At 27.3% G+C, this 72,089-nt stretch overlaps 2 protein-coding genes and 1 long non-coding RNA gene across 3 annotated transcripts; 2 read left to right on the top strand and 1 right to left on the bottom strand.

Annotated features, from left to right (window-relative positions):
* Nucleotides 1-9,183: 9,183 nt before the first annotated feature.
* On the bottom strand, nucleotides 9,184-12,256 carry LOC136086194 (uncharacterized). The gene is made up of 4 exons (XM_065808476.1): nucleotides 12,204-12,256; nucleotides 11,018-11,109; nucleotides 10,139-10,298; nucleotides 9,184-9,860 (listed from the first exon to the last, which is right to left on the bottom strand). The coding sequence occupies exons 1-4, from the start codon at nucleotides 12,254-12,256 to the stop codon at nucleotides 9,317-9,319; spliced, it is 849 nt and encodes a 282-aa protein (XP_065664548.1). The 3' UTR covers nucleotides 9,184-9,316.
* A 2,822-nt stretch (nucleotides 12,257-15,078) lies between these two features.
* LOC136086193 (uncharacterized) lies at nucleotides 15,079-24,700 on the top strand. Its single transcript, XM_065808475.1, has 5 exons — nucleotides 15,079-15,136; nucleotides 15,825-18,089; nucleotides 18,170-18,250; nucleotides 21,140-21,424; nucleotides 24,541-24,700. The coding sequence occupies exons 1-5, from the start codon at nucleotides 15,079-15,081 to the stop codon at nucleotides 24,573-24,575; spliced, it is 2,724 nt and encodes a 907-aa protein (XP_065664547.1). The 3' UTR covers nucleotides 24,576-24,700.
* A 17,420-nt stretch (nucleotides 24,701-42,120) lies between these two features.
* LOC136086525 (uncharacterized) lies at nucleotides 42,121-65,982 on the top strand. Its single transcript, XR_010641394.1, has 3 exons — nucleotides 42,121-42,201; nucleotides 57,844-58,128; nucleotides 65,737-65,982. It is a non-coding gene; the product is annotated as an uncharacterized LOC136086525 (long non-coding RNA).
* Nucleotides 65,983-72,089: the final 6,107 nt, after the last annotated feature.

The following is a 72,089-nucleotide window of genomic DNA, read 5'->3' as shown; positions in this document are numbered from 1 at the left end:
TCCGTCTGTCTTGTTAGAAGTTTTCTTCTCAACTTGGTTGTATAACTTACAAAGCTTCTTAGTATCATCCAGTCTTTTTTGATACCATGCTACCCCAAATGCAATTACTGCTCTGGCCTGTCCCGGATGTAAAGATCTAATATGAGTTCTCAGGTAGCTAGTATTTGAGTTAGGTGTACACAGAATCTTTCCACAATTTGGTCCTGTTCCTGCGGGCACTTTAATCTGACAAGTTACCTTGGGGTTATATTTGTCCTTTTGGTTAAGAGGTTGAATTTTTTCAAAATAAGATAACAACTGGTAAAAATTTTTAACCATGTTGACTTGATTTTAGCTTATTTTTGGTTTAAAAATGAACTAGTTTTTTCAAGATGTAGTAAAATTATCAGTATTTTTATTTATATTGTAATGGTTGCTACATATACAATACCAATGGACATTTATATACGATTTGCTCTTTGGAGATTTAATAATGATTGCGACATTACAATTCCCTTGGACATTATTTTCGCGCAAAGGAAGTTGTTTTGAATGCGCTTTGAACTCACGCAATTTTTTCATTAAATTCCGAGTTTTTAATTTTACGTTCTATTGTTTGTTTTGTTTGAAAATGTTCAATATTTCAATACCATCAAAGAAAAGCATAGCTTAGCGCGCAAAAATAGAATCGTAATGTTTAAGAATTTTATTATAAAGCTTAATTTGCTGCAGTGCTTGGAACTATTTTATAACTGCTTAAAAAACTGTGTCTTTTGATTTAATTATAAATTCAATTCTAAAGATCAAATTCAAAACTCAAATTTGAATTTCAAATGTTTTCAAATTTTTATCCAATTAATCAGAATTCGAAATTAAAAATCGAATTTAAATTTAGATCTCAAATTTGAAAAAATTATAATTCGAATTTGACCTCACATTCCGAGTTTAGTCGAATTTTTTTGAATCGAATTCAAAATTCGTCCGAGCTTAATTTCCGCTATCTTGCAAAGCTACTATTAAGTTGTTTCAAGTTAGAGCTTACGGTTCCCAATCGGAGGAAAGCCCCGTTTGCGCTAATGCAAACAACGTAATGGCTAAAAAATTCAATGTTTTAAGTTACATTGGGCAAATGCATGAAAGCTATCTATTTCTAGAAAGTTTTATAAAGAAGCACCCGTGGCACAATGGTTATAGTTGCCGTATTTGAAGCAGAAATATTTTGCAGAACAAGTATTTTAATAAAGTTTAAAATTAATTTTTGTTAATGCTGAATTATAAACTTGAGAAATAATTTATCTTGATTTTTAATTATTAAATTTTTTTAGTTATCAAATGAATAAAATTTATTTTAATATTTTATTTAACATTTGTTATTTCAGGAAAAAATCCTTAAACAGGGGACGAAAATAAACAAATTTAATAAAAATATTTTTTTTGATAAAAAACAAATTTAAATATTAAATTTACACTGTGTGTATTGAAAATTAGGTCACCTTTATCTGAACTCGCAATTTTTATTTTCTAATAATTCTCTGAACTCTTCATCTCCAAAATGCAAAAATTGACAAAAAGACTGCAGCGTGTAGAAACAAGTTCTTTATCAAAATCACTCTCGCAACGTAATCACTGCAAGTTTGTACCACAATAACTAATTTGTATTTGCTATTAGTGCCAGATCTCTTGATTTAAAGATCAAATAATACTAAAAAAAAAAATTCTCAAAAGTTACTCAACTTCTTTACGTAACAAAAAACTTTAATGAATCTATTTTTACTAAATTTAAAAAAAAATAGTTATAAATATATAGTTATTGTCGCAATTGTTATTAAAATTTTTCGTGTAATGTAATTTTTCTTTTACACTCTTAATTTCAATATGCCTGATGTTTGTTACAAATGAGTTTAAAAAGTATCTTTATAACAGAAGCTACAAAGTCTTTAACGTTAATCGTTTACTAAAAACCAACACGAAATACCCTTTTTCTTGTTACCGTTTTCTAAGGCCTGTTCAAAGGGAGTATATCGATTATAAATGGGTAAGGGATATTGGCGTGGTATGATTTAATTTACGGGTTCTGACTCCTAGTTTTATCAAACTTTTATAAATTTGTTTTTTTTCTTTGAAATATATTTACCTGCTACTTAACTGCTACTTACCTACTACTTACCTGCTACTTACCTGCTACTTACCTGCTACTTACCTGCTACTTACCTGCTACTTACCTGCTACTTACCTGCTACTTACCTGCTACTTACCTGCTATAATTGTACAAAAATCGTCGAATATAATATAAACATTTATTCTAATATTAGATTATGGTATAATTGATTATTCTTTAATTTCAAAAGAGCTAGGAATTCCTCCAGAACTGGAAATTCTCATGATAAAATTAAAATCCCTGCCATTGTTTGACGTAATCCATATAACATTAAAAAAGTAAATACCGTGTCAAACAACATCTTAGTATTTTATTATTTGGGTCTTGAACATCTTAACGCTTAAAACATTATTTTTTTACGTTTATTTTTATTCAACTCGTAAAATACATATTTTAATTTCTTTGTAAAAACTAAATAATATAGTATAAGGTTCACTACTAATTCAAAATATATATTTCTAAATTCGGCTTTACAAAACTGTTTTTTAAATACCAGGCAGATTTCCTGTTCATATTTCGAAATATGTTTTTAAATGCGGTTAACTTAATGATCGTTAGTTCATCAATTGTATTTATTAGAACAATAATATCCAAACTCAGCAAATATGACTCAAAACTAACTTCGTATTTGCTGAATGGTAAACCAATAACTTTGTCGCTTTGACGGCAGGTCTACGTACTTCACGTAGTCCTGATTGTTCATTTATCTATTTAGGTTAATTTAATAAATTCTTTGTAAATACCGAAAACCAAGCAATTAAATAATTTAGTTTTAAACATTGCTTACCGTTTGCAATCTAAAACTTCATTTTATGAACTTCGCACAACTATGAATGTTCTTCTTAAAGTTTGTCAGTATATTCTACTTGTGGCAGTAACCGCAACGACAATTAATCTAGGTATATTTTTTTTGTCTGCAAAACATGTTTGTATATTGAGAACAGTTTTATTTCGTTTTTACGCAAATTTTGCATTTTAATATAATTTTTTTGAGTTCTTGATTTCAATTTGATATTTTTATGTATTAAAAAAAAAAAGAAATTTGAAAATTAGTTTACCTAAGTTATTGAAAATAAAAATATTTTATGAAAACCAGGTTGACTTGTAAAAAGAAACTTATAGTCAAATTAAAAATTATCTTTCAAAAAAAGTCAGATTCCATATGATTCGTAACGGCACCAACAGATTTTAAATATTTTGACGCAAAATATTTTACGAAAGCGTTGAGATTATTTGGTTACACAACTTTAATTTTTTTGCTGTTGAAGTTTTTTCGGGTCAGGGTAACAACATCAGTTTTTGCTATGTCTAATAACATCTGTCCAAAAACAGCTGCAATTATAATGAGGTAAAACTACTTCTGTCTAACAACATCTGTAAATAAGCCGAGGTATAACAACATCTATCCAACAACATCTAAAATTTTATTGATGTATAAATATACTTTTTACACATCTGTGTAAAAAGTATATTAAAAGTATATGATTACTACAGATGTCGCTACATCTTTTCTATTATCTAAGTATAGTAACATCTGTGCAATTACATCTAGGGATTTTACAGATGTAGTAACATCCGGAAATAAAAAAGTTATTAATGCATTATTTTAACCAGATGTAGTTATATATAAGATTTTTTTGAGATGCAATTACATTTGGAGGAAATTCTTTCAAATTTTATCGGACTTGGTGAAAAATTAGCAGATGTAGTCCGAGGTAATTTTACGGTGTGTGTGTTTGGGGGAGGGTTGTTCCCCATAAGAAGGTGTTTTTCAAGTTATAGTCAGTTTTTTTACAAATTTATTCTGCTAGTCGGGTATTTGACACAATTTAGTCGGGTAAATTTTAGTTTTGTAGATCTTTTTTCTTTTAAAGGTTTTAAGACTTAAAGACACCAGTCGGTACTTTTTAAGTATTCTTTAAATTCGGTATTTTGAATCTTTAGGAAGATGTAACTACACCCATAGGCATTCGTAGAATCACCTCTGGATGTAGTTACATCATCCTAAAGATTTGTTAGGGGTCATTGAATGATAGACAGTTGTTGTTAAAGTAAAAAAAAAATACAGATTATCTTGGACAAAACTGAACAAATGATCTTGGACTACTCTACAGATATTGTTGGACAGATGTAGTATTCTTTTAACGTTTATTCGACTCTACTATGAAATAGAAGTATATTAAATCTTTTTTAAATAGGAGAATATTTTTTTAAGAGACATTTCTCTTTAAGGGCAGGAATATATATTTTGGCGCGTATTTTTTGGTGGTTGTTGCATCTGATGCAGAAAATAAATGCTGATTTTTGACACAGTACTTAAAAAACTAAAGAAAATGGTTTTTATGTAAGTCATTTAGAAATAAACACCAAATTCAGAAAATAGATTTAAAAAAGACGTCATATATAAATTATTTTATTACCTATGATCATAAATAGATCTTGATAATTTGATTGGCTTATTTTAAAACAATTAAAAATTTGTTTAAAGTAATTTATATCAATTTAAACTCATATTACACTCACCAAACTTTACCTGGACAAAACCCCCATCAAAACCGCAGTACCACTGCTCATCATGTTAAATACTAAAAAATTAGTATATACCAGTTTTTTTTTGCAAAATTGTTTATTTCTAATTTTTAACCGCATGCTGAAAGTATAGAAAGATTTTGTTGCTCTTAAACCGAATTATATGAAAAGTACACTTCTTTGAAAAAAAATTTCAAATAATTCATTTTAAGGTAACAAATAATCTTGGTGTCGTTTACTTATCATTTTGAAAAGTCTTAGTTTTTTTAAAACTGCAAGTCATTTGGTATTTCAAAATACAAGAAATATATATTTGAATGTATATATATATAAATATATATATATATATATATATATATATATATATATATATATATATATATATATATATATATATATATATATATATAAATATTTATATATATATATATATATATATATATATATATATATATATATATATATATATATATATATATATATATATATATATGTATATATATATATATATATGTATATATGTAGGTTCATCAGGAAGAATCTTCCTGATGAACCTACTGATGGTGAAACACAGTGTTGAAGTAATCAAAAATTAGATACGTGTTTTTACTAATTTATATATATATATATATATATATATATATATATATATATATATATATATATATATATATATATATGTATATATATATGTATGTATATTTATATATGTATGTATGTATATATACATATTTTTATATATATATATATATATATATATATATATATATATATATATATATATATATATATATATATATATATGTATATATTTATACATATATATATATATATATGTATGCATATATATATATATATATATATATATATATATATATATATATATATATATATATATATATATATATATGTATGCATATATATATATATATATATATGTATGTATTTATACATATATATATATATATATATGTATGCATATATATATATATATATATATATATATATATATATATATATATATATATATATATATATATATATATATATATGTATTTATACATATATATATATATATATATATATATGTATGCATATATATATATGTATGTATTTATATATATATATACATACATACAAATATGTATATATATATATATATATATATATATTATATTTATATATATATATATATACATACATACAAATATGTATATATATATAAATATATATATATATATATAGACGGGGATATCCATAAATGATGTCAGTAAATAGAAAGTAAAAGAGGAAGGGTAAAGGGGTGAAGAAAAAGTGTAACAATAACCGACAAAGGGTAACAAAACAAAGTGGGGGAGGGGATCGAAAAACTAGGAAAAATTACTGTCATTGTTCATGGAATGTAAAAACATTTTTTGAGAAATATGGAGACTTTTTAAATGTTAATTTAAAATTTAGAAAAGTCTCTGGAAAAAGATTATACAGACGTATTATTTGCTTTGTATAATTTTTATATAATTGGTATAATAATGCAATACTTTAATTTAATTATATACTTTTAAAAAGTACATGAGCTAGCGACTAGTGAGCAACTAAATAGTTTTATAGCGATTTTCAAGCGATTTTATTTTTTTTATTTTATTTTTTCCTAATTTTCTTTAACATCTTTAAAAATTCGATTTTTAGTGTTATAATTGCTACAAATCGCAACTATAAACGTTGCGATTTGTAGCACTGTGTCGCTAGCTACATATCGTAGTTTTGCAGCTAGCTACAAAAATCTGCAAACCTATAGCTGGTTGATAGCTACATACCAAAATATTTTACGTAATATTAAAATTGCACGTTTTAAGCATACTTACTTTAAACTAAACTGAGATTTAAAAATATTCTCGACTTTACATTGTATGAACTAGAGATGTCACGAATAGTAATTTTGTCGAATACCGAATACCAAATATTTCTTTAGGCGCTCGGGCGAAGTACCGAATAATCGACTGCGAATATTCGGTGACACTTAGCCATTTTTATGGTTCGGACTTGCTTCATTGAAGTGCATAAGTCAACTACACTGTGGGTGTTTTTGTTTCATTTATGACTAGGTTGTGTTATAGCACGCATTATTTTTTTGATTGATACATCAAGTTGTTTTAACTATAGTTATGTATAAAGTATCATACTCTTCTAAACCATTCAAAAAGATTACAAAAATAACCAGCTCAAGTATATCCTGTATTTCTGAAGGAGATTATAAAAGTCGCTATAGATAGAAAACTGTTATAGATTAAAAAAGTTGCTACAGATAAAAAAACTCTAAACTTATTAAAAATAATATCTTCACAACAACCTGAACTTAAAAAAAACTTTAATGAGAATGTCATTTATACGATTGCCTTTTTTTATTGATGCACTTTCCAAAACTAACTTTATGGGATAAGTTAAAACACAACGAATAAATTTTTTTTTTTTTTAATGTTTTGAAAAAGATAAAGTCAATAAAAGGCTATTCCTTCTCAGTGAAAGGCTGCTGGACACCAATGAATCATCACCAGTTACTAGTTGCGCCGTTGATGAATGAGCTCCGCTTTATAAGAAAAAGAAATGTAAATGAAAACGATCAAGCTATTCTCTTCAAAAAATATGCACACATATGAAGGTGTGGGAAAGAAAAGTCTATTTGCACATGAAATTAGTCTTTACATGAAACTGTTCCCTTAAATTGGACAGCAAACCATTACAAGTTAACGTCAGCAAACGCAAAAAATTATCTTAACAAAACTTGCTAAAAAAATTTTATTTACCGGTGGCAGGATCGCAGTGAATGGCTATTTTTGGAAGTATGTACATTTTATGAGAAATTCGCCTTCATCAATCGATGAAAATGTTTTATCATAACTTACCACATTTAGATTTTAAGTATAAAATATGCCAATTATTTGTAAAAATAAATAATTTAAATCCGTGTTTATACGTCTTTTTTAGTTAGAATCTGGTAATCGGTATTTGGCTGCAATATTCGAATAGTAACAAAGTAGCCGAATAGGCCAAATACTGAAAAGTTTTGTGACATCTCTCGTATAAACAAACTAAGCTATTAAATTTAAAAATAGAAGTTTATTTACACTTAAAAAGATTTACATTAAAAAAAAAAAAATAGTTTTTTATACTTTAAAAAAATGAGTTAAATATTCGGGTCACAGAAACGATATACGGCTAAATATAAAAGATTTTCAAGACATTTGACCCAATATGACGCTATATAGTGATTGTTTTTTGTGATAGAAGTAGATCGAAAGTGGGTTAATTTTTTTAAAGAGCCCTTATTCTCTAAATCAAAAAACACTACGCCAGTGTTTGTTTCGTTCCACCATTTTCCCTCTACTAAATAATCTGCTATATTCTCAAGCATCGATTGATACTCCCACGGGTATTGCTCTATCATAGTAAAATAAATGACATGATTTTTATACGATTGTTTAATAGAAGAATACAAATGATAGAGTTCAGATTTTTTTATTTGGAAGTCATTTTCATCATTGTTCAGAATTTGTTTAGATTGGATTCTTATTATATTATTAAGAATAATATTGTCTGGATTATGATTTGAAGTGAGATTTGTAAATTCTTTAAGAGGATGGAAAAAGGCTTCTTCTTTTTCGGTATTACATGAACGCCCTGAAAATAACCTAAACTGTTCTCCAGAATGTCTAATTAAACTATGGTAATAAATACCAAAATACTTTCTTTCGTTCATTGATTTGATGTTTTTTTCTAAGTATATGTTTGTATAAATCGAATGTAAAAATGTTGTAATTAGTAACCTCAGTATAACAACAGGTTTTCTGAAATCATCACCTAGGTAAAGTATTTCTTGTATTTCTGATAACTGTGTAAGAAGTGTGCTAATAAAGTGGAAAGGTTGATGCTCCTGAAACCATTTAGTTATAACTAGCAAACTCTTCCGATGATCACTTAAGTTTTTAAGCTCAGAGTCAAAAGAATCAGAAATTATTTGTTGAACAATTGGTTTTACCCTCTTTTCTAAATGGAATGGAATTTCTTTCTGTAGATTTTTTATATGATTAGAAATATCATGTAATGGCTCATTAACCAATATTTCATAATCAGCTAAGTTTGAGCTATCAAAACATTCAAATGACTTGGTACACATCAAAGCTGGAAGACGCTGAATCCCATGCAGTTCTTTAACAAGAATGTTATTTAGATTTTTTTTATTTGAGGTTACTGTAAAGTGTAAATTTCTTCCAACAAGTTCACTTATAATGTCACTTTTAGATAAATTTTTTTTTTTTTTAAAGTTATCTTTTGATAAGTTTGTTTGAAATATTTTTTCAACTCTCTGTTGTAAACTCAATGTCTGACATTGAAATGAGTGTGAATACTTTTTAGCTTTTGGAGCAAATAGACTACATCCATGACATGGAAAATTTCCGCCTTTATTTTGTCCAGATTCGAACTGTGAAGCTGGATGGTCACCTTTGAAGATTCTTAAAATATCAAAAATTTCTATGTAATTATTTGCTATTATTGGACATTTTAGAGAGATTATATCTTCAATTCACAAATCTGAGTAGTCGAGTTGTTCGTCATTTTAAGGACACCGTGCTAGTATATATAAAAAAGGTTTTTCTACTTTTGCTTGAATATCGATTTTTTTCCATATTTTTTATAGTACTCATTATTATTAAAAAAAATTGCTTTGTCATACATTACTGATATCAACATCAATATATGACCATGGCTGGATAGTGAAGATCCATCATGCCAAAACATCAAATGTCTGGTACGCTCAAATTTTTTAAATATTTCTCTCAAGTGCAAAACACTTCTATTATCATAATCATCATTGAACTCATCAATTCTTTTTAAACTGTCTACTATTGTTTCCCTGCTTAGGTCTAAATACTCTTGGTCAGTTCTGAACCTCATAAAAGCCTTATGGTTCTTAAGCATATCTGCTCTGATATCATTGATACTTAATTTTCTGCCATAAACCAAAAACTCTTCTGTAACTAAATTATTTTCACAAACTGTTTTTGTAAAAGTTTTTGGAACAATCAATTTTCCAATTCTATATTTTCCCTTTTCAATTTCTTGCTCCAACTTATCTTTCAGTACTTTATTAGAAACCTCTATTGGTATAGAAATACTTTTGCAACCTGCTCCATCTAACCTAAAATGAAAAATAGATTTAATAACCAGTGATATTTATTATCTCATTAAAATTGTAGGCTCATTCAAAAACTAAAATAAATATATATTGATCATTCAAAGTACGTTAAGCCATAGTTAATTTTTATTATTATATTTCTTATTTTTAAAAATATATATTATTTATACAATAGTATATTATTTAAGACAATACACTTTCTAAAATATAATATTGGCACAAATGAAATTATAATTGCTTTAACTAAAAATTGAAAATGCTTGTGAGAATAAAAAACATACCTTCTTTTTTTTCTTCGAGGCTTGGAATTACAATTGCTTGCATTTTCAGTTTCATTAAAAGTAGAAATAGAGGACGAATTTAAATGGAATTTTGCTATATCAAGACCATTTTCTTTCAGCAGCTCCTTTATAACCTGACCAGCGTTTCCAGGTATTTTTCCTATTATTAGGGTTTAAGACAATACATTATAAATTATATAACAAAGATACCTAGAAGATCATCAAAACCAGGAAAAGTGTTAAAATTTAAAGTTTTTTTATATATAGAACAAATTGAGAGGATCATACAGTATAAAAAAATTTAAAATCCACATTTTGCTAAAACATATTAGTGCCCATAATTTTTTTTTAATACACCTATTTTGTAATATAAATAAATAACAAATTATAGTATAACAAAAAACAACTAACCTTCCTTATTACGAAGATTGTATTTAATGGGTAAACTGCTGAAATTTATATTTTAATTGGAATTGAAATTTATATTTTCAAGATCAAGTAATCATTTTTCTTTGTTCCATTTGTAACTAAATCTTAAACCAAGATGATCTTTTTTAAACTTCAAACCCTATATATTTGAAGATAAATTCATAAATAAATGCCTGCACATAAGTATTATCATATTATATTAGTATTAATCCAAATACTAACAATTTATTGATATAACAATCACTAATATTAACAAGTTGTATAAATAGTGAAATCTTTATCATCATAACATAGTGCCATATATCTATAGCTCAATGTTCTGTTGAATTGGGCAAATAATGTGTGAATGCGCAATTATTTGGAAATATACAAATATAGTAAACATTGAAATGTGTAATAATGTGTTTTATAGCATTCAAGTTACCTTTTCAATGTTTTGCTTATTCATACTTGTACGAAGAATTGCATCTGATTTTGACTCAAAACCTCCATATAATCCTAATTTGTTACGCTTCCTTAATGACACAGGTACAGCAAACAATCTAAATGATTTTAAAACAAGATGATAATCAGTAAATATACCTAACAGCTTACATTACTTAAAGATAATTTAAGTTTTATTATTTAGTAAAACCTACTACTACTACAATATATATAGAACACGCAAGGAGTAGTACACCAATCAACTAATTTAGGGAGAACACACAAGAGAGTTGATAAAACATCAAAGGGTTTGGGTTGGTGCAGGTTTAGGTTAAGATAAGGTTAGATCATATGCCTTTAGGTTAGGGATCCTTGTCAATGGGTTTAGTTTGGGCCTGCAATGTTTTAATTAAAAAAAGAAAATATTATTTTAATTTTTTTCTGTTCCGGCATTTTAGTGTTTACTTTCAGTCAACATAACATGAAATAATTATATACTGAGGCATAAGAATCAACTATGGTTTCTAAATATATATATATATATATATATATATATACACACACACACACACACACACACACACACACACACACACACACACACACATTAAAATCAATATAAAATAAATAACTATACATTTTGCTTTAAATTTTCCACAGTGTAATATCTATTCTACATATTTTTAATATATGTGGAATAAATGTTATAAATAAAAAATATTTTTCACAGTATATGTGAAAAATATTTTTTATTATGTATATACAATGATCGAAATTACTAATTATAACAACTTGAATTATAACATTGTAACAATATTTACAAAGTTTATAGTAAATGGTATGAGGATTAACGATATTCCGTCTTGGCTTTTAGAAAATGCTTAACATTAAGGACTTTTTAACTTCGTTCATGAAGGTACTCTCTAAAACCAGTGACAACAGCAGAAACTATACTAAAGAAAATGGAACCAATTAATGTTGAAAACATTATTTACATATCAATGTCTTATGTTAATGCGAAAAATAAAAAAGTAATTTAAAATGTGACCGAATAAATAACAAAGAAGAAACTTAATTTGTGAGATTGTTTTTGTGACCTAAGAACAACCCTAAAGATAAAAAATGCAACAATAAATATATGTTTTAGTTTAAAACATGATTCTTGGCTTTTAGTGAATGATTAGAAGTAGTGATAATAATAACACTTGGAAACTTTGCTTTGAAAACTGCAGGAATAGTGCCAAACAAGTGATCTCGTTTTTGCATTTTGATTAAGCAATTTAACTTTAAATACATAATATCTATCCACTTCCAAAAATAATTTATGAATGTTTGTTTTGCAATGTTGCATGTGAAATTAATATTTTCAAAGGTGTAATTATGGTATGTATAATTTAATTATACATACTATGATTTGATTTTTTCCTTTGAATTTCTCCCATCGCTAACTTTTGCAATCAAATATAGTAAAAGTTTTTCCAAAACATCAAACTCTATACCTGTTACACACTTTTCTTTATACGTGTTAATGTTTGCAAAACAAAATGGAGAATTTGTCTTTAATTTCAAATCTGATACTTCTAAACGAAGATTATATGTTTCTTCGCATGAATTATTCATTTCTACGTATATTGCATCTCTTTCTGGATTCTCAATTGTTGTTGTTGAATTTATTTGTGCACTCTGTTTTGGTGAATCTGTTATCAAATTAAAATCAATGTCTTTGCTAATCAAATTAAAACCAATGTCTTCACTAAATTCAGTTGTTGTTTCTTGTTTGTTCAAGACACTAACATCCTCCACTCCAGTCAACGCATTGTTAATATTTATTTGTTCACTGACTTCATCAACTTGAGATTTTTTTGTACACGATATTCTAAAAAAATATTTGTATGCTTTAGGTATATAGTAAATACAAACACAGGCATTTTAAAAAAATATGGTCTGATTCAACTATTTTATTAGAAAGCAAAAGTTGTACAAATAAATTTTGTGCTCTATAAGCTATTTAACATTATTTTATAAAAAAAAAGAGCAACAAACGCATAATTTATAAATGCTTAGTTTTAATGCATAACAAAAATAAATTGCCACTATTACATAAACAGTTTTTAAAAAAATATTTTAAACAACAAGATAAGCTATATACCAAGAGAATTGTTCAATCTATTTATTCTCCTTTCATTTCGTGACAACAATCGGTTATGTCGTTGGGATGATTCCGCTATATTTTTTTTAGCACCTAACATATTCACTGATGGAACATCAATATGCTTTTCAAAATTCTCTTTTTTTCCTGAAAGAAAAACATACTTACTATGAATAGATATATATAAAAAAGATAAATAAGTTAAAGACAAATTTGTGTTCAAATATTTAGATGATTTAAATACAAAACTTATCAGATACAAAATGTTTTGAGCATACATAGATATGTTTTGTATTTGGCGACCAGAGTTTGTTTTTGCAAGATGAATCAACTCTATATATAGCATTAAGCCACAATCTTCTTCTCTTTGAATCAGCAGGAAAAATACGAAAACTTAAGTTCGGATGACTTTAGACATTGTTTGAACGATAAAAAACACAGCATTCTTTCACCATTTTCGCAATGTTTGCCCCCATATCATTATGGTAGCCGTTTAGTTAGTTAATGTGACGTCACGTTCGCCGCAAGGATATACTAATTAAAGTTGATTTATAACCGAATTATTTATATAAAACAGCGTAAAACAATCTTCAAAGCCAAAATATTTTATAATAAGCAACTTTTTGACATGCCACTCTTTTCTAACGTTTAATATACACTACAAACTAGAACATTGGAAACTATGGTAAGTTAAAACTTTTCCTCGTTCAGCGAAATTACCAAATACAAACGTTTTAAACAACATCTCGAAGAACTTGAAATATTCAAAAAATTATATTTAACTTAAATTTTTACCAGCGCAATACAACTTAAGAGAAGCTATTTTAATAGAAGTCGTTGAAGTTTTTAATACATTATGTGTGGAACCTGGCAAAAGTTTTACTTGTTGACTTTTTATCGCCCTTGAAAACTGCGTATTTTACGGAGCTATTCTTAAGTACATCGAGTAGTACCGAAAGTCGTACCTTTCTGATAGCGCGTTTATTGGTTGCTAAAGGTCACGTATAAAACATATCTCATTTTTATATAGAGAGTTTACTTTATATAAACACTTTCGGTTCTCCATCCACGGCCGAACTATTTCTGTGTCAAAAGAATTTGACGAGTTACTTCGACATTTTTATGCAGGACAAAGTTCAGAAACGCATACATACACACACGCACACACACACACACACACACACACACACACACACACACACACACACACACACACACACACACACACACACTGTCTAGTCACTGGATTTTAAAATTTCAATTTTTTTTCCAGTTGACTGTCAAGTGGAAACAAATTGACATTTTGTCCTATTGAGCCATTTGTCCAAAATCCAGTGAGTAGTTGTTAAGTTGTTGTGTCATGTTGACAGACTGTAGTGTCAAGTTGACAGAATATAGTGTCAAGTTGACAAACTGTAGTGTCAAGTTGACATCAATAAAATTGATCAGACAAATTACAAATTGCTCATAATATGAGCAATTTGTAATTTGTCTGATCAATTTTATTGTTTCAAACATATGAGTCATATGTTTGAAACACTCTCATCTTAACCAGTAAAATCTTTGCAGTAGCACCAACAGTAGCACTAGTGACTACACTATCTCAGCCATTACCTTTTGAACCACTAACAAAATTTCAATGGATTTGAAATATTTCAAATCCAACACATAGATACAAAGAAACAAATGTAGGCTTCTCAGTAAGCTTAACTTTGCATATGTAATAATTATCTTAAACTATCTAACTATGCATTATAATTTTGAGCCAGTACAACTTTGGCAAATTTTGTATTTATCTTTATCCTAGAGGTTGTTTTCACGATGTAATAAATTGTTTTTTTTACACAACAAACATACATTCATATATATTGTTTATCCATATCAATACTAATATATAATATAAAGTTTAGAATCCATTTGTTTATCCATATCAATACTAATGTATAATATAAAGTTTAGAAACCATTTGGCAAACTTCTTAACTGATTTATATTTTGGTAAAAAATTAAAATGTAAATTCTATTAATTAATTTAATAAAAAAAGCTCTCTAACATAAAATTGATAACGGCATAATTCCTTATATAGTATGTAATATCTACCATAATATTATAGTATCATACTAAATGTAGCAACAATAATTAAATATAATAACTGTATATAATTAACATCTTTTAACAAGTATTGTATTTTAAGTTCAAGCTAACATTTTCTAACTAAACATTCATTACCAATAAAACATCATTGGTATTTAAAAAAAAAGAGTTTAAAACATTTAAAAATAATTATAATTAATTTTATAAAAGTTTACATTATTCTAGTCAGTTCCCACACTACAATCAAAGTCATTAATCAGTCCGCATACTGCAAGCGAAGCCCTTACTATTTTTAAATTTACTCATTTGTTTTAAGATAAAACCCACTTATGCTACTGCTTTGACATATCATAGAGCAATTTTTTGCAACAACGTAACATAAGGGCTCAAAAGATTATGCAAGTGCATGTGTTTTTTAATGCAAGGACTCAAAGAAATTGCTACTACTACTACTACTAATAATAATAATAATAAAAAAAGTAATAATGGTAAAACAATTTTAATAAATATTGTTATTGCTATTATTTGAAATGAAGTTATTTTTTTATCTATAAAAATTTTACATTAAAAGTTTACCAATAATTTTTTTAGAAAAATGTGTCCTTGAAATATCATTTGTTTTGGATGCATCTGATTCGATTAGTCCTTTATTCTTTAATGAAGAAAAATTATTTATTAACGCCCTTGTAAATAAATACACTATTAGTTCTACGGGAAACAAAGCATCTGTTGCATTATTCTCAGACAAAGCAGTTGAATCTATTTACTGTGATCAGTATCATGATGAAAAATCATTCAGTGAAGCAGTTTTGAAGCTTGAACAAATAGGCAGATATACAAATATTGAAGATGGTATAATTAAAGGACGGAATTTATTAACAAAACGAGGATGTGGAAGACGACCAAATGTCATTAAAATTATGATCATTCTAACAGATGGCAATGCTAACATAGGAAATTCTCCTATTTGTGCAAATGGTCCTAATGATCTTGCAATTGCAGCAAAGGAAGCAAGAGACTTTGATATAACAATTTATGCTGTTTCTATAGGGAGAAAAATCAACATGAAATACTTACTAGTTATAACAAACAACTCAAATAGCATTATAAAATCAAGCAGTTTTGATCAATTGCCAAAAACAAGTCTTTTTTTAAATTTATTTCCAAAATGCATATTTAGTTCAAAAGTAATCACTAGCACGACATTCAAAAATCATTATACAATCCAAAGTACTAAACCATTTATTTCAATTGCAACAACATCAAAAAAAACAACCAAAATGTCACCACTAAGCTCATTTGAAACAACAAATACTTTAGCAAATAATATGGTCCTATCATCTAAAAGATTTTCAACATTAAGTAGGTTAAAAAACATTTTAGAAACTACAGTATATACAGCGAAGTCTTTTGGTTCAAAAACTGAAGACCTAATTAACAATGCCACATCATTTAAATTGACTCTTTTTACTTATGCTGTTAATAATAAATCCAAAGAAAAGTCACCTAAAAGAAAAGAAATAACTAGTTCTTATAAAACAAATTTACCAGCAACCTCAACAACTGATGCTTTCACTTTTACTGAATCATTAGTCACAACAAAGAAAGTAGTTAACAAAAGTTCTGAAAAACTATTTGAACCAACTTTTATATCTCCTACTAATTCTACTTTTAGGCAGCTCACAGAAAAGCTAACTACAGGATCTGAAGCAACAAGTTCTAAGATTTTAACAAGACCTGCAAAAGTTAAAACTTTAGCTAGCACAGAAAACATTTCTTCGACACTAGTATTTTCTAGATCAGAACTCACAACCCCTTCTATTGAGCCATTCGTCACAGCAGAAGAAGCTGTGAGCACAAGTACTACAACATTTGTTGAATCAGCTTCTGTACCTGTAAATAGTTCTGCTTTTAAACAATTCACAGAAGAGCCAACAACAGTATCTGAAGCAACAAGTTCTAAAATTTTAACAAGACCTGCAAGAGTTAAAACAACTGAAACAATTCCTATATCTTCAGCAGATCTTACAATTGAGTTGTCAACTGCAAAAACAACAGAAATTTTAAGTGTTTCAACAGCATCTTTTGCAAGTTCGTCTAGTGTTCCACTTCTCCCCACCTGCAAAATTGAAGTTGCATTTGTTTTTGACTCCTCTGATTCAATTAGTTTTGCCACTTTTAATGGTAAAAAACGATTTGTTGGGGCTCTTGTTAAATCTATTGGTATATCTAAAAATGGAAACAAAGTTTCAATTGTTCTTTTTTCAAGCAAAGCCACTAAAACTATATACTGTGATGAATATCAAGATGAGAAATTATTTAACAGGGCTTTAGAAAATCTTACCCAAAATGGAAAATTTACTAATATTGAAGATGGACTTGATAAAGGAAAAAAAGTATTGCAAAAACGAGGGTGTGGAATTCATAAAGATGCAATAAGAATAATGCTAATTTTTACAGACGGAGTATCAAATACTGGAAGTTCTGCAAATTCTGTTAATGGTATACACAATCTAGCTAATGTAGCTAAATATGCACGAGATTCTGGCATAAAAATAATTGCTATTACTGTTGGAAAAAAAGTTAAAAAGGATATCTTACATGCCATAACAAATGACACCAACCTTGTAATAAATGATCACAGCTTTAGTCCACAACTTAAAAAAAATGTCATAAAAAAGATTTTAACATTTTGTTATAATACTTCTATAAAGGTTTCCACACCTTATTCAATTACTGGAAATAAAACATTAGATCTTGAAACACAATCCTTATCATTAGGAAGTGTATTACCGAAAACAGTTTCCTTAGATATAACAAGTTCTCCAAGAGACTGTTATGGTTTTGGGTCTGTTGGTAAATTATTTTATTTAAAATTTTTTCTGTGATTGTTGTTTTCAGTTAAATCCTTATTTTTATTGAATTATTTTTTTCAGACAGTTGTCGTTGTTTGTTTAACGTAACTTCATTTCCAAAGCTTGATCTATCTAAATTTGATATAGAATCAATGTTTAATGGTATTAATTTTTTTTTGGTAATTTGGAGTATTTAATATTAAAAAAAATAATTTTCAACTTTAATAGAATATTTTCATAAAAAATGTTTTGATCATTTAAAATTTAGATTAGAAAAAATTATATTTTTGATAATTATTTTATATATATTTATGTTTTATGTATTTGTAAGATATACACATTATATTGAATATATGCTTTATAAACATAAATCAATAAAATAACTATAAAACTAACAAGTATTTTACACAAAGACAGATAAGTGATTTATAGAGATAGAAAATGGAATCAAGATTAGGAAAATGACAAGGACTGTAGTGGGAGAACTTTGTCAGATGCTCACTTTGCTATGGATTAAATTTCTGGTTCTTGTTATAGGTTATCTTAAAGTTAGTAGTAAAAGATAATCTGAGAAGGACTCAGTAAAAGTGATGCCCTTTATCAATAAAGGAAAATCAACGACATTACAATATTTATTAGTAGTAAACAGTTCAAGTTAAATTTTTTTAGCTACTTCAAGCTCAAAGCTGTCACAGAAAAGAGATCACACGTTTTTTTTTTTGTTGTTGTTGTTGCTAAATTCAATCCAATACTACCAAAACAGTTTGTGCTAACTACAAACTTAGTTTCCAAATGTTAAAAGAAATGTACCTAAACAATTCAATAATATATCATCATGACTGTAGAAACTAATTTTAGCTTAATTAGGCTCAAACCACTTACATCATTCTTTAATATAACAAAGACTTAGAAAATCTTAATGAGTCAGGACAGCAAAAAAAAAATTAAGATCAATACAGATTTAACTCTCAAGAAAAAGACTTACAGCATTAACTTAGCAAGTATATTTAACAGAATGCAGATCAGATCCAATTGATGAGAAATGTTTGATAACTTTAATAACTTTTTTCTTAATTGTTGTTGTTGCCATGGATATATTATATAGGAGATATAATTAAAACTTATTTTATCTTTTATATTGCAAAGTATATAATTTTTCTTTTGAATTTTTTATTGAATTGTAACTTTTTAAGCTCTTTGTTGATGCAGTCATGTCAAGTTATTTCTTATAAAATGTGCTTAACTATAATGTATGTTTATGCTATAGATTAGTTTAAAATAGTTAATTTCGGTTTTAATTTAGATTAGAGGTTTGTATAGATAGGCTCTCTATTATTGTTTCTTACTTCATAGATTTATTATGGTACAAATTATTATGAATGAAAGTTTTTAAAGTAAATATGAAATAGAATTCGATGACAAAATTTTGAAGCATAATTGCGGATAGGAAGTCCAAAGAATTCCATAATTGTTCAATGAACTGTTCAATGTTGAGGTTTTTTAAAAAAACCGGTCTACAAAAGTCCTGGAATCTAAAGTTTTTATTTTTTGAAGTTATTATTTTTGAAGATTTCAAGAATTTGTACACAATATCAGTTTCTAATGTTTTGTTTTTTTTCTTATGAAATCCATAAATTTTTAAATATTTTTATAACAAAAATTAAAAATAAACCCTGGAGTTCTTTTTGGCATTCCTAATTTCTGGAGTCCTTTTTGGCATTCCCTGACAACAAAATGAAGTTATAGATATAACAAATTATGGTTTAGTTGGTGTAGAGTTTGATGGCTGCAACAATAAAAGTTATTGGCAAATAAAGGACAGACAAAAAAAAGTCATGAAAGGTAGAAATAAGTATAGTTATGTGAGAGAGTGAACAAATTTGATACTAAATCTGGCTGCTATGAGCTAAGACCATTGACCTTTTTTTACTAGAAAAACGATGGAGCTGATAGTTCTTGCAATCTAGATATGTTATGTATATTAGTAAGCAACCATGATTGATATTTGGCCGGGGCTGGGTTTGATACTTTTCTGTATCTGCCCCTTCATACTATAAAAACTTATATTAATCCAGTTCTGTTCCTTGCACATCAAAAAAACCTTATAACTCTTACCCATCTTCATGGTTTCCTTTTTTACACAACCTACAACATTTTAAGTCAGTTAACTTTTTCCTAGCCTTTTAATCTTGTTGATAGTAAGTTAGAGTTTACAAATATATAAATATATGCCAGTATTTTAAATAGTAAATGTAAGTATAAAATTATAATATATAAAGAATTATAAATTTTTTTCTAGCCCTGGCTATCACTCTCTCCTAAATTTGCAAAAAGCCTCATTTTTAGCTGGGGCTCGGACCCCACCCACTTCCTAATATATATAGAAGTATATAGTTCATAAAAAAAGTTTTATGTAACCTATTATATTATAATGCAATAGAAAAAGAGAACAGTAGATTATTACTGTTAAGATATTGTTGCTTACAGCTTAGGATGGATACCATTATACAAAATGTTTAACTTATTGTTTCAATTTTTATTTTTAACCATAATAATTTCAAGTTAATAAAATTTTTTAGAATTATTTTTAAAACTGTTTTTTAGAACTATTTTGATTTTGTTTTGTATTAAGTGAAGCAACCACCAATGGCAGGCAATTTTTTTTTAATAACTGTTAAACCCCTTCTCCCCCTCCCTCCCTTCCTCCCTCCCTCCACCCCCCCCCCCCCAAGAAAAAAAAAATTTCTACTTTATTAAAATCTTTTAATACAGTAAAAAATAATTGTTTGAAAGTTGATTATTTTACATAACAGTAAGCAAAGGTGAAACATGTTAGCTTATTTAGACTTTCAGGCTAATGGCTGAAAAGTTATGTATGTTTATAAAAATTACAACAGAAATTTCTACTACGATATATTTTCATAATAGATTTTTATATTTACTAATACTTTTAGTTTAGTTTTTATGAACAAGCTATAAATATGAATATATGTGAATTTTTTAGGAACTTTAACAATGTTTTTATCTTTATAAATTATTTATAAATTTTAGGTACATGCTTTGATGATAAGTTGTTAGCCTCTATTAAGTATGTTTCTTCAATAATGGGATCAATACTTTTAAAAAAGTACAATTTTGAAGCTTGTAGAGATGAAATTAAAAGTAGCATTACAAAAAAAAGTAGAAATTGTGTTGACTTGTTGTTTGACAGATTTGAAGAATGCACTGTCATCATTAATTGTGAGATAAAAGATATTTATGAAAAAGCAAAACAGTCAAAAATGTTTTTAGAAAATCTTGTTAAATTTTCAGAAAAACGTTTTGATATTTTTACAGGTAACACTTTTATTTATAGATTTATTTTTTATTTTTTACTGTATTCACCTCTCCAAAGCTGAGGAAGCCACTTCAGTTGAAAAGACCTTTTTCTTTTTCTTTTAAACCTGTTTATATGCGTTTAATTAAAATTTTCTTTTAAATTTGTATTTCTTTATAAAAATACCTAATCTAAAAAGGGTAAGTTTAAAGCAAGTTTTCAAATTTTTAATTAAAAAAAGATTTATTGTTTTTATGTTTATAATGACTTTAATGTTGCTTAATGTTATTTTTTTTTAAAAGGTAAAGTTATTTAAACTTACAAAAATTGTCTATATATGTGTAGACTAGTTTAGTGTTTTTTTTTAGTTGATTGCAACTCTAAGATTGCAACCAAGTTTTTCATTTAAACTCTAAGATTGCAACCAAGTTTTTCATTTAAACTCTAAGATTGCAACCAAGTTATTCATTTAAACTCTAAGATTGCAACCAAGTTTTTCATTTAAACTCTAAGATTACAACCAAGTTTTTCATTTAAACTCTAAGATTGCAACCAAGTTTTTCATTTAAAGCAAAAATGCTTTTTATAACTTTTCTTTTTTAAGTTTTTTTGAAAAATGTGAAATTATATTAATTATAACAATTATAATAATTTTACTATTTTTGTTACATAAAATTATTATTTTCAAAATTTTCATATTTTTAAAGTTTCGTATTTTTTGGTACCAAGGTTTGGCTTTTAAATTTTTTTATTTTTATAATACACACCCATTCAAATGTTCTTGGGTCTGGTAGCACCCTAAAAATATTTTTTAAAACCTATTTTCTTTAATTTAGTGTTGTTTTATTATCTAGAACAAATATAGGAGAGGCGTGAGAGTTTCTTTTTTTAAACAATTTTGAACATACTATGAAATTTGTTTTCTTTAATTGATTTGTTTTTGCATGGCTTGCTTGCAATGTAACTCATTTTTATTTGTATGATAAAATGTAAAGTATTACTCAATGAAGACATCATTGGTGATGGTTTCTGAACGTGTGACAAATACTTGTGTGTCAAATGCGCATTTTCTAACAGCTGCTTTATCATAATTTCAATAGGGTTTAATATGCTGATATAAGTTTTATATTCTGGTGAAAAATAAACCAAAAGCTCATTTTCAACAAATTGAGATTTACTAGGTCAATGATTTTTAAAGCCTGTTTATACTAAAAGTTTTTGTTTTTATTGGTGACTGAAATAATTATTTTCTAATTTTTAAGGCCAATTTTTACTGAATTTTTTTTAGTTTTGAGATATAAAGTTTTTGTTGATAACAAGTAAAAATAATGTAAAGGGGTGTCTTAATAAGCTTGGGTGGGTGGGAGAAATTTTTAAAAATTAATAAACATCCCATTCCCCTTGTATTAAGGACTCAAGAGTAATTTTTGTTTTACTAAACGTGTTGGCTTCATTTTGCAATAACTTTTTTGTTAATCTATATTAATAATAAAAAGTTCAAGTAAAAGAAAACTTTATAAGAAAAATAACAAAGAAGGTTAGTTACAAATTCAATAAGTTTTAACTGCTCAAAAATTGGACCTAACTTTTTTTTCAACAAGGGCCAAATAATTAGAAGCAAGAAAATTAAGAGCACAATAAAGAGAGTACAATGTGACAAATATGTTCAGGCATACATCTTTCTTTGATTGTATTTTTTTTTTAAATTATAAAGCTTGTTTTGAAATGAAATTTTTTAATTGTTTAAATTTTAGATTTTAAAATTTATAATAATAGATTAAAATATGCAACAACCTTGTGTTATTGCGCAAGAATGGTAAAAGTAATTCAGAGATTGCTAAAGAGTTAAATAATTGTCAGAAAAACTGTTTAGAGGACAATTGTTATGAGAGTTTAGAGGACAATTATTATGAGAGCTTGATACAATAGTGCCAGAAAAAAGAGTGGAAGACGGTGTACTGTTATGACAGCTTCGAAATATTATGAAGAAGCAAATATTTTTTTTACAGTATATTGCTCTTGATTCTTGTTGTTCTACAAGGGCTACAACAATGGTGGTTTACTGTCAAACAAGCTCACAGTCCACAAAATCCAATGCTACCTAGGTCTTCTCAACAGGTCATTCAATTCCATTTTCCATGTTGTGTGATGGTTTGGGAAGGCATTTGCGCAATGCAAAAATACCACTTAATTTACTTGAAAAAGGAAACAAGACGAATGCCAAAACATACCAAGACAAAGTTTTAAGTTTTAATGAAGTTTTATTTTGCACTTCAAAATAGCCATAAGGTATTCTTACTTAATAGCAACTTTTCATACAGCTCAAACCACTGTCAATATGTGATACGTTTTTTTTAGGTTTCGTAAAGAAAGATCTTTTGCCTAGTAGTTTCACAGATTTCAACCTCTTGGATTATTCTCTATAGTCTATTTTGGAGAATGAGTTCTGCACTAAAAGATTATTATCAGTGGATGTATTAAAACATAAACTGATTGTTGCTTTGGACAAAATAACAGTAGAGATACTGATTGCAGGAACACTTTTGTAAGACTGTGACAGGGACGTTGTTGTAACCACAAGTTGTAGAAACGTTCAAGTGAAGAAAAATTTGTAGAAAAGTTTAACTTTTAAAAAAAGAGTGAGTGAGTTGAACGTCTAACAGTGGATTAAGATTAAGTGGTCATCAAGCGTGACTTGAAACCAAGTAGAAGGAATAAAGTTTTCATCCTGTTGTCTGGAAAACAAGTCACAAAGATATCTTTCTGATTAAGATATAGAAAGAAAAAAATTTATAAACATTGCACAATTTGCAGTGTCCATTACATATATTTGTCCGACATCATCACCATCTCAAAGTTAAAGTGGGTAGCATTTAATCTCATGTTAAGCATTTAATCTCATGTTTAGCTTTTTTATGTTTTATTTACTTCACTTTTTTATGTTCAGTTATTATGTTTTTATTAACAATAGTATTTCTTATAAATTTATAAAGAAAATTTTTTTATCAAAATGTCATTATAAATTATAACAATATTATCTTGTAAAAATAATTTGTTTCATAAAAATCTTATTAAAAACAGTTCTTTTCCTTTATAAACATGTCAATTATCTTGATTTTTTTACCATTTGTTTTAGGCATAAGCAACTTCATAAAATGGATTGGGCTGTAAAACTAATCCAGATTTTCAGACATCCAGATTTCTACATACGTAATGACGTAAACTTAATAAATCGACGATAAAGCAAAATAAGTTAGAGTTATTTTATAAAAATTATATATAAATATATATATACATACATACATATATATATATATATATATGTATATATATATATATATATATATATATATATATATATATATATATATATATATATATATATATATATATATATATATATATATAATTTTTATAAAATAACTCTAACTTATTTTATAAAAATTGTATTTATATATATATATATATATATATAATTTAAAAATATATTTTTTTCTCTTTAAAAATTTGATCTTTATAATTCTTTTTACTCTTATTTTGTCTTAGTGTGTAAGTTGTATGTATAAGTATCTTTATTAAATTAATTAACTGGTTTTTTATAAATATTTTATTGGTTTTGTATTATATTATAAAAAAAAAACGCTAAAAGTTGTACGGTATTTTTTTTTTTTTTTATTAAATGGTATTGTTATATTTTGTGCAGCATTTTTTATTTTATCCGTTGTTTTTTTAATAATGCCTAAGCAATATTTTTGTTTTAAACGCATATATAATTCTTTTTTATTTTGTATCTCACTGTTCGTTATGATTAAAGTTTAAAATAAATAAGTTAATAAAATAATTAATGAATTCAAATAACATATTTTCTTTTATTCTTTTTTATAAGATTCTACAATTTTGTATTTAATAAATTATTAGTAATGCTGCAAATAAATTGTTGAAACTTATCGCGTTAGGATTTTTCATAGTAAATGAAAAAATTGATTAAAATAAAAAACAACTTGCTCGCATAGTTGGCGAGCAATTAGCGAAATCGCCAAAAAACGAAGGATGCAAACCCACATTTGTTTCCACATGTAAATCTATATAGCATGGCCATCAACTAAAAATCCAATTGTAAATTCATGTCGTTTTTTATGCTCTTCAGAGTCCCTAGAACATTAGGTGAACAAAATTTTCACTTTTTTTTTGTGTTACTAACATATTGATAAAACAAACTTGAATAACTGTTATATATCGCGTTGTTATTTAGAGCAGCGTTTTACAGTGGTTTAAATGCTGGCTTCAAAATCAAGAGTTCCGAGATTTAATACCTGCTTTAGCTATATACGCGATATTAGTAAGGAAGGTGGCGCGAACTTTCTCGTTAAATACTCTTTCGTGGTACTCTGTGGTAAGATCATCTTAGAGATTAGGTCATCTTAGAGCGTCATCATAGCCAAAAAAATATATACAATGAATTCCAAAACTCTAGTAATTTTTGAACGTCATATAAAAAGCACACTAAGCTTTTAAAAAACTAGATTAGGTTCTCTTCAATGCGGCGATTTTATGAACTTTCAAATGAGTTAATTCCTGAAACACTAGTCTAAGCACAATGTACATCTGATCAGCATTACGAATTGTACCTTTTAGTTGGATGGCGTTATCCAATTGCATCTAAAGGCTTTCAATTGACTTCAGGTCTTGTAAGTTTGCTGGGCGTTTCATTAAACTGGTTTTATTTGTTTGTTTACTTTGTTTAAACTTATAAAAACCATGTTTTTGTAAGTTTCCATAAATGTTTAGAGTCATTATACTGTTGCCATCTTAAAAACATACTATTATCAGCAAAAAGAACCTAATATTTTTATTTATTAAAGATATTTATTTTCAAAAAACTTTGAAAATAAATATCTTTAATAATCTATTTAGTTCACTTAACTTATCACTAGGATTTATATTAGAAGTTTTAAAAAATTCGATAAAGAATCGACCAAGTTTTATGTTATTTATTTCAAACTCATGTATTTTTAAAAATAGATTCAATCTTCTCATTTCAAAATAAAAGCTAAAAAATATTATAATCTAATGGCATTAGGTTAAAACTTAAGGTGGTTATTTCAAGAAAGTATGCAATGTAAATAATTGAAAACGTATTTTTACATAATAATAGTATAAATATATATATATATATATATATATATATATATATATATATATATATATATATATATATATATATATATATATATATATATATATATATATATATATATATATATATATATATATATATATATATATTAGGGTATATCATAGCCAAAAATTAAATTTTCAGAATTTTGACTAGCACGCTGGATTCCTATGTATTTGGGTACGGGGAATTCAAATATAATAATATTTTTGCAAAATATTGATGTCTAGCTACCGGGAAACTGGTTTTAAAATTAACCTTTTAAAAAAAAAAATAGTCTATTATAACTAAAGCTTAATTTTTAAATGTTTTTCGTCAATTAATAATAAAAATTAAAATTATATTAGGTAAAAAGTAAACCATTTGTTACAAAACACAAAATTATCATTTAGCTTCCAGGACTCTTGAGCCAGAATGCATGGCTAGGGCTTCCGCCCCCCTCCCTTTTATCAATATTAGATAGTTTTATTATGATTATAAGATCAAGATATATTACAAGTAGTATATATACATTTATACAAACACAGGTACGAGATAGAGTAGGTAGAGTAGGAACAAGGGGCTTAGTTGCAAAAGCCCCCTCCCCATACACTTACTCAAAATACTAATTCAAATTATAAATCTGGCTGCCTTAATTTTTGTTTTAGCTCCCCAAAATTCTTATAAAATCAACATTAAAACCAAGTAAGTAAATATAGTAATTCTTTCAAGATTTTCTACTTTGGAAAACAGTTTACCTATTGCTCCACTCCATTCTTTATCTGAAGAAGTTGGTCCATCAAGTTTTTCCATAGTATGACGGAATGGAAGCTCATTAACGTGAAGCCAGCAAAAAGATCTAAAAAGTTTTTGATTGAGGAGTTCTTCCACAAAATGAAGCAATCCACCTTTCCATCCAGACATTTCATTTGTAGTATCACTGCCAATTAGTTGGAGATTAAGATCTTTACCTCTTTCCATTAACCAGTCAAATAATCCAATAGCACATTGCTTGGCTGGTTTAGACATTTCTGAGGTTTTGGTGTACAATGAGTAAGGTAGCGACCTCTAACTCTTCTGTCACAATTATATGATTTTCTTTGATAACTGGTTTTCTGAAGGTGCCTGTGGTTTTATCATGGATAAGAACTAAAATTTTATCTTTTCTACCATCAACAAAAATTCCAGTAATTATATTTCTTTCACAGTCGAAATTTTCTTCTACTCTGGAATACTTCATAGCACACTCTTTGGCACGAAAAACTTTCATACTATCACATAAGAGATTTTTTTTTATTTTTAACAAGTTTCCCTGCCTTCATAATATCTTTAAGTAGACCATTAATGATAGCAGCAGTAGCAGTCGATGATACATCAAATCTGATAGAGGCAACGGCAGCATTACTAATATCAAGGTAGTTTCGTTTGACATAACTCTCTTGATTTTTAATTGTTGAGTTCTCTTCGCTATCACTGACTTTATCGCTATCACTGACTATCACATCATTGGAATTATTATTAATTTCTATTGTAACACCTGTACTTTCATCATCAAATCTAACATCGGTTGGATAAATAGAGACTGATGATTCTAACTTATACTTTGAAGCTTCTTCACGTTGTCGCATGAGTCTTGCTTGATCAGTTGACTTGCGTAAGCATTTTAGCCTAAGTTTGGCAGTCTCTTTAAGATCAAGACCAAATTCTTGCATACATGAAACACTGCCTTGTTTTTCTCGCTGGGTTTTTATCCAAATAAGTCTTTTTTAGGAACTCTTAAATTTAAGTCACATTTGCAAAAGCAATGAGCACCGTCATCACAAGATTCGTTGCAAGGGGCATCATTATCTCTGCAGTAAACGATTCTGCATTTGCAAAAAGCAATATCTAAAAGTTTATCAATATCTAAAAGTTTAGGTTACCAGCGTTTTTTGTTTGCCTTTTGAGATTTGAGTCGAGCTATCTTGGAGAATGCAGACCAACTTCTATTAATTCTCAGTGCTATTGCTTTAGCTCCACAAACTATGGGTTCTTTAAATTCTGTGTTGGAAATAAGCCACTGTTCTGCAACTTCATTAGCAACATTAGAAAAAATTTCTTGGATTGATATGTTACGCGGATTTTTTTCACAGAATAGTATTTTGTTTCGCTGCAGATCTAGACATCGCTGCAAACAATCACGTAATGTTGAAAGTTCAGTTTGGAGAAACTTTTTAGGACCTCCAAGATACTCACTTAGTTTTGTGTTGATCGATTTTCTGGTTTTGTTGCTAACTGATAATGCCATTTTTCTTTTTTTAATATATTGTGAATCTGGAAGATATAAATACTGCAAGTATAGCAATTAATTTGAAATGAAATCTAAAATGGTAATTATAATATTTTCAAAGTATATTTGAATATTAACTGATACTTATACACAAAATGATATAGTTAAAAACTCAAAGCATATTATAAAAATTAGGCATAAGGTTAAACAATATTTTAAATAATTATTATGTACATTTATAACATAAACAGTCATCATTTAGTAAAAAAACACAATATTTTTGTAAATTAAAAACTTTTTCCCGGTAGCTAGACTTGTTTTTTTACCAAAATAAATTATACCATTCAACTCAGGGTTTATGAATACATAGGAAAAGTGACATACTGAATGAAAATTAAAACATGCAAAAGTATGATATACCCTAATATATATATATATATATATATATATATATATATATATATATATATATATATATATATATATATATATATATATATATATATATATATATATATATATATATATACAACTTTTGGGATTTATTACACGAAAAGTGAAGTTGCTTTTTTTGTTTACAAATTTAATCAGCCATTTGTAAAAAGGGCAAGTATTAGAAAGTTAATATTGTGGAAGCCATTTCTAATTAGGCCAAAAGCGGCTTCACTTTTCCGATCGAAGTTAGACATCTAGTATATATAATATACCATTGTGTTTTATTGAATAATATAATAGCCAGTAAATTTAAAAAGTATCATTTCTTGGAGTTTAATTTTGAAATAAATTTATTATATTATTCGTGAACTATTTACAGCCTTATTATTTAAAATTTTAATATTTTGTTTTCATTTGTTTTTTATTTAAACATTTTTAGTTTTCCTTTTTTTAAAAATAAGTTTTTATGTTGTGGACAAAGATATCGATGTGACTGAATGTGCGATGATTGCCGTTGTTGTTGATAATTTGTTTTTGGTGGTTGCGTAGTTTTTCTTTTAAAGTAGTTTTAAAAAGGTTTTTGTAACAGAATGCGTGAAGTCTTTAACGATAATTGTTAACTAGAAGCCAACATGAAACATCTTTATACTTGGTATCATTTATTTACGGCGAGGAATAAAGATTTACTATAACCTATTTTACACGTGTCCCGACAACTACCTTTATTCTATTTAAAAAAAAATATATATCTATTACGAATAAGCATAATGCTTCTTAGGAACTTTAATACCGAGTGTAATATTAGTTTATAAAATAAGAGAATCAACCATAAAAATAATCAATTATAATATAATCATGAGTTCTCACAAAGTTTAAGGTATAATTGATTATCTTTAATTTCAACACGAGAGCTGAAAGCTCCTAGAACAAAAACCCTGGAGTTGTTCAAATAATCTAAATCACAAGGCAAATATAAATGCATTTGCAAATGTAAAGTAATTTATTATTATTTTGGCCTTGAAAGTAATTGCAATTTGACGCTTAGAATCTTTAATATTTATTAACAAAGGTTTAAATCATAAAGTATACAGCTAGAAAAATAAATGTTTATAGTCGTTTTACTCATTTCAACCTGTAAAATACAGATTACAACTCCTTATTTTTTTACATAAAAAAACAATATATTTTTATCTTCAAAAATTATTACTTCAATTGTAAGTGTAAACTTGTCCCCAAAAAAATATTTTCTAAATGCGAGGTACATTTTTGTTAATTTTTCACCTAAAGATCGTTAGACCATCCATTTCTTTTATTAGAACATTACTATACCCAAATCTGGAAAGTATGACTCAAAATTAAAACTTTTGCTGAATGAACCCCGAATAAAAAACCATATATTTTGTCGATATTTAAGTGCTATGGCGGCAGGTCTACGTATTTCATGTCGTCTTTATTGTTCAATTATCCGTTCAGAGTAATTTACTTAAATCTTCATACACACCGCAAACCAAGCAATTAAATAAATTAATTTAATAATTTGGCTCTGAATGTAAGGTAAAATTTCATTATATAAATAACTAACTTTGCATTAACTATGAGCATATTTAGAGGTTGTCAGTATTTTCTGCTTCTTGCCGTAACAGCAATTACTCAGAAGATTCGTCCAGGTAAATTTTTTCTTTATATTCATTTTATATCCAGGTATATTTTCTCTTTATATTCATTCTATATCCAGATACATTTTTTCTCTGCAAAACATTTTTATGTATTACATTAATTGCTTATATTAGAATATTTTTACAAAAATTATTCGAGTTTTTGATTTTAATTTGATACTTTATAGTAAAATAAAAATTTGAAAACTAATTTGCGCGAGTTTTTAAGAGCAACTTTCTATAAGAATCAGGCAGAGCTCAATAGTTACCTTCTTTAAATTCCGAAAAAAATATTTATTGGTTCTCTACATTTTGGATTTCAAAGTTTGGCTAAATATTAAGAAATATTGACCTAATGTAGTCGAAAGCATTTTTTAACGTGAAAATAAAACCAAGTAGGTAAATGTGGGTCATATTGAGACAGAGGAGGGGGGCGGCGGCAAAATGAGACCTCATAAATAAGATCTCATTTATCACAATGCTATTTCCAAAATTTATTGTTTTAAAAGATTTTAAAACTGCTGTTATGATCTATAAACATTTAGTTTTAGGAAAAATATGAAAACATACTTTGAAATAAAAAAAAAAGAAGAGATTGACAATCATTTCATTCCTCGCGTAAATGGCAATTACTAATTTTGAAGCTTTTTTATTGTAATTTTTTTAAAGCCTTTTTTTAATTTATATTTAAAGTTTGTGTGTTATTTTTATCATTCTGTTATTTCCATATACCCATATTTGATTTGTTTAATAAAATTATCTGAAACTTACGCGTTTTTGACGCGGACTTGTTGCGGGGCAAAATGAGACATTTTATTTTTATTTGTTTTGCCGATATCTGATATGTTTATTTATTGTAAATATGTAATAATTACTGTCTTCTGTTGTCATCCAACATATTAAAATGTTTAACATATTGTTTACTTATATTCATTATATTTTTCTTTTTTCAAAGAGGTTTTTTATGTTGCGTCTGGTAATATAAATATTATATACAGTGAGTAGATTTGCAAATCTGTAGACATTAAAAAAAAAGCAATTTGTTGTGTTTATTCCTGTTCAATGGAGTAGTCTTTATTTATTTTAAGTTTAATATTAAACTATAGTTTATTATAGTAAACTATAAACAAAAATATGCATAACAAAATTATACATAAACAAAGTTATACATAAACAAAAGTATACAAAGACAATATTATACATGACTTCACTTTATTATTGCTTTTGGGTTAGTTTGGAACTAAAAATGATAAATTAGGTATTGTAAACATTTTGGTCTGTTAAAATATCATACGTCTAAAGTACACAAATATTGATTTTTTGTTATTTTCGATCTTTATTTTCAATTAAAGCCGCCCAATATTTCATCGAGTTTTTTTGTTTTTTTTAATAACACTTTATCTAGTCTGGTACCTAAAAACAAAAAAAACATACTTTTAAAAAATAAGGGTTTAATCTCAAAATCTAACTCAAAAATGGAGTGCAAGTCGGTTAGCAAAACTTTTGTGATATCATTATGGCTAATGTTAATAATGGCCTTGGGTTTACACTAAAAGTTTATTTTCAAAATGGGTATTGACCTTTCATCTACCATATTAGCAAAAAAAAAATTTATGGGTTATTACGGGGGAAGTTATGTGGATTTGTGACACATTACGTTGAGAGTAGGAAGGGTTGAAAAAGCTATAAAAAAAAATATAAAATTCTTGTTTGGTTTTTTCTCATAAAATAATCATGAAAAAGTTTTAGACTTTGTTCTAATTTAAAAAAGTATAGGCTTTGTTCTGATTTAAAAACGAATAGATTATGTTCTGATTTAAAAAAGAATAGACTTTGTTCTAATTTAAAAAAGTATAGACTTGGTTCTAATTTTAAAAAGTATAGACTTGGTTCTAATTTTAAAAAGTATAGACTTGGTTCTAATTATAAAAAGTTTTAGACTTTGTTCTAATCATAAAACATATGTCAAACTTTGAAGTGCAATATCTAGAGAACAAACAAATATTTTTGGAAAGATATTTTTGAATTGACCTTCTAGTACGAAATGGCAACAATATTTTAAAAACAAAAAACAATTTTGAAGGAAGTCACTATCGAGTTCTGCTTGATTTTTACAGAATACGGCTTTCATAAAAAAAAATTATCTATCCCAAATGTTTTTTTTTTGAGCATAGGAATACCCCATAGCAATTTTTTTGTTAGGTTGCTAAGACATTTACTCCCAAAAAATAAGCTCAATTTTAGTTGCAGTGTTTTAAGTTTAGTTCAAGTTTTTCATTTTTATTAGAAGAGCTGCTAATAAAAATGAAAAACTTGAACTGCAGCTCTGCAGTTTTCAAGCTTTATATTCAAGCCATGCCTTACTTCTTTGTTTTCCTTAATTATGAAAAAATCAAACGCAGTTTCTCAAGTAAACTTTAAACGGTTGATTTGAAATTTTTAGAACTTGATCAAATCACCTATTAAACTCATTTTACAGAAGGATTTTATATGATGATCAATAAGTCTTTATTTTTTAGTTTCGATCACTATAAAACGTCAAAAAAAAAATGATGTTTAAGGAAAATGTGAATAGTCTTTCATAACTCATCATACATTTAGATATTTAAAAAAAATGCTAAACGGATTAAAGTAGTGTTTAAAGTGTAAAAAATATCAAATCATGAGATAATGATTAACTCAAAATACGTTGTTTTTATAATTAGCCTAAAATAAATATTTTTTTGGGAAGTTTTTTACGCTATTATAAATTTGTTGCTCTATTTTTTTTTTTTTGCTTCTTAAATTACAATCGTTTTGAGTAACCCGTCTTTAAAAGCAATATATTTTTGAAAAGTTTTTAAGTTTTTTTCAATTTGATGCTGTACCACATTAAAACAAATGGGAATTTTTTTCAAAAAAACAACGGTAATTGAAATCTGGGAACAAAAACACCTAAAAAATTAGTTACCAGAACCCCTCCCCCAACCCAATTGTAAGGGCAATGAGTTAATAAAATATTTTATTTTACTTTCTAGTACTTAATTTGAATTCATTAATAAATTTTAAATTTCATCCAACAATTTCTTAGAGATCAAAAGATATTATTGTGTAAATTTACCACCTGCCCTAAAAGATGATACTGTTTTAAGTTACCACCCGCCCCCCAAAAAATAATGTGTAAAGTTAACACCCGCCGTTAGTCAGCTTTTCTGAACTATGTGGTAGCTCTTAGAGAGGCTGATTCCATTAACAGCTTTAAAGTATCAGACTACTAACAGTCCCATGTTGCGAATGTATTGTGTCCCTGTTCGTATTTTTGGTGTGCATTGTCAAAACCAGATTTGAAGCCCTTTGTCACGGCTTAGGGTTTATTAATAGTAATGAGGCGGTTGCTGGAACTATTAGATAGTGTACTGAGTATTATCTGTGTTTTGAGTCAAGTTCTTCAACCAATTAAAAAAATGACTAAAGTATCATACACTATAAACACAAAAAACCATCGTCATCACCAAGTTTTTTAAATCTAAAATTCACTTATATTTGTAGTCTTCGAAGTAACTTTTCTTCTGTTGAGTCTTATCTCTTTCAAAGTTCACCAGACTTGCTTGTTACTGAGTTCAGCTGTCTCATCTTGTGATCTTAGTGTTGATGGTTATCTTCCTTTAATTTGCAAAGTCTCCAATAACTACATGCATGACCTGGGCATTTACATTCGTAAGCGTTCAACCATTTGTCGGGAAACTAGGCTTGAATTCATAAACTTTTCTTTTATGTCCTTTCGTTTTGCACCATTTCATCCTATTCACCTTTCTCTTTGTTGTTTATTGCTCTTCTTCATCTCAAGACTGCACTTTTTTTAATGGTATTTCCAATCAAATTGATCAATCCTTTTCCCTCTATCCTTCAGCCAATATTGTTGTTGTTGGTGACTTTAATGCTCATCACACTGAATGGCTTGGCTCAAGTGTTAATGACTCTGCAGGCGTTAAGCCCCACAACGTTTTCCTTCCTCAATCTCTTACACAAGTAGTCAACTTTCCAAATCGATTTTCAGACAAACCGAATAATTTACCTTGTTTACTAATCTTATGTTTTGTTTCTGAATCTATTCAGAGCTCCGTTTCTCCACATTCACCCTAAGGTGCTTCATATAGGAACCATTTACTAAAATTCGTTCTCGTGTTACTTTTTTTTCAACTAAGTCTCATCCTTTCTATTTTTAGTTATTTTTTGTATAATCTTTGCATGGTGATATTTTTTTTTATTCTTAGAAGAAATATATTTGTGAAAGACCTCTCATGTTTACTAACTGCCATTGATTTTCAGCAATTGATGAAAGTCAATATTCTTTTTCCTCTTTTAGCGGTTGTTGAATTAAAAACTTTAATGGAAACTTTAATGGAAAAAAAATTTATTTCCTGAAAAATTTAATCCTGGAACACAATTAGAGGTATAAAGTTTTTAAGACGCAAATTATTTTTTGGGAATCAAAATTGGATCAGTTGTCAAATATCACATGTTGAAAGTGTAAAATTATCTTATATAACAAAATTATTCTTGCGTCAATCAAGTACATATTGAGTGTATTTGAATCAAGTTTAAAATTAAGAAAGGTGATTCCTAAGATTGATTTATCTTGGCTTATTTCTAATTGGATAAATGCAGGAAGAAGAAAATATATTTCAATGTACCCTATGGTTTTCATTACTATTAGATCACAAAGCAGATTTCATAAAAAGAGAAAAAAATGAAGAGAAGAAAATAAAACTAATAAATTAGATTTATCTGGGGTAGAGAAAAATCGGAAAATAAAAAAAATAAATATATAAAATATGACATTGATGTTAAATGTTTCTTTTAGAATGATTCAGATATCAAAGGGGAAAAGGTTCCAGAAGAGCCCAGGGCCTTCCCAAAGAAATGTTATAAGAGGGACGAGGGTGGAGGGGTGTGTGTGTGTGTGAAGTATCTGTTTTTTGCCAACTAAGTTCAAAAAAAAAAAAGTTCTCGTTGGCTAATATTTGCCAACTGCCGACTATAAATCGAATTTCGCCAATCCCAGTGTCCGAATTTGTCGACTAATAAATTTCCTAGGGAAGTTAGACACCTCCTATGTCCCCCTTTGGGGCGCCTTTGGAAGAGTCACTTTGAAAATGTCTTTATTAGACTTTCTTTTAAAATATTTATTCTTAAAACTATTAATATTATTATATTTTTTTATTTACAATTATTAAGTAAGTATGCTATATGTTCTTTATTTAAATTGTTTTACATTTACATTAATTATTACACTTCTATACTTTTCAGTGGCGGATCCAGCATTTTTTGGTGTTTGAGATTGAAGCTAACTTCCAGACATGGAGCAAACTCCAAATATTTTGACACAAGTATGCTTATACCTATGTCAAATAATGATGCTTTGCAAAAAATGTGATGATTGGAGGCTGGGAACAAAAAAACCCTTAAGTTTCACCCCCTCACCTCCTCCCCTCGCTCCAACCCCAAACACGAGGGGCAACAAGTTGTCAAAAAGTTTTTTCTACTATTCTTAACTAGACTTATATTCATCGATAAATTTTAAGTTTCATAGTATTATCAATTAGTGTTCAAAAATTATGACCATATAAAAATTGAGGTGGGTTTAAACTTTATATGGTCATAATTTTTGAACGCTGAGGGATACTATGAAATACTATGAATACTATAAAACTTAAAATTTATCGATAAATATAAGTAAATACAAAGAATAGTTCAAAAAATATTTTATCAACTTGCTGCCATTATCGTTTAAGGTGGGGGAAGGAAGGGGGGATGAAATTTAAAGGCTTTTTTGTTTGAAATTTAAGTTGCTATTTTTTGCAAAGCATTATCATTTACTATGAATACTATAAAACTTAAAATTTATCGATAAATATAAGTAAATACAAAGAATAGTTCAAAAAATATTTTATCAACTTGCTGCCATTATCGTTTAAGGTAGGGGAAGGAAGGGGGGATGAAATTTAAAGGCTTTTTTGTTTGAAATTTAAGTTGCTATTTTTTGCAAAGCATTATCATTTGACATAGGTATAAACATACAAATGTTTTGAGTTTGCTCCATGTCAGGAAGTTAGTTCTCAAACATCAAAAAATGCTGGATCTGTCACTGATACTTTTTATGAAGTTTGTGAACTTGTAAACACAGTCAATACAAAAATTTTGTTTTACTATTTAATTTTACCTGTAGCAATTTTTCCTTTTTTTTTTTTATCAATTTTAGCTTCTTACAATTGTAGTTTTTGTAAATTTATTATTTGTTACGGATTTATAAAATGCGTTTTTTAAAGTAGGTCTCAGTAATAACTCTCGTTCATGCTTTGTGCTTACTCCAGAAATTTATTTTCTAATATACTGTGTAGATTGCATATATTTTCAAAACAGAAAAGTAGATTAAACTTAACAAAAAAAAATTGAAATGTTTAAAGACAATTGTTTTCAGTTAGCTACACTGCAAAGGCACCAATTATATTTCATTAACAATAATTTCATTAACAACAATTTCAGTTAAGTTTACATCCTTTCTATTAGATCTTTGTGTGTGTGGTTATCTTCTTTCTAGTAGATATTTATTGAAGCGAAGTATTTGACGCAAGGAAAGCAGTAAGTTTGCCTGAAAAAAAAATTGAAAAATTATCTATCTGAGATTTGTTCACTGGTTGAACAGAACCCTCCAATAAACAAATTTCACACGAGGATAATAAAAAAAGTACAAACCACTGTAACCTGTGGTCCCAACAGAAGATACCTTACTCTTTAAACTCGTGCTAAAACCTTACTACTAAGCAAAAAAGCTAAAGAAACCAAAATTAATTTACATTCAAAAGGCTTCTAAAGACTTCTGCCAAGCATTGGAATAATAGTAACTTTGTTTGCGCAAGAATTTATGAAAACAGTAATATTAAAAACAATCAAAGTAATTGAATCACGATAACAAAATACCCTCAAAAGTTTACTCAGTAACCACCTGGTTGAGAATAATTAACTTGTTTTACCCTAAATAGATTTCAAAGTTCATCAGAAGATATTTCAGTGCTCAAAAGAAAAAGTTTATAACCTATTTATTGTTTAAACATTTTATAATTTAAGAAAAAGGACTAAATAGCAAAAATATATTCAGCCTTTAATTCGTTTTCAATTGTTTATGTCTCATATCAATCTGCAATTCCATTTTTGTTTTAATTTAAAAAATACAACCTTCTTTATCTAAATTACAACCTTCCTGATCTTTTTAATTACAACCTTCTGGATCTTAATTCCAACCTTCTTGATCTTAGTTACAACTTTCTTGATCTTAATTACAACTTTCTTTATCTTGATTATAAATTTCCTGATCTTAATTACGACCTTCTTGATCTTAATTACAACCTTCTTGGTCTTAATTACAACCTTTTGATCCTAATTATAAGTTAAGAAAACGAATATTCTCCGCTGTAATTGCTTACCATTAAAAAAGATACATTATTAGTGCAAATGAAACTTTTGGGAAAGCAGCCACGAGCCTAAGCTTACTAATAAATATGAACATCTGTAATTCTCAACTTTCTCGCATAAAAATTTTAGTTTTAGATGGCATGGTTTGATTGTTAAAATGTTTGAACAAAGCAACAAATTGAACAACTTCATTTGATAATTGAGGCTCTTCATGGTATACTCTAAATGCACAGCTTCGGATTGCGTATCATTAGATGTTAAAGTATTAACTTAAAACGAAAAAATAATTCTATTATAAATAACACTGTATGCAGAGACTCTCTGATTCAAGGGTGATTATAGTTCATAAACAATTGGACGAAATGTGAATCTTAAATTTATTTGAAGGCTTCAACCCGGCGTCAACATCATCTGTTTTTGCATTACGATAGTCCCATTTTCTGTTTTACATAAATAAATTTTAAGTTAAAATTTAATTTAAAATTTATAATCAATAACAAAACTATTAAAAAAAAACAAATAATAAAGTTTATAAAAATAATAATTAAATTAAAAATTAAATAACAAATTTTATCTTTTGTGCTCTTCCTGAAACGCATGTCAAATCTTCCATAAAACCGCTGACCATACATGTCCTGTCTTATATTTGCAGTAACTCTTTTAGCTTCCAATCGCGTGTCAGCTTTTTCAATTGCTGATTCATAAATACTAACAAGAATTTAATAAGTTATTTTATATCCTTTCTGCAGTGCATCAACTGCATTGTGGTGAGCAAACCAACGTGTAGCTAAAAGTTGTTTCAATATTAGTATTCCTAAAGGAGTAAAGCCAGTTAAAAGTAGATTCCATCGGTGTATTAAAGGAAAGACAAACACAAGCAGTTTTAAATGAAATCAAAAAATTAAACTGCGACTAGGTAGCTATCGACAGAATTTTGACCAACAAGATTTAGAGAACGTCCACAACATAGAGTGAAATCAGCTAAACTTTTCTTTGCAAATCCAAGCTTGCATAACATGTATGTTTCATTCGTATTAGATGATTTATCATACAGTTCTCCGCTACATTTAATAATTCTTATGCCATTCTCTTCTAAAAATGCAAGTATTATTTTTTCCAAGCTCTAACCAATATGCTAACATATTGGAATAAATTTTAAAAAACGTTCAACTGGTCTCTTCTATTACATATCGAATTGTTAATACTAACTTATCTGAATGTGAAATATTTGGTGTTGAGTCTACTGAGACAGAGTATTATAGATCTTTTATTTCTTTTATGACCTACCTCATAAAAGGAATAAAAGATAGATCTTTTATTTCTTTTATGACCTACCTTCACCTTGTTTCAACAACAATAATTTGATTACACCTAAAATCAGTTTGAAAAGTTGACACAAATTGTTCCTTTAAAACATGTTCAGTTATAAACGACTTTTATCTATTCACTTTCCCTTAGTTTTTACAGAAAAAATTTTTTCAATACTATTTCTGTCTAAAGTACTAACTTCATGGCAATTGAATCCCTGACTGCATCCAAACATAATGATATAATGACTGCATTTATCCAAACATATTGACATAATGAATGTATTTATCCAAAGATAATAATCACTAGTGTCTAACAGTGAAGTTTTTTTGGCTTTTGTGAAAAACTTACAATTAGCATAGCATATCGTACCAGTTTTTGAACAATAACACAGCTGATCTTTCACACCGTTCGATTGCTTTCGAAAAAACAATAGTTTTGAACAACGTTACTTAAAACCATTGCCTGGAAATATATCTTTTGGCGTACTAAAATTACTCTCAATGTTCAGACAACTAGCAGTTCCTTTGACACAGAAGTAATCACCTAAAACATCAGTAACTTTGGGCAATCCTACATTAACAGGAAACTCCATATCTACATCTGCAAGTTTATCAATACTTTCTCCTATCTGTTTTTATATTTTTTTAATGATTATTTATTTTTATTTTTAAAAAAAGAAAAAAATTTAAGTTTATAAAAAGAAACAAAATTTTTTCCGGTTAAAAATCTTTTCGTAATAAAAATATTTTTAACCGGAATCTGAAATAAACAATTCGTGTAATGATTAAAATATATTGTTGCAGTGTCTAGATTTCCAATAGTTAAACATCCGAAAAATACACATTTTACGAAGTGTTTCCTTTTTTAACGTTTATTTAAAATGGACCTTTATATATTTTTTCTAGGAGTGAGAATGGACTTATATTTTATAATTGTTTTTCATTTTTTTTAAGTGGGTCTAACTTTTGTGGTGGTCTGTAGCTGTAGCCTCCTCAGCCATAACCTTAATTCGGCCCCTGACAACTCAACCATTTTTTATTATTTATTTTATTATTTCTTTTTATGTTAAAATGTTGCTTGAAGCAAAAACCAAATAATAATGATAATAAGCAGTAATAATAATAATTATAATAGCAACAAGTATGTTATAATTATTTTTATTTTTTTATTAAAAATGTAGTAACTTTATCTCTAAAAGTTCAATATAAATTTTCAATAAATTTTTTAGAATATTGCGTCCTTGAATTATCATTTGTTTTGGATTCATCTGATTCGATTAGTCCGAAATTTTTTAATGAAGAGAAAATATTTATTAATGCTCTTGTAAATAAATACACTATTAGTCCCTATGGAAACAAAGCATCTGTTGCACTATTCTCAGACAAGGCAGTTGAATCAATTTACTGTGATCAGTATCATGATGAAAAATCATTCAGTGAAGCAGTTTTGAAGCTTAAGCAAATAGGTAGAAATACAAATATTGAAGACGGTATTATGAAAGGACAAGATTTACTAACAAAAAGAGGTTGCGGAAGTCGACCAAATGTCATGAAAATGATGATCATACTAACAGATGGCAACGCTAACATTGGAAATTCTCCCATTCGTGCAAATGGTCCTAATGATCTTGCAGTTGCAGCAAAAAAAGCAAGAGATTCTAATATAGCAATTTATGCTGTTTCTATAGGAAGAAATATTAACATGAACTGCTTACTTGTTATAACAAACAATTCAAATAGCATTATAAAATCAAGCAGTTTTGATCAATTACTAAAAACAAGTATTTTATTAAATATATTTCCAAAATGCATATTTAATTCAACAATAAACACATATTCCACTTTATCATTTGAAAATAATTATACAACCAAAATTTCTAAACCATATGTACCCACAGCAACAAAAAAAACTGTTAAAACATCACCAAACTCATTTAAAACAACTTTAACAAATAGTATTACCCAAACACACGAAACAGTTTCAATGACAAGTGAGTCAAAAAAGTTTACAGAGACTACAACGTATGCAGTTGAGTCTTTAGGTACAAGAGTAAAAGAATTAAATAACAGTACTACCCTACCATTTAAATCAACTTCTGTTACTAATGCTGTTACTACCAAACCCAAAGGAAAATCACCTAAACGGAATGTCATTACTAATTCTAATGTAATAAAATCTTCAGCAGCATCGACATCTGATGTAACATCAAAAGTTACCCAGCATTCTCATTCAACATTAGGAACCGTAATTCCAAAAACAGTTTCCTTAAATCTAACAAATTCCTCAGAAGGTTGTAACGATTTGAATTTCGCAAGTAAATTTTTAATTTTTTATTTTTTCTTCAATTATTTTTTTAAATTGTGTTCTAATTTTTATTACATTATTTTTTTCAGACATTTATCCTTGTTATTTTCAGACTGTTGTTGTTATTTTTTTCAGGCAGCTGTCGTTGTTTGTTTAACGTAACTTCATTTCCAAAGTTTGATCTATCTAAACCTGATATTGAAACAATGTTTAATGGTATTTTTTGTTGTTGTTATTGTTGTTGTTGTTCTTTTGAAAAGTTTAATCAACTAATTTTCATTTGTATTTTAGCAATGTAAAGCAAAACATTTTTATAAATCTGATTTTTTAATCATTCAATAACTATATTTAAAAAACTATTTATTTAAATATATATATTATAAATATAAATCATTAACACCATTAAAAAGTTTTATAAATACAACTTTATAGTTAATAAATTAGCTACATTAAATATAAAATAAAAATTATTAAAACTTTTTCTTAAATTTTAAAAATTGTGAAAAACTGCATGAAAAGTTCTTTACCAATAAAATTGAAATTTTAAATTAAAGTCATAATCACAATTTACTGTAGACCTGGTAACGCTACGAGCTGGGTTTGGAAACCTCTGATCATCGGGTTTCCTGGTCATGGCCTAATCTGGCATATTCGTTAATTCAGCACTTGTTCTAATTTGCAAAGCAGTGTTACACCATGAAAGACATCTGGTTGTAAAATATTGTCCCAATTTTTCCCTAATATTGAACAAAGAAAATAGTATTATGGAACTCCACCAAAACTACACAAATCTAAAACCACATGAGATAAAAATATTTTTTTATTTTATTTTTATATTTTATTATTTTTCTTCTTTGTCAATTATTTGTAGAATTAAGGTAACAATTTAAAGATAAATGAAAGTCTGAAAAAATCTTTACACAACTTATGTCCAACCCTTTTTTAAACATGCTATCACCACCTGGTACCCCTACATTAAAAAAGTATATCAATGCAATTGAAAATTTTTGACATCGCGTATCAAAAATACCCTGTGAATTAAAACACTTTGATTACAAGACACGATGCGTAATCGACTGGCATGCTCTTAGGTTCTTAATTAAAGGGAGGGGACATTAATTTTTGGAAGTTATTCCCACCCACCCCAAGCTTATAAAAAACCACCACATCACCTCCGTTTATTAATTTTTACTTGTTATCAACAAAAAAATCTCAGAATTAAATAAAAAGTCAGAATATATATATATATATATATATATATATATATATATATATATATATATATATATATATATATATATATATATATATATATATATATATATATATATATATATATATATATATATATATCATGGCGCTCTATAATGCTCTAATGCAAACTTAAAAGTGTCAAGCAATACTGTAGTCTGTGAACTGAATTGGCCCATAAACTTTGAAAAAATTAAAGTAAAAGGAAGAGAACGACCAAAGAACCCACCATCAATTTGGCCTAATGTCCCTCTCAGTCAAATACCAACATCTATACCCTCTATAAGATCAACTAAATGTGCATCAATGATGCGCGTTTAGTGCATCAATGATGCCATCATCCTCAAGCCGAAATAATTTTAACGAAATTGATTTATTTTTAGCAAAAGATAATTTTGATTTTGACATTTTTTGTGATACATTGCTTAATAAAAAAAACGTAATTTTTCTGTAGAAATTATAGCCTTTATTTCAGATAGCAAACTTTATGTATAATCTACACACTTTAATTATGCAACACTAAAATTTCTCATTATATTTGATAGTTCTTTAAAATTTGAAGCCTATTTCAATAGTGTGAAAAAAGAAGTCCATACTGTATCTAATGTTGTTAATGCGTGGTCTAAATTTGAAGAAGTATTACGATATCTAAACCTTTTGACACCAAATAATAAAGATATAGTTATGAATGAGCAAGTTAATTCAATGAACACAAGTAAGTACAATCTTAGTATAATCATCAGAACATTTGAGTATTTTGCCACCTCATGTACACTTTATAAAAAACTACGTGATGATTTTAAACTACCTTCTATTCGAACATTAACGCGCATTACCTCAAGAGTATCAAAGTCTGATGATAATTTATTTTTAAAACAAGCTTTTGATAATTTAAGTGATAGTCAAGGAACTTGTATTATTCTTCACGACGAGGTTTATGTTAAAAAAATGCTATTATACCACGGAGGTGCTGTTTTTGGAAAAGCATTAGATGACCCAGATTTTCTTGCAAAAACTGTTTTAGGTGTCATGATAACTTGTATGTTTGGTGGACCTAAATTTTTAGTATAAATGTTACCTGTAAGCAAATTAAATTCTCAATTTCTATATGATCAAATTCAGTCGACTGTAGAAGCAGTAAAAGATTCAAATGGCGAAGCAAAAGCTATTATATGTGACGGAAATTGAATTAATCAAGCGTTTTTTAAAAGGTTTGACACATTTCCTGAAAGAACTTGGTTAACCACCAATGGAACTTTTTTGTTGTTTGATTTTATCCACTTGATCAAAAACATCCGAAACAACTGGCTCACAAAAAAAACTGGAGAACTTGTTTTTTATGAAAATGGTGTTGAGAAAAAAGCTTGTTGAAAGCATTTAAAAAAACTTTATGAAGCTGAATCAAATTGTCTAATTAAAAACAATCTGTTTCTACTTGTCTAAAGGTGTTCTCTGACAAAACATACAACGCTCTACTTAATCACCCCGAAAGCACCAATATCTCAAACATAAGCCAAACTGCTGATTTTATTAAACTTGTAGTCACTTGGTGGAAAATGTTAGATGTAAAAAGTGTTGATGTGGATGGTAGATTTAATGATAATCGACAAGCTGTCATCAGAGATCCGAATGATGATAGATTAAAGTTTTTTTTTGATTTTAGAGAAATGGCATTACGCATGACAAGTAATTCTGGAAAACGCATAAAACAGTTAACCCATGATACAGGACATTCCATAAATCATACTTGTAAAGGAATTGTTGAGCTGACAAAAACATTATTAGAAGAAACAGACAAATATGTTCTGCTAGGAAAATTTAAAACAGACCCACTTGAAAAAGAATTCAGCAAGTTAAGACAAGGATCTGGTGGCAATTATTTTTTAAGTGTTCAACAAATAATTGAAAAGTTCAATATTTCTAAAGCTTCACTTTTGTTGACATATAACATTAACGAGTCAGCTTCTTATGCAGGAAATTCTTGTCAATTTTGTGGATTTTTTCTTGATGAGTCTTCAGCTGAGGTATTTGACAACTTACCAACACTTAAAAAAAGTATAACTGTTCAATCAAAGATATCTCTTGTTTACATTGCTGGATATGTGTCTCGAAATGATGATTTGCCTAACGAAGAGGAACGTTTGACTAAAACAATGTTTTATTTTGAAAAGTTTGTTCAATATCTTAAATCAATCGATAGAGGTGGGTTAAAAATTCCTTTTGATAATACTGTCCAATGGGTTTTCTTCTCATTTGTACTCTTTATCTCTATTAAGGACAAAGTTTGTTGAACATCCCTGTGCAATATTTTCATGCTAACATCAGAGCATTACTCTTTTGATATGAAGCGACATCATGGTAATATACTGTCAAATATTTTTATTAAAAACTATTGCAAACTTTCAACACCAAAATCAAACAAAGAAACATCTCTTAAAATTTTAAAGTTGTCATGTTAGGTTAACAGTCATTGACATTTTTATTGTTATTTATTTGTTGTTATTTAATTGATTCTTTAAAATTTCTGTTTTATAATTTTAAAAGTATTCCTTATTTACATAAGGCATTATAATCTATTCTTATTTAAAGATGCAGTTTCCCAGTATTTTTACTGTAGTATTTTACAAAATAAAAACCATAGTATGCTATTTAGTTCTCTTTTTTACCTGATTTTAAACTTGTTTTTATTTCATTGTTTTGGCAATTTTATGAATTAAAGCAATATAATTTTTTATGAAAATTTTGAAAAAGATCTATAAATTGTTTTTATAAATTTATATAAATCTTCACTCTATCTATTGTATTACATAACAAGAGACATTAAATAAAAGTTTTTTTGAAAACAAATTATATTCGTCATATTTATTTTTTGAAATATCGGCCCCCACATTATTTTCTCAATTTTGCGTGTCACGGCCTGTTACTTATAGAGGGCCATGTATATATATATATATATATATATATATATATATATATATATATATATATATATATATATATATATATATATATTATCATTAGAACCTCCCTCCTGCCGTTTAAACGTTTAAGTCTCGGTTTAAAGAAAACATTTATAAAGCAAGCAGAAAAGAGCGTTATTGATCAGAAGCCAATGACACATCAACTTTTTTATTTTTTTGTTTATTTTATTTTTTTTTTCTGTTCTCTCTGTAAAAGTTTTACAATAATTGCCGTAAGTCGTTTTACAATTATAATAATTTCAATAATATAATAGAATGATTACAAGATTAATAAAGTTTGTAAGAGGAAGAACGTGGAATCTCATTGAAGATCTTGAGGTCATGTCGTCGAGAACCGCTTTGTCTTTCAGCTACATCGTTGCATTTATTGTGTTAAATATATATATATTCTCGTCGTAAGTAAAAATAAATAAACGTTAAAGATATATAACATTCATATATGTAAATATTAAGAATTTAATTTTAAAAGTTTTACTTTATAAAAATTAAAAATATGAGAGTATGTTATCGATAGGTTAAATTATTTGTTTAAATTTTTTTTTGAATCTGTTGTAGTTCCACTCTTGAGTAAAATCAAAATATTTCAAAATTATTTTGTTCCATAAAAAAGTTCTTTGATAAGAGATACAAGATCTACCAAAACTTGTATGCAAAAAAGGTTGTTGGATAAAGTTTTCATTTCAAAGATATTATTTTCAACTAATTCCTAACAGAATGTTAGCTTTATTTATGAATACTTACATGACAAGAGCATCTTACCAATTCTACAGAAACATTGCACTAGAACTTTCTTCTAGTCTCTTTCCACCATATAATTTAGCCAGATGTACTTAGGAGTACTGTTTTCAAATTAAATATGTGTGAATATATTCAACTGGTCTTACAACCAAAAGACTATGTATTCTTTAGAAATATGACAGTTTATTTTAATACAGTGTAATCATTATAAAGCTGGTTTCGATTGCACAGCGTGGCACAGTGTATACAAAATGGACACAGTGTATATAGAAATACTATGAGTGATGACCTATAAATGGGTCTTCTTCACATGACTTAAATAAAGAGTTTTTAGTACATACTTATTTCTACTGTCAATTAATTCTATTAAAATTTCTAATAATTAATTAATTAAAATTTATTTTTGATAGTGTGAAAATTTTTTACTGTGCAATAAAACACCACCATCCTCAATATTTTGTTGTCTAATTAGATTTTAATTTAAAAAGGACGCAAAAGAAATTATTGTTTCAGAAGAATAAAAAAATGAAATGAATGAACTTCTTATTACTGAAATAGCTGAATATTGACAGAATTTTATTGAACATTTAATTTACATCATCATGATTTATGAAAATGTTTGCACAGCAGTATCTCATGTTTTTATTGGCATTTTAATTAAATTTCTATTTAACAAAAATCTCAATCAAAATAAAGGTTGTAAAGCATTAAACACAAACTGATGCTGATAACATTGTTGCAAAAAAAGATATAAAGCATAACTTTCACTATGGCTTTTCACCAATGCATCCGTGGATTCGAAACCTTGACATTATATTCTGCTATGCAAGATCTATTCAGGTGTAATTTTAAAATATAACTTATTAATATGATAATCTTTTTTAAAGTTAGTAGTTACTAACAGATTTTATGAAGTTTAACCCTTAAGTGTGGTGGGCGGTTGCTTCAAAACTTACTGCAAATAATCCATGTCGTCTTGCTTACTATGGTAACAGTTATTTGCAAAAAAAAAAGTTTTTAACTAAGTTAAATATTTTTCTGAATCTATCTATCGATGAATTTTTGTTGCCATAGAAAGACACGAAATGCTTTCAATTTCAATTTCATATTTTTAAAAACTTTTTCAGCTATTACCCAATAAAAGCCAATATTAAAAAGTTGTTTTTCTTACAGTAAAAAAAAATCGGAGTTTTTAAAATCATAAACCATTTCAAAGTTCCAAGTCTTTAACTAATAATGGCATGGTTATGGTATAGTAAAACCATAATTTCTGCGTTTATAAAGTAGGAAAACGAACTCTGACTCGTTAAATAAATGTTAAAAAACAATTTTTTCATTTGTATAGCAAAATTTAACAAAGTCATTTTATCAAGTTGTAAAATATGTTCTATGACAGTAATTTTTTATGGAAATGTGTTAAAAGTTATTTTGTAATGTTATATTTGTAAAAGTTTAAAAAAAAATTCATCTTAAGAAAAAGTTATGAAAATAAAAATTTTTAAATGAGAAAACTTGGCTTATATAAAAATATTAACTCGGTTGTTTTTGACCTTGAAGTTCACGCCTCCTTGCTTACCAATGCAGCTTTTTGGCTAGAGCCGGCGTCGAACATTGGACTTCTTGCTTCTGAGTCAGAACTCAAACCAGCAGCTGCTGCAAAATCTTAATGTATAGTTTTCTTTTCTCTATAAGGTAATCTTCTCTTACTATGATTTCGTTTATTTTCAAAAAGATGTCGTGCATCTTAAACTTCATTTGAGGGTCTAATGTAAAAAGATTGCAAAACTTGTATAGCTGATTCATTTTTTGGACATTCACATTTTGTTTCATTAACATCAGGAACCACAAAATTTATCAAAACTTAGCTTGTTAAGGTCTTGAGGAAGTTCAAGATAATACTCAAATACTCTGAGCCAATATTTAAATAACTTCGTAGCAGAATGCGAGTTAGATAACGCATCAAAGCGAAAAAGTCTTAGGGCTTCATTTATTGTTTAATAAGATAAGCAAATTGAAATACTAAGAATGACGTACTAAGAATGACGACTATTATTCTTTTAAGTTTTTCTAAAATAAACAAAGTAAATAATCAAATCAAAACATTACTAAAATGGGCAAGGTTAAAAAAAACGTTATATTTATTTTACCAATACTTCTGAAATACCCCATTAATTGTCTACCATATTGAAAGCTTTCTGCCATTGGAAACAGCTGAAAGGTTGTAATGCTTTGTAGTATTACTCCTAAAAACTTATAAATTTTTTCTCGTTATAATTTATTTAACATAAAATTAAATTTAATCACTTATAAAACGACTTTTTTTAATCAGGTATTACTAATATCTGCAGTCTGACAAAAAATTACAAATTCAAGTCCTGTAAGGAATATATGGGTTGTCCTGAGGAAAACGGTGAATTTGAGCATCTTTGCTTGACATTAATTGTGTCTAGGAGAGCGGAAACAATTGTGTGGTAAAAGAAGTTCAGAGAGTTTGAAAGAAAAGCTGGATTAGAAAGAAGCTTCGGAAGATGCAGAAAAAATATATAAATTTGTTTAGACTTTCAAAAGTTCTGTTAAAGAATAAAAAAAATAATCAAGCTATCTGTATTCATTTTTAAAAGAGTTTTAACTATTGACATATTCAGATTAGATTTCAAGCTGAGGATAGCCCGGATAGAGATCATGAAAACAAGAAGACTTATAATTTCTGTTGGATTAGAGATGAGAAAAAAAAGGTGACGATTTCAGGGGAAAACAAGGATTACGTCAAAAAAGTTTCCAATATTTTTGTGTATACAAATTACGTATCTATTAATTATGCTGTTGTTTTAATCTTATTATTTTATTTAAATTGAAAGAAAGCAAAAATAAATCAGATCAAAAGACAAAAGGAGAAAGAGAAGAAAAGACTGAGTTCATAAAAAAATGTACCTGATACAGAGAAGCTGAGGTCACTTCAGAAAGAGAACATATTGCATCTGAGTGTTCGGTTTCTTAATATGATTCAGATGCATGTCTCTGTATTTAATTATGTTTCTTGTAGACAGAGTAAAAGCAGCTAGATTCTCATTTAATATCTTTCTATCAAATCTTTGCAAATGGTATGTAAACAAACAGAAACAAGAAAATATTATTAAAAAGTAAATTACAAATAAGTTGAAAGGCAGATTAATGTTGCGCTAAGACACTTAACAAGCAAAAAAAAATTGTGAGCAGAAAAACATCTATGTTACATATGATAGACTGGCATTAAGTGTATCCAATTAAGATGTTCCTGATTCTGATGGCATTCTATTAGGTGTTCACATAATTTAAAACTCAAAAAAATGGTAGTTAAGAAGAAAAAATCAAAAAATGTTTAAAATAATAATTTTGCAGACTAATATTGTGTATTACTGAAATAATGATTTTTAATTGTTAGTATTTAGATCAATTTTTTATCAAGTAAAAAATTTTTTTTTTCAACACTATTTTAGTTTTGGAATTAAAAATAAATTTAGTTTTCAATAATTTTTAATATCAATCAAGACTTTGTGTAATGTAAACATTTTCCATAAAAATCATAAATAAAAACAATTATGGTTTAGTTGCCGCGACTTACACACCTTAGGCTTGAACGTGATCTTTTTTAAAAAGACCTTACTTTTCAACCCAATTTTTTCACATAGTAGGTCTGAAGCTGTTATTTTTCTCAGCTCAAATCTGTTAAAATTAAAACGATAAAACGTGGGTTTTTGAAAAAAAATGTGTGTTTTCCTTTTTATGAATTTCTTCGTAAAAAAAGCAAAAAATTTCACAAATTGCTGCTTAAGTTTTCTTTACTACTTCATAAATGTTTAGATGTAAAGGAACATTTTAAAGTCCATTAAAAAAACATTGATTTAGGATAAAAGCATAGTCCATAATAAAATTGTTTATATATTGATTAAAAATAAAAGATTGCAAAAGGTGAAAAAATAAATTAAAAATATTTTATTACTGAACAATAATAATTGTTGATATATAGCAATGATGTATAGCAACACTGTGTGTATTAACTAAAATCTACAAAGTTATAAAACTATTTTAAATTAAATCTCCTTTTCTTTTTTATTAAATTTATGCTTTTTACAAAGCTTTGGTATCTACTACACAAAATGATTTGAGTATTTATGAAATAATTTAAACGAACAACTCTACTATATGTTTTAAAAGTAAGCAATATTATATGCTGCAACAGCGTTTTTAAATGTTTTTAAGTAAATGGGATGATACTGTTCAGTTTTTCTTTGGGCCCAAAATTGCCTGAAGTCCTGGTGTAATGCTTCCAAAGCCTATTTAGTTCAATACCCAAGATATCCTAAATATTTTTTTATATAATATAATTTAATTTAAAGTTTTTTTGAAAGTTTTAAAACTTTGTTTAAATTTAACATTAAATTGAAAGTATATATTTACAGAAATATCTATATTATCTAAGGGGCTGTCCATTAATTGCGTCAACAATTTTTTGCCAATTTTTACCTCCTCTTTACCCCCTCCCCCTTGTCAACAAGTTGAACTTTCAGAGATCATCCTATAAAATTACGTCAATTACCTCATTAATTAACCCCTCCCCCTTTCTTATGTTAAATTCAAAAAATATGAAAAAATTAAACATATTTAGATAGTAGTAATAGCAGTAGTTTAAAACTTCAAGAAAAAGTGCTTAAAAGTGAAATGTTTAGAAAAAAAAACGTGGTTCAACTTTTAACTTATAAACATTTTTTAAATACATATAGCCATTTAAAATTACAAAGGCTTGCTCTGAACAAAAAGTGAATAGGAGTAACATGCAACACTATTAAAATTCTTTTAGTGCATGATAGAAGAGAAAAAAAATTAAATTCACTCAACTTATCGAAGAACTGCAAGTCGATATTATGTTAATAATAAAAAAATTGTTCCAGTTACGGAATTTAAAAGAACAAAGAGAAACATTAAAACTTTGATGGAGGAGAATTTTCCTCGATGTTTTCCGAAATTCTTACTATGATAAAGAAATCGTAACTATTGAAATTTTTTGTAAGATCTTCAAAATCTTCTTTTACAAAACAAGTTTATATTTTTATGTTGTTATATTACGATTATTAATTGCAAACTTAAATAATATATATATATGTATATATATATATATATATATATATATATATATATATATATATATATATATATATATATATATATATATATATATATATATATATATATATATATATATATATATATGAATGTATATATATAAATAATCTAAAAGTTATGAAATATCGATCTTTTAAGACAGAAGACCCAAAGTTTATAATTTATAAAAAATTTTCAGTTTATAAAGAGCTACTAACATATTGTTTTTAATATTATAATAATATTTGTACATGGAGCGGGAGAGTCGCATTATAACATTGAAGTTTTAGCATCAAATGTTTATACCAGGGTCGGCAATCTGCTTGCGAGCAGCGGGTTGCCGATTCTGGTATAAACATTTAAGTAGTATAATGTGGAGAAGACAACATATAAGATAAACATATGTGGAGAGAGTTTATTTCCAGTTATTGTTTAAAAATTCTCTTTTAACTAAGTTAAATGTTCATCTAGTCGATTTTTGAAAATGTTGACGGAAGTCGCGTCACGGTTCGTAAAGAATTTCTCTCTTGGCATGTAATTGAGTACTCTTTGCTATGCAAGTCTTTGATTATGAACTAATATACTTTGACGACGAAGGACAATTGAATAATACATGAAAGTTTATTTCCTTAAATCCACACATAGACTTGAACATCAGAATTAAATCACCTCTTATTCTTCTTTCTTCAAGTGTCGGAAGACCTAACATGACTCTTTGCTGCTCGGCGGTGCAATGCCTAATCTCAGGAATAGTTTTTGTAACACGGTTTTAAACTTTATCTAACGCTTCTATTAAAATAATACTCACCAATTAAACCCCCTATTTGCTCAATAAGCTATGCAACATGTTGCTCAAAAATATGAACTTTAACTGTTACACTGCCTTATTAGAACTTTGATATATTTAGCACGTTGAATATCAAGGCCATTTGTACAAAAAAACGATTTAAAATATTAACTTTTAAAAAAGGTTTATTTGAAGCATTGCCTTCAAGTCGTGTTGTCCTTGGCACAATACTCTACCATGGTTGATGGACTTTAAATGAGTCTACACAAAGTTATGACCTTCTTCTTTGTTCTCATACAGTTTTTTTTCAATTTCGGATATAATTTTATTTAATTATAAATTACAATACCAAGTAGAATATGTAATCCGAAAATGTTTCTAATCTTTATGATTTTTTTCTCAGGATCTCCAGTAAGAAGAGGAGGAATAAATTCTAATTTAATATACTTATAAAGGTTTTAAAAACACTGGAATTTTTAAATTCCTTTTTTTAAAGCCTTCCAAATATCTTGTTATATTTTAAGGAATTTTCTGATCTCTTTCCTTAGGCTTGTACTTTATAGAGACAGTACACTTTAAAAAACTCTGTCCACCATCTATTTCCACTTTAATATCAATCTCATTCGTTAATAGTTTCCTATAGTTCATTACCATAGATATCAACTTCTTTACAGCATTGCAAATTACCCTTTCCTAAAGAAATCCTTGTTTAGTTAAATTAAAATAAACAATCTAACCATAAAGTTTACCTAAAATTTACATATAATTTATATTTATAATTTAAGTTTTTCATAAAACATTTGAATACCTCATGGGAATTTCCCACTTTATCTTTTAAAAGTTTAAAAGAAAATATTTAAAAGTTCAGAATTGAAATAGGGAGTTAGCAATGAGTTTTCTGTAACTTTTGCTGTTCTGTAGTTCTTTGCAACAGAATTTCTATAACCAGACTTGTACCTTAGAAACTTAGTAACTTCTAACATCTTTTTGTTGCTAAAATTATTTTTGATTAATTTTAATTGATATAAATTTTAATAAATTTTATAGGTTTATAATCATAAAATAAAAACTGTATACTAAATTCTTACCTAACATAAAGCTTATTTTGCAGCATTTTTAACTTCTCTAAACTAAAGTGTGGTTTATTGATTTCTATATTGGTAAAGTAGACTAAATATTTATTTGGTCCATAAGTTGCCAATTTATTTGGTCCATAAGTAAGCCATCAGTGACGGATCCAGAATTTTTTGGTATTTGAGCTTACTTCCAGACATGGATCAAACTCCAAACATTTTTATATTTATACTTATGTCAAATAATGAGGCTTTGCCAAAAAATTACGATGATTGGAGGAGGCTGAGAATCTCCTTCCCCCCCCCCCCCTTTCTCCCCTTAACCCAAAAGAGAGAGGCAACAAGTTGATAAAGTATTTTTTTACTATTATTAACTAGACTTATATTTTTATCACTTAACATTTTAAGTTTCATAGTACTACCTCTCAGCGTTCAAAATTATGACTATATAAATTGTGTAAACCCCTAAAATTGAGGGGGGGGGGGTTTACAAATTCATCAAATTTTTGATGAATTTAAAGTTAAAGGGCTTTTTTGCTCCCAACCTCCAATCATTGCAATTTTTTGCAAAGCATCATTATAAGACATGAGTAGAAACATGCAAATGTTTACTCCATGTCTGGAAGTTAACCATCTCAAACACCAAAAAGTCCTGGATATGTAACTGCCACCCTTATGTTTTAGAGTAAATGACACAACTCTTTCTGAAAAAAGTACTTTACAATATATAAAAAAATATTTCAACTGTCAAATAAAATAAATTATAAATTCATTTTATAAATAGCGTAAAATTAAATTAAAAAAGTGTAAAATTATTATACCTTTAGTTTTAGGTGAAGCAGCCTGTAATAACTTTGATAAATTTTTCTGTCTGTATATTTTAATGCAAGGATGACGCATTCCTTTTCCAGTTTCTTTAAAGCAGTATATACAGGTTGGCCTGATTTTCTGGTGGTTTCTTTTCAAAATTTTTTCTACTTCTATTAAATTGTGAGGAACATGCCACTAAGAGAGTTTTTTTTTCTTTACTGTTAATAGTTTCGCGACATTTTTTACATATAAAGCATTTGCATCTGGCTCCTTTCATAACTCTAGTGATCAAATCTAAAGATGAAACTTTATAACTAATTTACTGAGTTTTATATGCTTTGTTACAAGGTTATTATGATGTAATATTTATCTGAAACTAAATACATAACTTTTTTAACTTTTAAAATGATTTTTTCTTTTGTATTGGCAGATTTTTTGGCAGCTATTTCCCAAATTATAATCTTTCCAGCAATAAATTTTTTGATATTTTTATAATCTGTACTCTTTTTATCATATTTCCTTGGCTTGATAAGCCTAAATTGTGTATTACTGTTCTTTTCTTTAGTATGACATAAAAGGCAAACTCGTTTTATTAAGTCATTGTGCTCTTTTGTTTTATTTCGTTAAATAAATATATTTTTTCTGTTTTCTATTAAACAAAAAAAATAATTTTAAAAATGATTATTAAAGTTTTCTTGGTTTAAACCAAGAAAAATTTTAATAAAAAATAGTTTTATAATTGATTAATATAAAGCAATGAAACCTTACAAACGTTTCTAAGGTTACATAGCTTTATATTAATGCTGGTATAGACAGTATTATGAATTAAAATTTTCAATTATTTTCAAGGGATATCATAACAATAGTGTTACCAAAATAAATATTACCAATAAAGCGTGTACACGAAATAAATGTGAAAGAATCAGCATCTTATATTTCTCAGTCACACTTTCTGTTCAAATATATGTTAAAGAATGTTTACAAAAAATGCCTTTTACCTCTCATTAAATCACACAATAACAGACCTGTTTTCTGGCCTGATTTAGCTTCAATTCATTAATGTAAACTAGCTATGGAATGGTATAAAAAGAATAATGTGAAATTTGTGCCTAAAACAGAAAATCTTCCAAACTGTATGTGGTAGTGCGTGAAGAGTAATGCGGTAGTGGTGTAGTGGTAAAGCGCTCGCTTTATAAGCGAGAGGTTCCGAGTTCGATCCCCACCACGTCGCTGGTAGTACCGCGCTCAGCTTGTTTCTCCGCGCAGTGGCCTAGTTCCTCAAGGTTCGTGTTTTGGAGTTATAGAGTTGAGAGAGGGTTATAACCACTATTAAGTAGCCTCCTCATCTGTAGTCGCCTTCTCGGCCTTGAGGAGGTAAATAACAAAAAAAAAAAAAAAAAAACTGCCCAGAATTGAGAATAATTGAAAAGTACTGGGCTATTTTTATAAGAAAAATGAAAAAAACTTTGCAGAAACATTAAAGATATTATAATATCAATTAAAAAAGCATCAAATAGTTTTGATTCTTATTCTGTGCCTAAGCTTATGAGTACCACTAAAGCAAAAGCTCGAAATTTTATTAGATTCCCACAGGCATAATTAATTTTTTTTTAATGTTTGAATACCATTGTATTCAAATTATTACTTGGCTCGAAATAAAAATTTAGGAGTAATTTTTTTCAGTTGTTTTTTTACTTTCACATTTATTTCGTGTACACGCTTTATACTACCATATATAAGTTGTATATAGTATTCAAATCTATACTGATAAAATAATCAACTAAAAAAGTGCAAAGTAATACTTTTTCATATATAAACATATTATTATCAGTCACACTATTGTACTCTTTCTTTGTATTTGAAATGGATATTTATGTCTATAAATATGGTATTTAAATTTGGTTTATGTAATTTTTTGATTTTTTGACGAAGAAATTTGTAAAAAGGAAAATACCTTATTTTTCAAAAAACCTCGTTCAATCATTTTAATTTTAAAATATTTGAGCTGCAAAAAGTAACAGCTTTCAGACCTACTATGTGAAAAAATTGGGTATAAAAGTAAAGTCTTGATTATGTTCAAGCCCAATGTGTACAGTTTAATATGTTCATGATACAAAGCGACATGTTTGGCTCACTTCACAAATTAGTTTTAGACAATCACCTACGGCAGCCAGTTTTTTCAAAATAAACAATCTAGCTGTAATAAAAACAGGACAATCAAAATTTTAATACTGAAACCACATTAGGAGTGGTGGATAAAAATTAATTTCTTAAGTTTCTAATTTATCATACCATATCAAAAAGAATAAAAATGAACAAAAAATGTCCTTAAAAATATAACTTGATGATTCTAAATAAGCTAGTGTACGTTTTGATTGGTACATGTCAACAATCACTAAAATATTACATAGTACAGTCTAGTTTTTAGAGTAGTGCTTTAATGAAGTAGAGAAAAAGCAAAATCAGTGTAAATTGTTTTAAAGATTTACTTAAAAATTGGTTAAAAATTATGTATATATGCTTTACCTTAAACGTTAAGATGTTGATTTTTATTATGTTATATATATATATATATATATATATATATATATATATATATATATATATTTGTGTGTGTGTGTATATATATGTATATACATATGTACATGTATATATATGTATATACATATATATATATATATACATATATATATATATATATATATATATATATATATATATATATATATATATATATATATATATATATATATTTGTGTGTGTGTATATATATGTATATACATATGTACATGTATATATATGTATATACATATATATATATATATACATATATATATATATATATATATATATATATATATATATATATATATATATTTGTGTGTGTGTATATATATGTATATACATATGTACATGTATATATATGTATATACATATATATATACATGTATATACATATATATATATATATATATATACATACACACATATATATATACATATATATGTATATATACACGTATATATATAAATATATATATTATATATATATATACATATATATATATATATATTTTAGGTACATGCTTTGACGATAAGTTATTAGCCTCTATTGAGTATGTTTCCTCAATAACTGAATCAATAGTTTTAAAAAAATACAACTTGGAAACTTGCAGAGATGAAATTAAAAGAAACATTAAAAAAAAAGAAGGAAAGTGCTTTGACTTGTTGTTGGAAAGATTTTCGGAATGCACTATCATTATTAATTGTGAGATAAAAGATTTCTACGAAAAAGCAAAACATTCAAAAATGTTTTTAAAAAACCTTGTTAAATTTTCAGAAAAAAGCTTTGATATTTTTACAGGTAATAATTTATTTAAACTTTGTTCAAAAATTTTCTACTCTAACATCACTATCAAATCAGAAATATTTTTTGTTTTTTAAATTCATTTAAAAGTAATAATATTATCTGATATGTATAAAATAAAATTAGTACTTATAAAAGTTATAACTTTTTTTATTATTATTAAAAATGAAAATTAAACTCTTAATTAAGTTTAAAAATAAAAAATTATCTTTATCACAACAAACAGTGCGTTAAAAGGGTGGTATGGTGGTGTGTTTATGGTGGTGCAAGGGTAAAGACAACTTTTTAAACAAAAAATTAAAAACTATCAATAGACTTTGGTTTTTTTCTGTTAATGAACACAAAAAAAAGTATAAAATAAAAACTTTTTAGTGATGACGATATTAATTTTATTTTACCCCAAAACTGCCTAATCTTTCATCTAATATAACTAACACAAAAATTGGCAGAACTGTTCAAAAATTTTACATGGTTTCTTTAACACATTTAGAATTTTGTATATGTATCAGAATTTTTTTAAACTATTTTAAAACTACCAGGTTGACATTTAAACTTTAGGATATAAAAGTTAAGAGATGTTCGGGACTGAAACATGATAAAACAGAATTTTTTTTTAAGAAAATAAAATTCTGCTTTATAGACAAGATTCCTAATATGTTCACCTTTAAGTCTGCAAAATTTCATCTCATTATCTATTTTTTATTAAAAGTTATTACTTCTGAAAAATTGAGATTTAGGGAGAGAAAAAATGTGGTAAAAAAAGTAAGTTGTGTACGAACTATATAGACAGGTATTGAACCATGGAAGAACTTGAAAGTCAGAGTTCCAATATTTATAATGATCATTTCACAGTCCTTTATTTCAACGGCCGATGTGACAAAACATGTTTTAACACAAGTTTTTAAAATTAATAAATTGTTATTATATGGTAACATAAATTTCATATTGATCATAACTATATGTTTCTACTTCTTTAAGTTTATCTTTATCATTGTACCCTTTTCTTATGGCTCTGAGCTTTTTACGTCTTTTTTAAACACAATCCTCTGTAATATGGTCCGATTGTTTGATACAATGAATATCTTTCTTTTGACTTTCCTCTGCAGTATGAAAACAACAATTTACACCCAATTTAATAAACGCAGGAAGTAAAATTTTTTTGCACTATTTTAGCATTATATTCATTAACAGCAGAAGCTACAGACATTTTTAAAGTACTGTCTCCAATGTAAACTTGTTTCGGATATTGTGTTCAAATCAGATTATTGAGAGACTCGTTAACGTTTTGAATTTCACCATGCATACATTTTTTCGAAAGTTCATCGCAATCAAAATCTTTAAAAGAATATGCTGGTTTAACAATGACAGAGACAGTTGTGTCAATACTAATATTATCTTTGTTGTTTTTACCAGTAATTTTCTTTCTTTGAAATTTATACCAGGTTTCAGTTGTACGAAAACAATACTGGCGTGTTTTTCAGGATCATCATGCTCACTTGAAAAAAAAAAAAAACTTGTAAAACTGCAGCAATTGCTTTTTTCATTGCGTATAAACTGTTGGTATTTTACCGGTTAGCCATTATGATTATGCAAATCATAATGATATGGCAATCCACTGCATTTTGTTCATCACTTTTTCAGTTAGCCTTCCTTTCCCATCTCTAATTCCTTTACCACCAGCAAGATGTTTCCTTTTATAGTTAGCTTGAATTGTGTGAAGACGTGCCCCAACACGTTTTTGAACATGTCCTACTTCTCCGTTGATAATTTAGTAATCTGGATAAGGATCAGGTTTTGGTTTCTTATCAAAAGATTTTGTATCTCCATCACCAATGTATAAGGTGAAACATAAGTTATGCAATTGTTCTGATCGGTGAAACATTCTTTTTAAACCTTCAACTTCCATGGCACCTGCATTGCCAGTATGGTTAATAGAAAAAATATATTAAGCTTTCAAATTAATATAATCAGCATTGTCCTTTTTTATGTTCCTATCTTTCACACTGCATGCATTTTTTTGATAAAGCTTTAAATTCAATTCAATTGCCTTTCGAAATCAATGTCGTAACAAAATTTAGGAATGAGGAACCTTTTTTGGCATGTACCGTCACCGCTGACTTGCATCCTGCAAAAAATTACTGTTTGTGCTTTCAGACAAATTAGAATAAATTCTTTTTCTAGCTTTAATAGTTCTTAAGGTGTTTGTACATAATGATTATGCAAACCACAGTTCAAGTCATCAAACGTTGTTTGAACCATTGGTGAAAGCATGTTCATGCACCTGCAAAAATTTTTCAATGGAGAATACCTCTGACCATTCTCACAAAAAGCAATAAATAAATTTTTATTTACTTCACAAGTACTTTTTACTGAAGCATTAGATTCTCTAATACGAAAAATTTTTTAGATCAAATAGCAACCATTACAAGATATTTTGAAGAATAGGGCTAATCCCTTTTTTTCTAAAGTCAATTGCTTAATGCTGATACAGCCTATACAATCAGGGCAGATTAATGATGGTTGTTAGAGATACAAATAATTCACAGTTAATAATAAAGTTACATTTGAATGCAATGAGAGAAGATAATGAATTGTCTATCGATTCTAAACGAATTCCTAACTGCTCAGCAGGAGCCAATTTGTTTCCAATATTTTTCGTTGCATGCTGTATAACCATCATTACTTGTAAATTTTAATTTAAAAAAACATTTTTTTATACCTTAAGAGTACTTATATCTGCTTGAAGAACCGGTTTTCAAAAAAAGCACTGACTAAACTCTTATTATTACTCAATTTAAACTGAAGGATAGACTAAAAAAAATGTTGACTACCATCCTTCAGAGGTCTATTTTGAAAACAACTTTTGTAGTTTCAACGTACATCTTAAAGTAATATTAAAGGAGAAGTCTAATGTCTTGAGCATTTCTTAGCAAAAATTTGAAGTCAATTGCCATTTTGCGTTAGGAATTTAGGTTATTAGAAAAAAAGCATTGCTAAGATCGTTGATATGAAGCCAGAACCAAACTGCTTTTTAAAAAAGGGTAAATTTGATAAAAATTGAAAAGATTTTTAACTTTTTGCAAAACGCATTGAAATAAATAGTTTTAAGAATAAAGAACATTTTAGTATTTTTCAAAATTTTACCTTAATAATATATATATATATATATATATATATATATATATATATATATATATATATATATATATATATATATATATATATATATATATATATATATGTAAATTATTTTAGTGTATTTTACAAATAGAGTGCTCAATGTTCTTGAAGAACAGAGCAATAATGAATTAGTAAAAAACACTTATCTAACTTTTATCTTCTTTACAAGATAAAAGTTAGATAAGTGTTTTTTACTAATTTATATATATATATATATATATATATATATATATATATATATATATATATATGTATACATATATATATATATATATACATACATACATATATATATATATATATATATATATATATATATATATATATATATATATATATATATATATATATATATATATATATGTATGTATGTATATATATATATATATATATATATATATATATATATATATATATATATATTAGTAGTAATAGAAAATCACTTAACAAAAATTTTTTCCGTTTAACACTGTGTTTCATTGAATTTTTTCCATGCAACACAGTGTTAAATGGAAAAAAATTTTGTTAAGTGATTCTCTACTACTAATATAATAGCTCTGTTCTTTTAAGAACATTGAGCACTCTATTGTGTAGAATACTTTTTAAAGTTGTTTAAATATATATATATATATATATATATATATATATATATATATATATATATATAAATATATATATATATATAAATATATATATATATATATTAATATTTGAATATTGATACACACTTTAATATCGATTCTTATTTAGGTATCAATATTAAACACAAAATATGTATCAATAATATTAATACATATTTATATATCAATATTGTCAATTTATTTTACCATAAAATATGAAAATTTACAATAATAAATTATAAACTCCAATGAATCGCTTATATGCCAATATAGGTCCACTGCAAATCCACTAATATAATGTTGTAATGTAATCTTGTAGATAATAAAATTAGGAGGAGGAGAAAATGATGGGTAAGATAATGAGAGCCTCAACCCTCTGAATTAGGGTCAGCATTAGGGTCAACGAGCTAAAATGCTGAAGTCGATAATTTTTGATCAACTTTACTTTTCATTTTTTTTATGTTGAAAACTTTATGTTTTTAACATTAAATTTTTTTTATCAAGACTTTCGGCCTACCAAGGAAAGTTTAAGGTTGGAAATTTAATAAACAAATTAAAATTTTTTAAATTATTTTTGGTCTTCAACTTTAACAGATGCTAGATTAGTTAAACGCTTAGTAAGATGCAATATGATAAATAAGTATCTTTACAGATGCTAATTCTGAAATTGATTTTACATAAGTTTTTTATGAGATATTTTTAGTGAATGTTAATCCGTGAAGATGAAGAGTGTAGGATTCAGTGAGAGTGTTGCCATTCATATAAAAATATATAGGAATGTTAACAATATTGGGATAATTTTTAATTGTAAACAACTAAGTTTTATTTGAAATAAAATTTATGAGCCATTACAAGCCCCAAGGTATTACCAAATAATTATCAAATTTTAGATCAGCTGCCTGTTTTTGTCAAAACTTGAACATATACTTTATATAAAAACACAATTCGTACAATAACTTGATGTCAAATTGGGTCAGAGCATATATTAACTGTCAGAATGTTTCAATGAGAGAAACTTATCTATTAGCTAAGAAACAATTTTTACATGTTGATTAATAAAATCCTTGAAAAAAAAGCATCAAACCGAGCAATTTTTAAACTTAGCAGTGGGGCTGTGATTTATTCTTTTAATAGTTGATAAAGGGTTGCTAGAATAGAATTATCATTTCTATTATTTCCCAGTGGGCATGCGTCGTCCAGAGGACATCCGCTGAACGTCTCACATTGATTAAATGAAAATATTTTGTTAGAATTTTAATCTTAAATTTAAAATTAAAAAAATTATATTCCAAATTGATTAAATGAAAAAAGTCAAAAATTACGCCAATATTAAGCACAGAACGAGTCGGCAATAAAAATAGGAGATTTTTATTGTGTTGATAGAGACAAAAAATGTTTATCTTTGGAGAACAATAACTCATTGAACCAACTGATAAAAGTATTTGTAGACTTATCTGGATTCAGCTTAAATATAAATTCTCATCTGACTAAAATTTCCAAAAGATGCAAGACAAACGAATATTTTAAACAGAATAGTAAAGCTATCAGTTAAGCTATCGAGGTTGCTTGAATGGTTGTTATTATAATAAAAATTGAGGAAAAAATAAAACAAAAAATTTTTTCAGAAAATTATTTCACAAAATTACTTCAAAGATTTTTAATCAAACTTTCAGCACGAAGAAACTCTCTTGCTGTGTCACTGGATTAAATAGAAGTTCCAAAGACTTTAAGATAATTAGCAGAGGGTTCTGGAAAATACCTACTCGATAAAAAAAAACTTCGTAATCAGATACTGAATTATAAAAATGTCACTAATCAATGCTAGTTACATCACAAATCTAGTCCAAGAATATGTGTTTATTATTACTTAGTATTAATTAATAATAATTAAATATTATTTAGATTAATATTAGATTTGATTTAGTTGCTGAATGCTGTTTTGGAATAAAACTTTATATATTCTACAAAAAATAAATAGATAAGTTTGTGAAGTCTTTGTTTTACTTGCCCACAATGTGTTTGCAAGAAAATTTTACTTGAATATGAGTTTCACATTATCAGATTTCATTTTAAGGAGCGTCTTGATAAGCAAAAAATCTTGCTTGGTGTAATATAATACAAATATCTGAATAGAAGCATAAAAATCAAGACATTCAAAACAAAAACAAGACATTGAAAATGCTTGGTTTGTCAATGGGCGGATCCAGACCATTCAGTAAGGGGGCAATTTTTAGGTTATATAATTTATATCATCTTTATATAACTAAATTTTATTGAAATTTCATGTCACCTTTTAACAGTCTGCTTATTAGATCTAATTTACTTGCTTCTTTTTCAAACATGCTGAGTTTAATATTGAAACCAAAAAAAAATTTTCAAAGAAATCTAATGAGGGATGGTGGAGGAAGAGGGTGGGAGGGGGCAATCTCCTCCTCCTCTATGATTTCGCTCATAACTATGTCTGAAAAAAAGTATCTATTATGGTCAGAAATTAGGAACTATGGTTATTGAATACAGCTCAATAATATTGAAAGGATACACACATATATTTTGTGTTCATTAAAGTTATAATACTTTGCAAAAAACCAGACATGACATAGCTAAAATTTATAAAATAAATTATATAATCAATTAGCTTTATCCTTACAAAAAAGTAACTATAAATATTGTTACACGAACATGAGGACATAGTTAAAAGATCTTTCTAGGGTAGCTCAGCTACCTCCGAAGATGAAAAATTACGGAAAATTACAACCTTGATGTTTGCCATGTGTGACTATGATGTTTAAACACATAATAAAGCCCATATATGGCATTATTATCATAGACAGACATGGCATACATTATAGAGAAATATGTTGCATAAACCATACTCATCTACACCCAATCCCTACAAAAAATATTTTAAACAATCTAGTTACAAAGGTGTTCGCGCCAGACCGTAGAAATGAAGGTTATTTAGTAATAATATTTATGCAGTCTTCCGCAAACCTTTAGAACTATGCTGTAGTTTGTAGTTGTGTATTTCATATAGTTCATATAATGTGCAATCTTTTAGTTTGTCTGTTAATCATTATCTTGCTCAATAAATCTTTTCTCTAAAAGTAACTTCCAACTCTAATAGTGGTTGCTTGCAGAATTATTGGAAGTAAAGATGTTGGAAATAAAAAAGAGTTGGAAAATCTGTTCATGTAAATGACATATTACTTACAAAAAAATCGTTACAGTCTAAGTTTCTGAAAACTTGTTGCACGCTTCCTGTATCATTCCGTAATATTCCATTTACTTATACAGATATTCAAAATACAGCATAACACTGCATACCGGTAATATTGCATTAATAGTAATAGTTCACCTGATTCGGGTGTACTATTAATATTAATGCGGTATTACCTGTGTTGCTTTTTAATGTAATGGAAATTACCGCGGTATTACCACGATTCTTGTTACAGTATAACTCTTTAATTCACATCAAATTTACTATAAGTGACATAAAATTATAGCTACACATGGCAGTGTGTAGCAATAATTTCAAACAGTTCTATCACGACGACTCGTACGGATTTTGTTACTAAAGAGTTAAGATAATGTAACAACATTTTAACTCTTTAGTAACAAAAGCCGTACGAGTTGTCATATAAGCACTAACCTCTGCCCCCTTGAGCGTGACGTGATAGAACTGTTTGAAATTATTGCTACACACTGGGGGAGATAGGGGTTAAAAATTGTCAAAAATTGCGTAGCGTAATTTATGAACAAACAGAAGCTTCTTAATAATTGACTGATTATTTATCATTATTTTTAGGCTTAAGCAACTTAATAAAATGGATTGGGCTATAAAACCGGTGTCCAGGCTCCTACATTCGCAACAACGTACACTCAATAAATCAAAGATGAAATAGAAAAGTCAGAGTAAAATGACAACATGGATTTTTTTTATTTTTATAAAATTTACTTTTTGAATTATTATTATTTTTTTTTAATTTGTTGTTTTTTGTAAATTTCAACGCAGTATTTTTGTTTTAAATGCATTTAGTTGTTATTACACTTAGTTACTTAATTGTTCTTTATTTTACATCCTACACTTATTTCCTTTTGATTCAACTAATCAGAATAACAAGTGGCATTTTAATAACTTTTCAAGACTTAAAATATAAGGATTTTTTTTAGCAAATGAAATATTTCATCAAAAATGAAAATTTTTTATCAAACTTAAAATTCATGACCCTGAAATACAAAAGTGGTGCCAGTAAAATAGAGAAAAGTTATTAAACTGTTTGAGGAAATAAACAAAATTGTTAATAATTATGAGGGTGTCGGCGAAGTAATTGTATTTGGTAATTTTCAATCTTTTCCTCTAGAAATATACGGTTTACTAGAAAGATCAAGTCCCACAAAAAATAATTACTCCGCGGCTCTATCAGAATTTATAAAATCGAGTGAATTTGAACTAGTGGACGTAATTAAAGGTTCAGGCCCTAAGATAACATATCAACATAATACACTACCAAATGCATCATATATTGATCACATAGCTATCTCAAAAAACACTTCTCTTAGGTATTACAACTGTTTTGTTGCCCCCTTTTCACCTCAAAATATGAGTGATCATTTGCCAGTATCAATTGTAATTGAACTCATCGGAAGATCTCTCAAAGAGAATATTCACAAAATGACAGACAAAATTAGCATTCCAAATTATGCTTGGAATAATCAACGTTTTATACAATTATATAATGGTTTCGTAAATAATAATATTAAAAGTCTTAGCCTTACAAATAACAATTACGATAAAGAACTTATCAAAATCTATAATTTGATTACAAAAGTGCATCTTAGGCTCTTAGCCAACACTTATCTGAGAAAAAACAATCATTATATTCGAAATCTTGGTGGACTCCCGAGTTAAATAGGAGTAAAAAAGTTCTTACATTTCATTTTAAGAAATGGCGTGACACAGGTTTCGTAAAAGATTTAAGTTCGCACATTTTTAACCAATACCTAATGGCACGAAAAAATTTCCGAAACGCTGTTAAGAAAGCACAAAACTATAACCTTTACAAAAAATACATAAAAATCGAGGTGTTAAAAAATACCAATCCAAAAAACTTCTGGAATACTTTTAGAAATATACAGACTGATGCAAACTCAAAATTATTTACAATAAATAATAAAAAGGACAAGGAGTCAATCACAAGAGAATTCGCCGATAGTTTCGAAAAACGGTTGAACACTAAATCTATAACGCATACCGCGACGAGTTTTCAAGTTCCACCTTGTACAAAATTTGACTTTGTAATAATATCAGATGAAATTATAAGAACGGCTATCTCTTGCCTAAAATTAAACAAAGCCAAAGATGCATTTGGAATCTCTGCAGAACATTTAAAATAGTTGCGTTGTGAAGCCTAATAGAATGGCTAAAAAAATTCTTCACATTTTCTCTTAATCATGGTCAAACGCAAAAGTCGATGTCTACATCACTTATAATACCACTTGCTAAATCTTATAAAAAATCATTAACTGATCCAAATAACTACCGTGGTATCAGCATCATTCCAATCTTCACAAAACTAATCGAATATATAATCCCAACAATCTGTCCAGAACTAAAAGACGCTCATCCTCTTCAATTCGGTTTCGCCAAAAATAGCTCAACCCTACACGCCGAATTTGTTATTAGTGAAACAATTAAACACTACTACAACAACCACTCACCTGTTTATCTCTGTTCCCTCGATGCTGAAAAAGCTTTTGACAGCTGCAACTGGGACATTCTTTTTGAGAAACTGTACAATAATAAAAAATTACCACTGTATATTGTTATTACAATATCGTTATTATACAGGGAAAGTAGTGCTTCTGTGTCCTATCTAGTTTGCAAATCATCTCCATTCTATCTAACGCAAGGAGTGAGACAGGGATCGATTCTCTCGCCTCATTTGTACAATCTTTACACTCAAAACCTACTAGAAACCTTACAAAATGAAAGTGTCGTAGGAACATCAATAAATGGAAACTACACGGGTGTTGTAGCATATGCTGATGACATTATACTTCTTAGTTCCACCCTCTCTGGCCTACAAAAGCTAATTAATATCTGTAACATTTACACAAAAGAAAATTGCATAAAATTGAATGCTGACAAAACCGAGTTTTTGGTCACCGGAAAACATCAAATTAAAAAATGCACGATAACACTCAACCACCAAAAAATAAAACTAGACAATAAACTTACTCATCTAGGCTTTATATGGGACACAAAATATTCACCAATTGCCTCACTTAATCGTTTAAACATTGATAACCGAATATCCCATTTCCGGGCAGTAATACAGTCTTTAATTCAAGCTGGAATTCGTTTTGTTCACCCAAACTCTATTGTCCAGTTATATAAAACTTTAGCTGTTCCAACACTAACGTATGGTCTTGAGCTTTGCGACTATAAAGAAATGTTATTGCAAAAGCTTGATATAGTAGGAAGAATTGCACTGAAGTCACTACTAAACGTTTCAAAACATAGTAAAAATTATATACATCCCCTATTTTGTATTGAAGATATATCTTTAATTACGCAACAAAATAAGATAAACTTATTTATTCGCCTGTTGAAAAATAAAATGACATGTAATATATAGTGGGTGTTTAACAAATATATAAATAAATAAAAGATTTAAAAAAAAATTTATTCATTTTTTTTCAAATTAGAAATCATTTAAACCTTGAATCATTAAATGTTCTATGCCATTACTATTCTTGTAAAAAATTGAAACGCGCTATTTTTTGCTTTCTATGTATAACCTAATTATATAACCTTTTTTGTGTGAATAACCTTTTCACAAAAAATAGTTCCGACGCTTTAAAAAAATAACTCTGACATCCAATGTAAGTCTCATTTAGAGTTCTTGCTCTCACCTTAAAATTGGGTTGAAAATAACGTAATAGGTTAAATAAAATGATTTAGGTTCTATAGGAACCACCTCATAAAAGGAAGCAGTAATTTATAAAAATATCAAAAACTTGCTTAATTTGTTTCCGTCCGATGAAAATTAAATTTTTGCATCCAATGATTAACTAGTATTATTGAGATCAAAACTGTTTTTTTTACTTGCAGAATAGTTGAATATAAACCAATGTTTGAGTACTTTAAAACCCAGGCAGTTTGCAACCATTTCCTTTATTATTAAAATTACATCACATGAAGATTAGATGCTGTTTAATTCATTACGTAAACTATTAATCAGCCAATTGAGTTAAAGCATAAGTATATAAGCTAAAGATATCATCAATATTACCTGAAACAAGACTAATTTTTTGATATTTCATATTAATATGTTGTTTTAAATAATTCATATGCAGTGTTGAAGAAAAAACTTTTGTGGCGTTTTGTAGCCAAAAATATCTAATACAACTTTGTCAAATTATTTCAGCTACAAAGCACCACCACCACTAGTATCCATAAGGATCTTTATAAATTAAAAGTTTATGATTTCATTAATTTTAAAAAACAGTTCAAATAATTACACATCAAACAAAAGCAAATTTATGTCATTGGAATAAATTTACTGAAAAAAAATATGATTATTGCAATGAATTAAGAATCTTTCATCTATTTACAAATATTAAAACACTGAACTAATGGCCTATTAACTTGCAAAGAAATTCAAACGAAACATCCTTATTACTTTTTTTAAAGATAGACAAAGATTAAACTAAGATTGACTGAAAAAATAGTAAGAGTAAGAAAAACTTGTAAATCTTGAATTATTATTATCCTAATTATGGTGTAACAACAAAAGTAAAATGAGATCTGTAAAACATATATATATATATATATATATATATATATATATATATATATATATATATATATATATATATATATATATACATGTGTGAGCTTACAGTTTAATGTCCTTGGCACAAAATAAGTAACGGTAAGAGCAAGAACTTGTAATCTTGAATTATTTCCCTAGTTATTTTATAACAACAAAAGTACTATTCGATCTGCAAAATAGTTTAATGCCATTGGGCATTAAACTGTAAACACAGACACATACACACGCACACACACACACATATAAATTTATATATATTTACATATAAATACCTATATTTATATATAAATACTTGTGTGTGTGTGTGTGTGTGTGTGTGTGTGTGTGTGTGTGTGTGTGTGTGTGTGTGTGTGTGTGTGTGTGTGTGTGTGTGTGTGTGTGTGTGTGTGTGAGTTACTGTATTTAGTAACAGTAAAATACTGTATCATTACTTTATCTAAAAAACTGTGAAAAGAAAATTTTATCAAATATAATAAACTGTAGATTAAAAAACTTATATTTAAAAAATTATAAACTTGAAATAAAACAACACAATTTTAGCACCAATACATTAATAAATTTAAAAAAATAATTTCACAACATTTGTTTAAAAAAATAAATCTAGAAGCAGAAAAATGATCAAATATAAATATTAGAAAACAAGAATATTTTTATATATGTCCCCAAAATATACAAATAACGTGAAATTTTTAGTACAAATTTATTTATATGCAAACTACTTTTCAACCTGAAGTGTAAATAAGAGTTTGGTAAAAAAACTTTAATGTTTTGATAAATTTGCTCATTCTTTGGTAAGTTTTTTAAATTTATAAAATATCAACAACCAGATTTTCCGTTCATCATATTAAGTGAAGCTGTTTGAGGAAGCTGTGTTCCTTTAAGTAATACATCATGAACACTCTTACATCCATGACAGCATGGAAAGAAAGGTTGTAAAAGTACATAGAGAATAGCGCAAAGAAATCCTATCGGCCAACAAATACATATCAATAAAATAAACCATATTACAGTCCATGTTGTTGCTTTGCAATCAGCCATGTTATTATGTAGTAAAGATTACTTTAGAAATTTATTAAAACGAAGGATTTAATGCAGACTTTTTTAAATTTATTTTTTATCCAACTTTCGGACTGTAGCGTACTAATGTTTCCGCCCGGAAAACTTTGATATTTATGACGTTTGCAACAACGTTACTAATTACATATTAAATATTATGTAATCAGTAACTTAGTTAGATAAATCAGAAACCTCCGCAAGATAGACAAGACAAACTAATAAATCTAAAAAGAAGTTTTAGTTATAAAAAAATCATGAAGGAAATAGTTAAATGGTTATTAATTTTCACTGAAAATATGTTGACCAACAGTTGTGAACTTTTATCAGAAGTATGTTTTAAATATCACAATATTTAAAAACATAGTTAAGTTTGTAATAATTGATTAAATAAAATATAAATGCTATAATTAAACATAACACTTTTTAGTGACACAGTTGATCATTAAATATGAATTTAATAATTTAAGCACTGTAAAATTAACACACTTTGAACAAATTAAGTTAATTTTTGTAACAAAATTTAATGTCAATGGCAGAGCCGTACTAATCTATGGGCTTTTTGGGCTACAACCCTGGAACGCCCTTATTTAAGGGACGCCACAAACGTAACAATAAATTGTAAGAGTAAGCTAGCGTGGCTTGCGCTCGCACTTTTCTTGCATATTTTATTTATTTATTTGTTCTTCATTACAAATATTTATATAAAAATATATGTAAAAAAGGAATTATTCACAAATGAAGGTTAAAAATAAAATAAAAATAATAACAAATAAATAAAAAACGTGGAAACTCGAAGAAGGCTTTGTATGGCTATAAACTTATATATGGCCATATTTTTATATAAGGTTATGTCACTGAGAACTGCCAACAATAAAACTAATTAAGTAACTGCTTTTCGATAAATTTATCAAGAAGCAGTTTTCTGATGTATTTAAATACATTATGATTTAAGATTAAACAAAATAAAAATAAAATAAAAAATTAGTTACCTAACTAATTACAAACTAAACATGTTAAATAAATGCTTGTCAACAAGAATAAAAACTTTGTAATAAAATATTTTTTTATGCATTGATGGGGGTAAATTCATAAATTCACAAAAGGTTGTTAGAACAGCATGTCCCTTTCCTATTTCTCTCATGGCAATATTGGATGTCATATTAACATCCAATTGATATTGCCCTCCAGATCCATCATTGATTTCTTTGCTAGAGTAAATCTTTTTACTCCGATATAGGCTTTACTCGTCAATAGAAGCTGTACA

Source organism: Hydra vulgaris, chromosome 10 (assembly GCF_038396675.1).
Source record: "Hydra vulgaris chromosome 10, alternate assembly HydraT2T_AEP".
Taxonomy (NCBI): domain Eukaryota; kingdom Metazoa; phylum Cnidaria; class Hydrozoa; order Anthoathecata; family Hydridae; genus Hydra; species Hydra vulgaris.
This window is presented reverse-complemented; position numbering and strand designations above follow the sequence as displayed.

Excerpts from the sequence above, each read along its gene's own strand:
- LOC136086193 (XM_065808475.1), top strand. The coding sequence starts at position 15,079 with ATGTATAATATAAAGTTTAGAAACCATTTGGCAAACTTCTTAACTGAT. Across the intron at positions 15,137-15,824 it reads CTTAACTGATTTATATTTTG|AAAAATGTGTCCTTGAAATA; the intron begins GTAAAAAATTAA and ends TAATTTTTTTAG. Across the intron at positions 18,251-21,139 it reads TATAGAATCAATGTTTAATG|GTACATGCTTTGATGATAAG; the intron begins GTATTAATTTTT and ends TATAAATTTTAG.
- LOC136086194 (XM_065808476.1), bottom strand. The coding sequence starts at position 12,256 with ATGCAAAAACGAGATCACTTGTTTGGCACTATTCCTGCAGTTTTCAAA. Across the intron at positions 10,299-11,017 it reads AGATGCAATTCTTCGTACAA|GAAAAATACCTGGAAACGCT; the intron begins GTATGAATAAGC and ends CCCTAATAATAG. Across the intron at positions 9,861-10,138 it reads CCTCGAAGAAAAAAAAGAAG|GTTAGATGGAGCAGGTTGCA; the intron begins GTATGTTTTTTA and ends TTTTCATTTTAG.